The following is a 72,089-nucleotide window of genomic DNA, read 5'->3' on the forward strand; positions in this document are numbered from 1 at the left end:
GTTCTATTCAAAACTGCACCCAGAATCTGACAATTTCCACCATTTCCGCTACTACTATCCCTTCTCTAATCTTACCACTAGAATCTCAGCTAGATTACCAGAATCTCTCATTGGTCTCCCTTTTTGCACTTCTGCCCCCTTAAAAATCCACACTTGAGCCGGTAGGTAGGGTTTTTAAGGGCAGATTGGAACAACTCACACCTGTGCTTAAAGCCTTCCACTGGTCTGAAACAAGGCTCTTCTGTTACCTACAAGGCCCTCCGCAGTCAGCTCTATCCCCATCTCTTCATCCCGATTTTTTTCTTTTCTTTAAAAGATTTACAGAGAGGAGAGACAAATATTTTCCATCTACTGTTTCGTTCCTCAACTAGCAGCAACAGCCGGAGTGGCACTAATTCCAAGCCAGGACAATGACGTAGCCATCCTCACTGCTTTCCCAGGCCACAAGCGGGGAAGTTGGATGGGAAGTGGAGCTGCCGGGATTAGAACCGGCGCCCATATGGTATGCCTGCCCTTGGAAGTGCGGAGATCAGCTTCCTGCACCACAGCTCCATTTATTGTACTGATCTGTAAACCGCCTTTCCACATTGCTCTGGCCGTACTGGTTTCCTATTTCAGCATTTTAAGGTGTGTCTCAACTCATGACCTTTGCACTTCATTTTTCTTTTGTCTGTTTCTACCTAGGGGTGACCTTAAATATCCTATAGATCTCAGATCTCAGGGAAGCTTTCAATGAACACCCAAATTAAGATAATTCCCATGAGATAGGTTTTCTCTATGACTTCATCCAATTTTATTTTTAATCACAATTTTTTAAAAATATTAGATTTATATTTGCTTTTGTGATAACATATCTTCCACTACAGTATAAGTTCAGTAAGATCAGGGACTTCATCTCTTTGCTGCTCAGAGCACAGAAACATAGCTATCTTAAAGTAGGAACTCAATTAATATTTGAAAGAAAGTTGAAAGCAATGTCTTCACAGATCTATTGGGTTGATGCATTTTTTCATAGAATTTGTTTATTTATTTATTTGAAATATAGAAAAACATAAACATTTGACATCCACATATGATTAATTCCAATTGATATTTATCTGTTGTTGGCTTTTTTCATATAACATATTGACTTCCACTTCCATCCATGGTATTGCAGTTTACATGATTTAGACTGAGTAGTAATGCACCATCACATAAATAAATATTAACTTTGTCCATTTGTTGGTGGTGAATACTCAGGTTGTTTCGTTTATTGACTATTGTGAATAATGTTGCAATAAACATGGGAATGCAAATGTCTCTTTGACAATGAATTTCATGCCCCATGGATAGATGAGAAGTGAAATTGCTAGATCATATGACAGCTCTATTTTTAGTTTTTTGAGGAATCTCCCTACAGTTTTCCAAAATGACTGTAAAAATTACTTTCCTACCAACAATGTGCAAATATTTCTTTTCCTACATATCCTTGCCTGTAGGTCAATTGAGTGGATATCATTTGTATGAGAACAATTGATTGGATATTATTTGAATGGGAACAATTGATTGGATACACAAAACAAAGAGACATATTTTCAGACAAGGATATGGAAACAATTGATGGGTTCGCTAGACAGGCTTATCCTATGTGACCCTCAATCTATAGAAGCCTGATGCCTCTAAGAAACCGGCTATTGACCAGCAGTCGGGAGTCCACGTGTGTTATTATCAGCTCCGTGCACCAAGTCCATTGCTGTAGGACAGTGAGCATTTTCCTGCTTTTAAAAATTATTTATTCATTTGCAAAGTAAAGTGACACACACACTGGCCAAAAGACTGAGAAAAGGACCTTCCAGTCAGTGGTTCACCAATATATTGCTTGCCTTTGTTTTTGTTTTTGCTTTACATTGCTTTACATACTTTTGGGTTTTTTGTTTGCTTGTTTGTTTTGCTGTTAAGTTGTTTGAGTTCCTTATATATTTTGGATATTAGCTCATCGTCAGATGTATCATATCTTACAAATATTTTCTCCAATCTGTAGATTGTCTCTTCACTTTCTTGATTGCTTGCATTGCTGTACAAAAGGTCTTCAATTAGATGTAGTCTTACGTGTCTATCTTTGCTTTTACTTCCTGTGCTTCTAATCACCAATCTAGAAAATCCTTGCTTGACAATTTTCTCCCTAATATATTCACATTTCATATCTCATATTTCTTTCTTCAATTTAATTTGAGTTGATTTTTTACATAGTGAAAAATAGGGGTCTAATTTCATTATTCTGCATGTGGATACCCAGTTTTCTCAACAGCATTTATTAAAAAGACTTTTTCCAATGCATGTGCTTAGCATTTTGTCAATGATCAGTTGGCTAAATATCAATGTTTTTACTTCTACGGTCTTCATTTTTTCATTGGTATATTAATTATACTAATAATTAATGCCTATATGATGCTATTATAATTAGTCTAGATATGTAAGATATTTTGAAGTCCAGCAGTATAATGCCTTTGCTTTGTTCTTTTTGCTCAAGACTGCTTTGGCTATTCACAGCCTTTTTGTTCCATAGAAATTTTAGCACTGTTTTTTCCATTTTTACAAATAATATCATTAGAATGTTGATAGAGATTGAATTGGAATTGGAAATTGCATTTAATAGTATGAACATTTAGATGATACTGACTTTTCGAATCCACAAACACAAGATGACTTTCCATTTCCTGATGCCCCTTCAATTTATTTAATCAATGACTGAGATTTTTCATTAAGGAGATCCTTACCTCTTTGGTTAAATTTATTTATTTATTATTAATTATATTGTATTATATGACACAGTTTCATAGGCACTGGGATTCCCCCAACCCCCCCCAAGCCCTCCCCCCACGGTGGATTCTTCCACCTTGTTGCAGTATTACAGATCAAATTAAGTCAGGATTCTTTCATTGCAAGCATATACCAAGCAGAGAGTCCAGCATCTTATTGTCCAGATAAGTTCAATAGTTTCTTGAGGAGACCATCTCTGGTCTGAAGGCAAAGCTGGCAGAATATCATCCCGATCAATTAAAGGCCCCAACATAACATCAACAATAATTTACAACATTATGGAATTAATTGACATGGTATTGGGCAACCAATATGTTAAAAAAATGCAAGTTCTTAACCACATCCTGTGACTACTTCATTGACATTTCAATTTTAGTTTATATACTACCGGCTTCTATACACCTTAAAGTGGCTATAGGGTATTATTCAGCTTTCTTGTGTCTATTTTCATTTTAGTATTTAGCAGTTTATGGTGTTGAAGCATAATTTTGCTGAACTTGGCAGATTTTAGGATAGTCTAAACTGGCTTGTAACTCTGACAAGACATATGTCAACAATTGAGGTGCAGAACAATTTTAGGAGGGGTGTGCAGAGAAATCTTCAATACCTTACTGAGGAGTGACTAATCTTTGTGTCCTACCTATTAAGGTACGCGTGAATCCCTGCTGACCATTTCCTGTCTGTTCTAGATTTCCTTGTTGTTCTCTTTCTATTCTAATTTTGTAGCTTTTGGAAGTGGCATTTTGTTTTTCAGGTGATTTCTTGATTTCTTTTTGATTTTTTTTCCAGGTGATTTTCTATTGGAGAATAACAATGCTACTTATTTTTGCACATTACTTTTGTATTCAGCAATTTTGCTAATTTTATTTATTAGTTTTAACAGCCTTTTGGTGGAGTCTTCAGGGGTTTTCTATTATATATAATGATGTATTTTGTGAATAGTGACAATTTTCCCTCCTCTTTTCTGATTTTTTTTCTTAATTTCTCTAGCTAGGATTTTCAGTATTATGATGAATGAAATTAGTGAAATGGGCACTCATCTCCTGTTTCAGTTCTTAAACATAGCCGTCAGCTCTACCCCAATCAACATATTCTCTGTTGTCTTCTTACTATGTTGGAGTATGTTTCTCCTACACCTCATTTAGTCAAAGTTTTTTTTTTATGAAGAAAAGATGTTCAATTTTGTCAAATGCCTTTGTTGTATCTATATCATTTTGTCCTTAATTTTGATTTTGTGATATATTTGTCAATTTGCATGTGGTGAGTCAACCTTACTACTCTGGGCTGAATGCAATTTAGTGATGGTGAATGATGCTTTCAATGTGTTGTTGGATTCAGTGTGTTAGTATTTTGTAGAAATTTTTACATTTATGTTCATCAAGTATATTGTCTAGAAGCCTTTTTAATTTACTTGTCTAGTTTTTTTTAAGATTTATTTTTTTATTTGAAAGGCAGAGGAGAGACCTTGTCAGATGACTGCAGCATCCATCCAGAGTTGAGCCAATCCAAACCCTGCAACTGGGATCTTTTTCTAAATCTCCCTTGTGGGTAGAGGGGCTGTTTTCTTTGCTACTTTTGCAGACCATAAGCAGGATGCTGGATCCAAAGAGGAGCATCTGGAACACAAATTGACACCCATATGGGACAGTGGTGCCACACTCAGTGGCTTATTCTAAAACACCACAGTACCAGACCCTACTTGTATGTTTTTGACTTGAATATATATTGTCCTTTTTAAAAATCGTGTAAGAAGGGTTGGTGTTAATTATTTAAATGTTTAGTAAAATTCAGCAGTGCATTTGGCTTAGCTGAGAATCTGATGAGAGATTTTTCTTAGTGATTTCGCCTTTCTGCTCATTACTGGGCTGCTTATGCAATCTCTATCTTCATGATTTAGTCCTGAGAAGTTGTCCTTGTCCATGAATATCTTCCTTTGTACTATCAAAATCAATGACATATAACTATTCATAATAATCTCTAAAATCTTTTGTTTCTGTAGTGTCAGTCATAATATCTCCATTTTGTCAAGTCTATTTAGGATTTTGCTGTGCAATTTACCATAAGACTTACAAAAAATTATTTTGTGTATGACAAGTTATCTTAAAAAATTGAGTCACTTAAATTGATTATAAACATAGAGAAAGAGACAAGCAAAATCCAAAAGAAAGCCCAATAATATGATCACATTTGCCCTCTATTATTCCCCCCTCTGGATTTTATTTTTTGTTACCTTTCACATCTTTACATATTGCTTATCTATTAACATTGTTACTTTTCTCTTCTTAGTGAAGATATAGTTTATACATTGTTTGCTCTATTAAAGCATCATGAATTTGTATAGTTATTTTAACAGTTTTCTGCCTTCTCACTTCTAAATGTCTTGTTTATGCTATCAGCTTGGCTGAGTGGGAATTTTAATTTCCACCCTGTGCATGCTTGTGGACACAAAACAGGCCCACAACAGGCTGGTGGTGACACGTGCCAAAACAAGTCTCAGTCAAAACAACACAGATCTCTACCTGGTCCTGGGGCTCCTGCAGGGCTTTGTCCATAGGCAGTGCTGTAAGATTACTTATCTGCCCAGTACTTCGCTTCAACAACTCAACACTGGGCCGCAAGGTATTTTTGCCACTCTTTGAGATCTGCTCAAGGTTGGAAGTGGGTCCTCAACTCCCTCTCCTGGCCTGTGCCTGAAGCTGGTGTTTATTTTTGCTACTGGTTGGGAAATGTGTGGTGCCAACCATCTAGCTGTGAAAGCTTCAAACTCATGCTAAAGAATTAATGACAAAGAGGTTGCAACAAGATTACTTAGTTAAATCTGGCATTCTCCCTCGGGTTGAGGTAACCCTTCAAAGTTCTTGATTAACATTCATATCTGAGAGTGGTTTTTCAAGTACCTTACAAACAGGTTTTTGGCTTAATGATTATGGACCCATTTTTGGGTCATATTTTATATGTACCCTGGATTGATCTTACAGAAAATATCTCATGCCATTATATTTTGCTTTTGTGTTACTTCCCCAAACACAATGCAATTCCCCAGGGGTGGAAGGAGTCACATCTAAGCCAAATACATTCAAGAAACATTGACTGCACAAGCATCAAATAGAAAGGACTGCACTGAGTACAGGCACGTAAGCGTGAATGGTTTTTTTCTTTTCCTTGAGCAGTTTCCATTCTGAAATTTGCATGAAATTTTCACCTCCTGAGGTAACCGTCAGACTCTCTCAGAATACATATTTACTTTTGAGCACTTTTTAATCTTCCTTTCTTCTTCATTACTCTGCTGAAATACTTCTTTTAAAGATCTCCACATTGCTAAATCAAATGATCACTTTTCAATCTAACTCATCTTTCCTCTCAACTAACATTTGGCATACTTGATCACTGTTGCTTTCTTTTTCTAAAGGAAATACAACAGCATTTCAAAGACAACACAGCAGAGATATATGACAGCTAGACAGAAAGACAGATGCTAGATTGTTCATCTACTAGTTCATTCTTCAAATGCCTGTGAAGGCTAGAGCTAAGCCAGGATCGTCCGTGTGGCTGGCAGGGATCTAAGTACTTCAACTGTCATCTGCTGCCTTCTAGCAGAAAGATGAACCTCCATGCCTATAAAGATATACTGTGGAAAAGAATAACATTTTTTAAAAAGCTTATCGGGTCAGAGGTTGAAGTCTGTCTTAAGCACCCTGGAACGGGATGCAGGTGTTCCAAGCTCATGCCTAATTTGCTGCACCCATGTGTTTACACCCACATGATGCTTCTTTCTTGAAGAAGTCTTTTTCCTCTCTTTATATATTAACTATACCTTCATGCTATTCTCCTACCTCATTAGCTACACGTTTTCAGTTTCCTTTTCTATTCCCCCACCAATGTCTAAATTATACTGTACTTGAGGGCTTCTTAATTCCTTAATTTTTTTCTAACTACCTAGGTAATCTCCTGTAATCCCATTGCTTTGGATGTTATGAATTTGTGAGATTATATAAATATATATAAATATAAATATATACAATGTAAATCTAAATATGAATAAGTATCTATATTTATTGGAAAGTCAGATATTTGGGGGAGAAGAGACAGAGAGGAAGATCTTCTGCCCGCTGATTCACTCCCCAAGTGACCTCAACAGCCAGAGCTGTGCTGATCCAAAGCCAGGAGGCGGGAGTTTCTTCCAGGTCTCCCACGCGGGTGCAGGGTCCCAAGGCTTTGGGCCGTCCTCGACTGCTTTCCCAGGCCACAAGCAGGGAGCTGTTGGGAATCGGAGCTGCCGGGACATGAACTGGTGTCCATATGGGATCCTGGCATGTGCAAGGCGAGGACTTTAGCCACAGCTACCACACCAGGCCCAATTTCTGATATATTTTAAAATTTGTATCTCATACTAAGCCTCCCTGAACTCTAGCCTTACATATTGTATCCGGTTACAACAAAAGTTATGCAACTTTTGTGAAAATCAGTTCTGTCAACTGTAAAGTCTGTGTAGTTTTATGCAAGGCAGTTAACATCTCTGAGCCTTATTTTTTCATCTGTAAAATGTATACAGCAGGAGCAACCATGTCACAACTGAATTCTTGTAACTTCTTCCTCTCATTCTATTCTTCATAAACAGCTAAATTAATCTCTTAAAATTGCAAGCCAGATTATGTCACTACCCTTCCTTATGAATTCCATTATCCTTGTAAAAGCCCACTTCCTTGCCATGGCCTACAAAGTCCTATGTGGTTTACCATTTGCTGCCGCTCCTAATTCAAGTTCAAATACTCTACCCTAAGACTGTAGTGGAGAAGAGTCACTGCAATTCTTTTCTATTGTCACTCAACATTGGGAGACTTTAAAAACTGAATCTAGAACCAATATACATATATTTCTTTCAGCTGAAGTATTATTTTCTAAAAATTTACTAATGTAAGAATAGATTCTGTGAATCATATAGATAAAATTCTAAGATAACTATACTTTCCCCCTCCCTCCCTTAATGCCTCCTCCTTACTTTCTTTCTTTCTTTCCTGCTCTTTTTTTTCTTTCATATTTTTTCTTTTGCAATATTGTTCACCTGGTGTGATTCCATATCTAAAAATTAAATACAACGCCATGCAATACAATGGACAGATCTTTTTGTAAATTAATTTTTCAAATGTTTTACTTTTAACATTGTTTACATAGTTGAGAGAGATGCAAGCCTATGTGGGCCTCTCGTTAGGGTGGGGAAAGTCAGGAATGGAGGAAGGTGGCTGGGACACATGCTTTAGTTTAGTTCTCCTGTGTCTGCAGGGGAGGAGGGTCAGAAGGCCACTACTTGCTGTCAAAATACATCAACACCTAGGGATTGTAGATGGTCCTTTGATGTGGGGAAGAGTGTTCCAACAGTGTTACTTGAGTGGTTTCAATGGTTCTGAGAACTTGTTGGTTTCATTGCACCAGGGGTGAGAAAAATCTTTCCAAGGTCTACTGGTTGACAAAGTCATCCTTAGTGCATCCACAGACCCAGACACTTGTGCAAAGCTTGGCCAGGAGAATTATATAACCTGTTCTGCTTCCCATCCTCTGACAAGGCAGTTAACAGCCCCTACTGGCTTAGAGGAGCTGTCACATTCCCCATGTGCATCTGGACATGCTGTCCACTGCATGGGCATCAGCAACTGAGGAGGCCCAATCCCAATACATGCACTCCAGGTCAGACCACACATCCTGTGATTTTCTCTGTGGCCAGGGTCTGAGTTCAGCCATCTAGTTGGTGAGTCCAAGAAACCTTACCTGGGGTGAACTCCAACTAGTGCACTTCCCATTCAGCTCCCCGCTTATTGCCTGGGAAAACAGTGGAGGATTGCCCACCCACATGGGAGACCTGGAAGAAGCTCCTGGATCCTGGCTTTGGATCAATCAACTCCAGCTGTTGAGTATTTGGGGAGTGAGCCAAAAGATCTTTCTTTGTCTCTCCTTTTCTGCATAAATCTGAGCTGCCTTTCCAATAAAAAGTTTCTTCTACCTCCTGCTTGTTCTTCTTTTTATTATCATAAGGAAGATTTACAAAGCGGAAAAAGAAGTTATTTCATCTGTTGGTTCACTCCCCAAATGGCCACAATGGCCAGAGCTGAGCCATTCCAAAGCCAGGAACCAGAAGCTTCTTCCCTGTCTTCCATGTATGCTGGGAAGGGGTGTGGGGGGGTGTTGGGTGGGTGCCAAGGACATGAGCCATATTCTGCTGCTCTCCAAGACCACAGCAGGGAGCTGGGTCAGAAGTGGAGCAGCCAAGATACAAGGTAAATGAATTTCATATGTATAAATTTATTTAGGAGCAAAGTTATTCTCCTTACCATCTCTCCTTACTATTCATGGTCTCACCTTCCCTCCACATTCCTTTTTTATTTTTTACTTTGATTTTTTAAGATTTATATAGTTTTATTTGAAAGGCATATTTTACAGAGATAGAAAGAGACAGAGAAGGGTTTTCCATCCGCTAGTTCACGCTTCAAATGGTCACAATGGCAAGATCTGAGCTGATCTGAAGCTGGGATCTAGGAGCTTCTTCCATATCCCACGTGGGTACAAGGTCCCAAAGACTTGAGCAATCCTCTACTGCTTACCCAAGCCATAAGAAGGAAGTTGGATTTTAAGTGGAGCAACAGGGACACAATCTGATGTCCATACTGGATGCCGGCACCAGTGTGCTGGCCCTTTTACTTAAAATGGCATACTTTATCTTGTAATTACAAGCTATATTTTCCACTAAGTATTCAACAGATAGTAAGCAGAAAAAGAAAACACTGCTTATAAAGAGTACAGAGTAGGGATATTAACAATCATTAGATTTCAAAAAGTCAATTTTGCACTTTTACATTAAAAGTTTTGTACACTGTATATTAGTTATCACAAATCATGGAAAATGTATGAGAGCTGTCTTTTTTGGAACTGGCCTATTTTTCTAAGCATAGCAGTCACTTCTTATTTTAAAGCCAGGGGAAGACATTAGTTCACCTGTGCTACAACCTGCATTTGGCGTATTGTCATTGTTTGGTCATTAGAGGATAACTTAATCCCATGATTTTTCCAAATCTCCAGTGGATAAGTTGTTCAGAATGAACTGGGAAGAACTTGAATAAAGTCTGTCCCCACAAGTAGTCTGCCTGAAGTTAGAGCAGACCATATTTCCCATCAGTTCCCATCCTCTGGTCAGACACTTCCTGGAGAATTCTAATTGCCTCTGAGCCTCAACATAAAGGGAGAGATTCAAGCTCCTATCTAACAACTGAAGTCTTCCTCCCTTTCCTCCCTCCTGCTGCTCAATTACTTTCTCCACACTATGCTGCTTAGAGTTGGGTTTGTGACCTTCAATAAATTGTCTTTTCTTAGACATTCAGGTATTTTATAAAAGTGTGCTACTAACTTTCCTATCCATTGCACAAGAATATTGAAAACAAAGCAAAACAAAATGACATATAGAAGAAACTAACTTGAAATTTATAAAAATACATTTACATTATAATAATATGGAGGTAAATAGTGGGAAGGGAGAATGGAAAGGGAGGAAAGAGAGGGGGCATCCCTATGCCTACAAAACATGCATATACATATAGTCATCTAGAAGAACTGTATAGAGACTATCATATGGATGCATCTCTACTTCCAGATCAAAGATGGACTCCCAATGAAACTGTACAATGCATCTTGACAATAGGATGCTGGATTCTGCTATTCTCTATACCTACCAGGTCAGAATACACTTAACTAGTAGAATGATGGACTTATGACTATTTTTTGAAGGACTATATTACTATAATAATATAGGGGAAATCAGTCGGGCACCCTGCCCTCGGAGAGGGGCAAAGGTGAAATCCTACAGCCCATGGAACTGTATCATAAAAATTAATTTTTCAAATTTATTTAAAAAATTACAAGATACTTACAATACATAATAACTATAGAGACTGCACCTGGCATATACAAACTGGCCAGGAAAAATTAACTACTATAATTGCTATAGATATTTAGTTAAGGACTTTTTTTACATGGAATATTATTCAGCCATAAAAAATAAAATCCCAATATTTGCAATAAAATGTACAGAATTGGAGAACATTATGTTAATTTAAATAAGTAAAACAGAGAAAGACAAATACTACATGTTCTATCTTATATGTGAAAGTACTTATTAACTTAGAACAGTGATTACTAGAGGCTGGGAAGGGTGGAGGGAGAGGGGTTAGAGGAAGGCTGCTTAATAGGTTACCAAAGCAGAAAGCAGACACAAATAACAATAGCTAATATTCCACAGCACAGTGGTGGGGAGATGGATTACAGTTCACAATAATATACCATATACTGTATTAAAGTACTGGAAGAGCAGAGTCAATAATCTCTAAACAGACATTGATAAACGGATGGAAAAGTTAGTTGCCTGGTTTGATCAGTTTACACTGTCCATACGTAGAGAAATATTGCACTGTACCCCATGAAAAGGTACAATTATTGTATGCTAACAAAAATTCTTAGAAAGTTCTTAAAAGCACAGGTTTTGGGTTGAAAATAAGCTGAAGAGGTTATCTTTGGGGCCTGGTGCGATGGCTCAATGGCTAAATGCTCACAAGCACCAGGATCCCATATGGGCACCCGTTCCTATCCAGGCTGCTCCGATTCCCATCCAGCTCCCAGCCTGTGGCCTGGGAAAGCAGTCAAGGACGGCCCAAAGCCTTGGGACCCTGCACCTGCGTGGGAGACCTGGAAGAGGCTCCTGGTTCCTGGCTTCAAATTGACTCAACTCTAGCCACTGTGGCCACTTGAGGAGTGAACCAGTGAACAGAACTTCCTCTGTGTATCTCATTTTCTCTGTAAATCAGCCTTTCAAATAAAAATAAAGTCTTTTAAAAAAGTTATCATAATCAACACCTCACATTTTTGAAGCATGTTATCTTCTTCGTAAGAATCTGAAAGTCTACAAATTCAATCATGTAAGTATTGCTTTTACACTTTCTAGCAAGTAATTTCCTCACTTCAATGGCTAGCATCCTTTTTATCCATTTTAAATGACTACCCTTTGTTATTTTATCCAGTATTAAGACTGAATTTGAATATCTAGTTCAACCTCTCAGTTTGGAATTCATATATTTTTTTTACACTGAAGAGTTTTATTTAAATGTGTGAGGGGAAACTTTCTCAACTAATAAAAAGCAATTCTTTCTCAGCTTCATTTATGAGATCATCATAACCTTGATACCGGAACCAAAGAATTGTATATAAAAATGAAAGATAAAGCCCAAATGGTCTTTGTGACAGATACAAAAATTCATGAGAAAAACATTAATAATTGAATCCAGCAATGTAGAAAAACAGATGATGTCCCCCAGAGGGCTGCATCTGAAGGAGAGCAAAGCTATTTAACACCCAGAGACTAATCACTCCTAAAGCTGAACGCTCAGGGTTTTGTCATACGGGAATCTCAAGCCCTTCTTCCTTCTCTTCAAGTATGTTCAATCTCAGACATCTAAGTACATTTACATATTAACTCAGAGTTACAGCAGCCCTATGAGGTGGCTATGTTATCTCTATTTTACATGAAGACACTGACCAATTTCCATTATAATGAAAAATCTCTCCAAATTTACAACTCTATCTTTCAAATTTAGAGTATTTTACAATTTTTCCAGTTAGGTTCTCATATTTTAATTTTTGCTGTCCTTCACAAAAGAACATTAGCATAGTTGCTGAAGCTAGAACCCCTGGTACTATCTGATAGCTGTTAATTTTACATTCTTCATTAAGATACATTTTTGGCCTTCGCCTCAGAAAATGAGCCAGAATCCTACTATTTCTCCTCACTGCCACTGCTACCTCTCTGGTGCAAGCCGCCATCATCTCCTAGCCTCCCTGCTTTTACTGCTGTCTCAAAACAGCTTGTTCCCTAGTAGTGATTTTTATTTTTCAAGAAAGAAATCTGACCATATCACTTCTTTTCTCAATGCTGTCTTGTGGATTTCCTATCTTCCAGGAGATAAACGAGCATCCTTAAAGGGCTCTACGTAGTTATCCTTCTCACCCTCTTTCTGTCTCATCCTCTGCTCTTTTTCTCACCATCCTTAGCCACACCTAGTCCAGCACACTGCCCTTGATGTTTCTCTAGTATTCCAAGCCCCACCCAAGGACTTTGTACTTGCTGTTTTTTTTTTTTTTTTTTTTTTTTGCCATTAATGCGTTTTGTCTTCAGATATATACTTGGCTCTCTCATTTAGGTCTTTGTTCTGTTGTCTTCCTGTTATGAAGGCTATCGCTGATCTCCCTAAATAAGATTTGATATTGGTTTCTGTGATAACTAAACCTCTATGTTAACTTAATTGAGCCATAAGATGCTAAGATATTTGGTTAAGCATGTTCAGTGTCTGAAGGTATTCATGAATCAGAATAACATTTGAATCAGTAGACTAGGTAGAGCCAACTGCCTTCCCTATTGGACCTTATCCAATCAGCTGAAGGCCTGAATAGAACAAAAAGGTGGAGCCTGTTACTAAGAGAACTCCTGCTGCCTGACTTCCTCAAGCTGGGAAACTAGTCTTCATTGTCACCTTCAGACTAAAACATTGGTTTTTCTTGGGTTTCAAGCCTACTGGCTATTTTAATGTTACTAGTCATTGGAACACCATCGGCTTTCCTGAGTCTCAAAAGTCTTGATATTTGCATATCTTATTAGTTTTGTTTTCTAGAGAATGCTGACTCACTAGTTTCCCTTTGGCATTCTAACAAATTACTACAAATTTGGGGATTAATGCAATCTTATTATCGGGAACTCCGAAGTCTGACATAAGTTTCACTAAACTCAACTCCAAATTGTCAGTCGAGTCTCGATTCTATCTTGAGGCTCTAGAGAGAATCCATTTCCTTCCCTTTTCCAGCTTGTAGTGGCCACCTGTATTTCTGGATGCGCGGCCTCCTTTCTCCATCTTGCCAGTGGGGGACAGTGGGATGAGTCTTGCAGCAGCTAATTCTGACACTACCAGTCCTATTTCCTGCTTTCACATTTAAAGATCCTTTATGAATACATTGAACCACCTAGATAATACATATGAAGTTTACTGAAAGGACACCTTAATTCCATCTGCAATTATTATTTCTTCTTGACACGTAACAACACACTTACATGATCCTAGTATTAGGATGTGCATAATTTAGGGTACGTGACGATTATTCAGCCTAAGTCAAACCATTTTCCCTATCAGTGCTTTCATTTACTTTGTAATTCTTCCCTCTCCAAACATAGCCTGTTTACTTAATCGGTTGTCCATCCTCCCTTAATAGATAAAAGCTCCAGGAAGCACGCTGGCTTTCACTTGTTTACACCTGCATCCAAAGCTCGAAGAACACTGTCTCTAACATGGTATAAGCCTAAAACAGCTTCTGACTAAACTAATGAGACCAGAAATGTCATTAGTGATGACAGTGGGAGGGTCCTGACTGCCTTGTAAGTCGGGTCCTGTTTTGTAAGAATTAGGAATTTATTTGGGAAATCATACTCTGCTGTTTTCAAAGCGCTGTGGTAGCAAGACCTAACCAAGTTACATTTTCTGGATTTATGAATTCTCCTTTCTTTGAAAGGGTACCAGAGATGTAGAGATTATAATTGCTCAACTCCAGGGGAAAATTCTAAATAGCTCGAGATGTATTTATTTATTTATAAAGTTTTTGTTTCACTTAAATCAAACCTACAAGATGGAGGTTGTTCCTTTTCTTTTTCACTGTTGACTCTACTTTGAACTGCCTACTATGGTAAAGCATCTTACATATGCATGTGAAAGGTTCACAGATGGCTGGTTTATCATTTCCACAGTGGAAAACACAATGATAGTCTCAAGCCCAGGTATGCACCTGGATTTGCATCAGGTGCTCCTGGATGGACCTTATACTGTCCACTCTGAGGAGGTGCTTACATTCAGAGAGGCCTTTGAACTTCTAGTTCAAAGTCGAGGTAAAATGTACTAGCTTGGTAGTTATACTAGTTGAGCTAAAGTCTCAATTTCAGCAATCCTACCTTACTGTAGGCAAGCTTCTTATCCACTCTGAGCCCAGTTTCTGCACCTGTAAAATGGGTAAAGTGATAATACTTACCTCGTGGAGTTTTGTGAGGATTTAATAAGATAATCCTTCAATCTGATTTTTAGTAACTACTAAAAGTAGGCCTGTTTTCGCTTGACAACTCACATAAGTTCATGACATCCTATTGACTTAGAAATTAAAGTGCGGTGAAATTGGAAGAAGCTAAGTGCTTACACAAATCACTGTCCATATTTTCCTTATGCTAGCAATGGCCACTTACAACATATCACTTATAACAGAGAAACTTCTCAGTTATTCCTTTTCCAAAGGAAAGTACTCCTAGACCTCCCTTAAACTTTTAGAACAGTTTAAGAATTAATATTTAAAACACATGAGAGTATTTTAAAAGTTCATAGAAAATTTAATTAAAAGATAAGATTACTTTGGAGTAATCTTATCTATGCAGTTCTTTTGTAATATGTATTTTCCTAACATTTTTTTTTTAAGATTTATTTTTATTATTTTTTTATTGGAAAGGCAGATATACAGAGAGGAGAGACAGAGAGGAAGATCTTCCGTCCAATGATTCACTCCCCAAGTGAGCGCAACGGGCCGATACTATGCCGATCCGAAGCCAGGAGCCTCTTCCAGGTCTCCCACGCGGGTGCAGGGTCCCAAAGCTTTGGGCCGTCCTCGACTGCTTTCCCAGGCCACAAGCAGGGAGCTGGAAGGGAAGTGGGGCCGCCGGGATTAGAACCGGCGCCCATATGGGATCCCTGGCGTGCAAGGCAAGGACTTAACCACTTGCGCCACCGCGCCGGGCCCTTTTCCTAACATTTTGAAGATTGTATAGACAGATTTCAAAACATGCTTGCATCAAAATAAATGTGTAATTCTGTTTTTCCATAAATCTTTTCAAATCCCTTCATATGGATTTTACTTTATATAATACCTTCGCATGATCACAGTTAACTGTTATCACAGCTGACAAGTGTCACCACTACTAACCTATCAAAAGCATGTTGACCCTTACTTGCCCCCACATGTACATCTCCTCTCCTTTTGCTCAGGATAGCAGTTTTTAAAGTGTAGACTCTGGACCATGAGGTTCAACAGCAGCATCCCCAGGAATACAGATTGTTAGGAATACAGATTCCTTGGGATGACCCAAACCTACACAAAATAAAAGATTCAGGGTGGCTGGGGTAGAAATCCATTTTAATAGGTTCAAGTTTGAGAACCACTGCCCAATCTTACGGACATAGATAATATGGCAGATAAAAGGCAGGATTTCATTGTGTCCCTATGTCATAATCTGCACATTTCTGATTGCTTGTCTTCATTTCTGTGTGCATGCCTTCAACATATATCCACATTTACTTGAGTTTCTAAGTAGCTCACCTTTGAACAAATAGATGCACCGAAACCTTTTTATGTGTGAATGCAAAGAAAGTTAGGTGACATGGATACATTTCCCAAGTTCAAGTTGCAACTAGAAACTGAGCAAGGTTTGACTGAAGAGCAAATAGGGTAAGAATGTGTACTTTATGCTTTTCTATATGTTCACCTAATTTAATGTCTCTATTCTTATCAGTATCTTTATCTATACAAAACCATTTTCAAGGGACTGTGAAATTGCACAGATGAGAACATGTTGCATCAGGACTCGTACCAGTCACAGGACAGTCCCCTGTTGTTTCACTCTTCTCACTTTGCTAAATGCTAAAGATTCTTGGACTTCCACGTAAAACCCTTTTCTGCAGAAGACTGATAAATCTGTTGATAAAATTAGTTTCATGTGTTACTTTAAGGCTTGAGATTTTTCAGATTTATGTAATAAAGGCTAACATACTCTTTCTTTTCAGTGAGAACTCTGTCCCTCAGTTGAGGACAATGAAGTCAGACTGGGAAGGTTAGAGGCTGGTGGTCTGAGATCCCTCTGACAGAAAAGAAAAATTCCAGGACTTTGAATTCATTCTAGTTACTGCTGTCCAACTTTACCAGTTTACAGCACTTCTTCATTTTCAGCCAAAGTTAAACACAACTCCCAGCTTGAGAAAGGTTTTTTTTTTTTTTTTAAAGTAATGATATATATCATCTGCTATTGTGGAAAATATAAAATCAATAATTATGACACCTCAAAAAAGATGACTTTCATTTTACAAATGCTACTTATTATCCCTCCACTTTTTATTTATTCCATCTCCAGTTGTATCCTGAAACTGATTTGCAGTACACTTCAGGTCTGGAATACTACCAGATTTTCCCCAACTGCCATCAGGTAGTTCAGATTCTAGGTTAATTTTGTTTCAAATCTAATTTTACAAATACCCTTGCTCAGAAGCCACACTGCTTTCTTACCACTCATGACATTTAGACACTCATAAGGCTAAATTCTTCTGTCCAACTCTGTTGTAATCCAGTCTAACTTTATTTTGTGCTTTTCTCCAACCAACAGGTCCCCTTCACCTAAGATAGCTGTGAAATTGCACTGCTCACTCTTAGGGCAAAGTTAAAGAAACAAGAAAAACAGACACTGAAATGCCTAACAGCAAAAGTTTATTCAGATTTGAGCTTAAGGAATATTTCTAGTACATGCTGAGAAAACAGTCATACTCCAATCTTAGGGAATCTGACAGGGAGTACCAGACGATACTGAAATAGGCTTTGACACACTACTACTACCACTAGAAGGAGATCATTGTAACACGTAAACACTGCCAGAAGCTAGAACACTTACATATCACCTGCTTTTATGTTACACTGACTTTATGGAAAGCGCATCTTCTAATTCTGCACTTGCTACTTGAGGAAATAGCATTCGAGATTAAATGTTAATACTTGGGTGTAGAGAAGAAATACAGAGTGGTAAGCATCACAACATTTTAGAGCCTACATATACATGTTTACAGCCTTAAGATTAGTTAAGAAGTAGCGCTTCAATTTGTGTGTGTGTGTGTGTGTGTGTGTGTGTGTGTGTGTGTGTGTGTGTGTAAAACAGTATTCAACAATGGTTAACGCATGAGAAGACACTGCTTTGGTCCATCCACTCTTTCCAGCTTTTCAAAGTGTTTCCTGGCATTGCGGATGTTGATCAGAGTAGCTGCAGAAGCTAAGGGCAAGGGTAGGGAGATACCCAATAGAGTAAGTATGGGCAGATAAAGAAATGTGTAACCAGTAAAAACAAATCAGCAAAAGAGAACAAATCCCTCAAAATATGTCACAGAAAACACATAGAAACAAGAAGTCCCAAGTTATCCTGGTTCAATTTCCCTAAGTTTTACAAAAATAAAAAAAAAATTGAAGACTTACATATTTGAAAGGCAACGTTACAGAGAAATACAGGGAAAGACAGAAAGAGATCTTCATGCTCGTTCACTTCCCTAATGGCCGTAACAGGTAAGGCTAATCTGCACAAAGGCTAGCAGCTTCAGACTGGGTCTCTCAAATGCATGGAGAGGCCTATGCACTTGGGCCATTAGCAAGGAGCTGGATTGGAAGTAGAGGAACCAGGACTTGAACTTGCGACCATTTGGGATACAGGCATGGAAGGGATGACTTAATCTGCTATGCCGGCCTCAAAATTTTGTTAAATAAGCAAATTTCTTAATATTCTAAAGCTAAATTTCTGAACATTTTTGGTTTGGGGATAATATAAAAGAATCCATTAAATTATAATAGTACTTGCCTAGTATAGGAAAAGCCAGTATATGAGAGACCATTTAAACTTCTGGGAATATCTTCTGTAATAATGTAAGTAAAAATCATTATTTCATTGTTTGTGATAAACATGGCTATTATGATTGGAAGCACCAAACACTTCCCTTCATGCCCATAACATAAACATTGTAATATGGTAAATAGGAATATGTAATGGCATATAACAGTTCAGGGTTTAATATTTTTGGTTTTTAGAACTTTGATTCACTAATCTTAAAATATATGTACCATAGGAAGTATAGATCATGGATTTAGGATCTCTTTTCATTGAATTTCACAATTTGCTTTCTGAAGTTTACATGAAAATAAACATGATGGCCTAGAGCTAAAATATTTTTAAACTTTAAAATATTAGTGTATTAAACAAAAAAGTAGTTATCAATATTATTAAAATACCTTTTCATCTAATGGGTAAAGTATGTATGACAAAACTTTTCTTATAAAAAATGTATTTGTATTAGTTGAAAGGCAGAGTTACAGAGAGAGCAAGGGAGAGACAAGGAGGGAGAGCTTCCACCTGCTGGTTCACTCTCCAGATAGCCGCAACGGCCAGGGCTGGGCCAGGGTGAAGCCAGGAGCTGCATCCAGCTTTCCCATGTGGGTGCAGGGGCCCAAACACTTGAGCCACTCTCTGCCGCCTTCCCAGGTGCACTGGCACGAATCTGGATTGTAAGTGCAGGGGCTGATTCTTGAACCAGCGTGCACATGGGATACTGGCATTGCAAACTACTATTCCACAATGCCAGCCCAACAATTTTTTTTTTCTTCTAATACTTTCACAATATTGTGCAACTATCCTCAATACAAAATATTTTAAAGTATATAATGAAGTACTACCATTAGGGCAGCTGTTTAAAGAATACATGGTTTTGAAAGTATCTCAGCTAAATTTATACTTACGAATGGATGGATCTGACATCACAACCATCACGTAAGTGTTGGATGTAAAGATATCAATGAAAGCAGCAAAATTAGAATTCCTAACTTCCATGCTCTGGAAAGAGGCAGCCAATTTGCTATAGGATAAAGGAAAAAAAGTAGTTAAATAAAATAATAACATTTGAGAAGCTCTTATTTTCAATGTTGAACATTTATAGCACTATATCTCAATTTACCACTGCGTTAAGGTAATCACTAACCCTATTTTTTTTCCCAAGGAAACTCTAATAACTTGAATGTGATACTGAAGGTGGGAAGAAAAGTGGATGACAGGATCATACTGATTGTGAAAAGAAAATGGGCTTAGACGTAGATCTGTTTAAAAACATCATGCTACAAGAAAATTTCTCTAATCTTTAAGAATCAGCTTAAACTGAAATTCCTGTCACTGAAATTAATACCTAGAAAATTTCAATGTGTAACATTGATATTTGACAAATGATTATATTTTTGATAACAGAGTAACTGTTTTTGCTTGTCATTTGTTACTTGTCCCTAGAATTATTATCATAAAATCCTAGAATATTTCAAAGTGTGCAAAGGCATCAAGGGGTGAGCTTATTCTTATTGTCTAGGCATCAAGGCATTGCCAGGGTAAGAATTTTGATTTTGAAATATTACCGAATTATAATGTTCAGTTATTCCTTCTTTTTATGTTTATAATGCCAAGGTTAGGAACGATTTTAACAACAGCTGGCACGATTAGACATTCTGTACCATTTTGGAATCAGCGCCTCCTTATATTCATTACTGTAATTTTCCAGTGAATTTTGGCATTTAGTAGGACACATTCGCCTTCCTCCTCCTTCAAGACACTCCTGGTTATTCTGCTTCTTTCTTTTGAAATAGAACCAAATATCTGAGAAAGATATTCTGCTTAAATACTTTTCACTTGTATCAGTTGAGTTCATCTTAAAAGACAATGACCTGTCCCTCAGTCAACTGCAGGCTCCCTTAGAGTTTACTAAAGGAACTATCCTGAATTTACAAGCTCAGTTTACTACAGTTACTTGAACTATACTATAGCTACAAAACTTACAACAACTTTTATTTTTTACCAGAGATAAATAGATCAGATACACAATATCTCTTACCTGCAGCTCAGCTTGAACTGCTTAATAATATTGCTGATTTTTTCAAATCTATGGGCATCCCGCTGCTCTTTACACTGATAGTGAGAAATCACCTACAGAAAAGAGCATTGCCATGAATCCATGCAAAAGGAGGCACATCATTCTCCGCTATTCTTCAAAGTAGATATCTGACAGTCTCTTGGAAGCAATGACTTAAAAGATAGACTTGGCATCTGAATGACTTTTCACCTCTCTCCTATACCACTGCCAACATTCTGTGTGATTTCGCTATGGGGATTATCCATTCAGTACTATTTTGCTGTGATCTCAGACTACCAAAGTATTATCTATATGTGGCTAAAGACCTATGATTTTTCAATATTATGAAAGTGTTGATACATATTTAATAGAAACTACACTCCTTTTCCTCCTTTTAGCCTTTACCTGGGCTAGGGAATTATAATCTAATTCTCTTGCACAATGTCGGGAAGCAGCATGAGAGGGCCATAATTCTTTCTTGTTTTTAAACAAGATTTTTACTGAGGCTGCATGATGGCTTAATTGGCTTATCCTCCGCCTATAAGCACTGGCATCCCACAGGGGTGCTGGTTTGTGTCCTGGCTGCTCCACTTCCCACCCAGCTCCGTGCCTATGGCCTGGGAAGATGGCCCAAAGCCCTGGGACCCTGCACCCATGTTGGAGAACCAGAAGAAGCTCTTGATTCCTGGCTTCAGGCTGGTTCAGCTAAGGACTCTGAGCCATCTGGGGAATTAAGCAGCGGATGGAAGATCTTTCTCTGTGTCAATATGCCTTTCAAATAAAAACAAATCCTGAAAAAAGATTTTATTTTCTTCATTTGAAAGGTATTGTTCCCTCAGCTGTAGGTAGCTTCCTTGGTTGCACTGTACCTCAGCAGTTGTTACACTGCTGAGAAAAGCAGCCAACAGCTGGCGGGCATTCCAGGCTTAGTTAATGCCAAATCTGTATTAACTATACCAGTTCGCCAGCATAATTGCTTGCTCTTCCATCCAGCATAATTGCTTATTCTTTTTTATTTTCATTTTTCTTTTAAAAGGTAAGTGGGGAAGGCAGGGTAGTCCCAGGCCAGGACACGCCACCCCAGGTTGGGGAGCTGCAATTGCCTGTGGAAGGGGTCTGGGGACGTACTGGAGTAGGAGTGGCTGAAAGCATGTTTAACAAGGGAGGAATAAGTTCAGGGGTCTTCCACAGATGTGCCATTGTACTCACAGGTAGGCAATTGAGCTGAGATGAAGTGGTTTAGAGGAGGGAAACCAGGGGGGATGTCTGGGTCAGGTAAGGCACCACCTATCCACATGGGTGATCTTAGCTGAGCTAAATAACACTGCCCATGGCCCACTGGCAGTCGCAAAAATTGGGGCTGGGAATGGGAGGGGCAGGGTGAATCATGGGCTAGGCTGTGCTAGGCTGCAGTACCTGCTTACGAGTGTTGGAGCAGGGGATGGGCCACGCCAGTCTGGGTTGCGGCATCCATGAAAGAATTGGACCTGGGGACAGATTCTATAGGAGTATTATAGACTCACCTCTGTGGGACAGTGGGACCTGCTGGTTTATGTGGAGAGCTGGGGTGGTGTTGGTCTGAGCCAGGCTAAACTACAGAACTCACCTGACTGGAACCCACCTGCCTGGAGGCTGGAGCTGGAAGAAAGCAGGGTAGGGCCAGGCTGCAGCACCCATCAGCAATGCAAGGGCTGCACTGAGAACAGACCATGCCACTGGCACATGTGAGATCTGGAGCTGGCAGCAGGCCTAGTATGGGAGAACTCCCCTAATAGGCCACAGCTCCCTCTGTGGAGCATGGGAGCCAAGGCTGGGGGTGGGTCAGGCCAGGCAAGGCTGCAAGCATTTGTGTTTTTGTGTGCCGGGACTGGGGACAGGCTGGGCTAGGCCAGACCTTAGGATCCACTGGCACACAGGAGAGCCATGACAGGGTGTGGCTTTGCCCAGATGGGCTGGGCTTCAACAACCACCACTGAGAGCTGAAACTGCAGGTAGGGCATGCCAGATTGAGTTGAAACACCCACCAGCATGCAGAAGACCTGAGCCCAGTAGGATATCTCTGGAAACTCCCCTGCTGGACTAAAGCTCCCACTGGTGAGTGCGAGAGCAAGGGCTGCAGGCTGGGCAAAACTGCTGTACCCATTAGCATATGTGTAGGCTGGGTCTGGTGGCAGGCCAAACTGGGTTGGGCTCTAGACTCCACTGGTGCTCCCAAGAGTCACAATGGGTGTGGGACAGGCCAAGGCTAGGCTTTGGCACCTGCTGGACCACAAGAGAGTTGGGTCTGGGACGTGGGCTAGGCTGGGCTAGGCTGCAGCATCCATTGGTGAGAACCAGAATGGGTGCATGCCAGTTGGGCTAGGCACCTCTTTCTGCTGATGAGTGTGAAAGCCAGGGCTGGCAATACACTAGACCAGGCTGGGCTGCAGTAACTTTGAACATTGATGTTCTGTGTCTTGCAGTAGACTGGGCCAGTCTGGGGTGGGCCAGGCTCAGCAAAGGTACTGTACCTACTTGAGTGCAGGAGACCCACAATGAGTGTGGGCCCGCTGGACTAGGCCACAGTACATGCTGGCAAGTGCTTAGACTGGATGCAAGTAATGTCAGGTTGGACTGCAGTACCAACTGGCAGGTGCCTGGCAGGAGAATGGCAGGCACTTCCCTACTAGACTGTACCTATCACTGGTGAGCACAGAAACCAGGTTTGGTGGGTCTAGGCTGGACAAGGTGGCAGCAACTCTTGGCATGCATGAGGGGCAGGTCTGGGGGCAAGGCGGGCTGATCTAAGCTGTAGCAACCACAGGTGTGTACAAGAGTGTGATGGGATATGGGATGTGCCAGGCTAGGCCACAGCAGAGGCTAGCACACCCAAAACCTGGGGCTATGGGTGAGCCTGGTAGGGTTATTGGGTGTCTCCCTGACTAGGCTGTGGCACTCACTAGTATGCGTGAGGACTGGCTTTGTGGAGGACTGGCTTGACTAGGCCACAGCATCCATCAGTTCATGTGAGATAAGGGACTGAGGAGTAACCAACTAGGAAGCCCTACCCATCAGTATTTACACTGGCTACTGCAGGTGACAAAGCGCACCTGACCCTGCTCTGTCTGGCACACACAAGAGTCAAGTCTGAAGTCACCCCAGATCAGGTTTCTTGGGGAACTCGCCAACTAGATGGCTGGACTCAAATCCTTGTCACAGGGAAGTTCACAATACATACGGTACATCCTTAGAGCGCATGTATTGGGATTGGGCCTCCTCAGTTGCTGATGCTTGTGTAGTGTACAGGGAAACAGGACAGCCAGCTCTTTTTGGTCAGCAGAGGACATCGACAGCCTCATCAGAGGATGGAAAGCAGAACAGGCTGTATAATTCTCCTGGCCAAGCTTTGCAGCATGTTCCTGGGTATGTGCATGCATTAAAGTGGACTCTGTCAACCAATAAACCTCAGAAAGATTTTCTCAACCCTGCAGCAATGAAGCCTACAGTGTCTCTGGGCTATCAAAAGCACTCAGGTAACACCCTTGCCCATAATGGGGTCTCTAGGGCATCATCAAAGGACTGTCCTACATCCCTGAGTGCTGATATAGTTTGACAGCAAGGAGTGGGTCTCTTCCCTTCTGCTCCTGTGGAAATAGGAGAAAAAAAAAAAGACTGAAACACATGTCCCACTCACCTTTCTCCACATCTGATCCCCCTCACACCCAAATGAGGGGCCCACATGGGCATGCATCTCTTTCAATTATGTAAACAATATTTAAAAATAATAAAGGAAAGGCAGTACTGCAGAGAAATGGAAAACTAGAGAGAAATCTTCAGTCTTCTGATTTACTTCCCAGATGGCCACAACAGTCAGGCTGAAGCCAGGAGTCAAGAGCTTCATCCACATCTCTTATGTGGGTGGCATACCTGCAAAACTCCAAATTCTGCTAAGTATTAGAGTCTTAACGCTAAAGAACTTCTTTCCCTTGTTGGCCACAGAACTTAATAATTATGGGTGTGCATACGGAAGTGATGATTAGACAAAAAGATTCTTCCTGAAGTGGTAACAGGCTATTCCGTGTTGCTGACCAACAAAAGGCACAGTGTGAAACACATCTGTAGAGCGACAAGTTCTTACCAGAAACGTAGCTCTTTCAAAGAGAAGAACTTCATCTGCTTCAATAATTTCAGCAAAATTCCTTAGATTCATTTCCAGCTGCTGAACGTTGGGAATCAGCTGATAAACAATGCTGGACCAAGCCTAACAGAATAGAATCATAAGGTTGTGTTACCAACAGGTAGCCAGTCCTAAATCCTTGAAATGAGTAAGCACAGTACAACATATGGACAGGAAAATATGATGACAATTGAGTCCCAAACATATACTGACATTAAATATGACATAACACAAATGAAATGAGAAAATGCAGCTAATATCTAATTTTTGTCCTTGAATTCAATGTTTTAAGGTTCAAACAATTTCATAAAATATTAGAGAAACTCCTTCCCATTGATAATTGAAAATGAACAAGTAACATCATTGCCATCATGTTGCCTTAGGGAAAAAAGTTGAAAATATGACCGATGTGCTAAAAAGCTTCTAATCCAGCCATTCAACAAATATTTTAGTCCAACAGTGTAGATCGCTCTAAAGATGAGAACATAATAATGCAATATTTAGCATACACCCAACAATTTTTAGAAAATATTAGCCACATGGACAAATGGGCCCTCCCCTCACTGGGATAATATACCATTACAAGAGAAACCAGTGGCATTTTCAATCCCAAAGGTTTGCTGTCAGCTGTACAAATTATTGATCCAAATGAATTAAAAATGGTCCACTGTGTGTTCACCTAGAACTGACTTCATCCAGAGAAGTATGACTAATGTAAGCAGTTGAAAATCACCATACCCTCCCTCTGTTCTCTTATGTATTTCCATTATTATGGTTCTTTCACTCTCACTGCAGTTTGTCTGGTTAGGTGTACTTGGTTCTTCTCTCCCCAGCTAGAGGACAGGAACTTGGTTTTAGTCATTTGTGTTTCCAGCAGCATCAGGCAGATATGCAATGAGTGCTTGTTGAATAAAACTTAATATAAAAATGTACGTCAGCTCTATGCAACATTGATGTAAGAGATAGTAGTGCCATGTCTCTGTTCCAATTAGTTTTATTACTTAGGCATGGGGGCTCAGGTTCCAAGTTCCCAGGTCGGTGTTAATGTCACTGCTGAATTTACCTTGGAGAAGGCACCAAAGCTAACCACAGCAGAGACATTGTCACTCACAGCAGTGTTGTGATTAGCCAATTGTCTTTGGTCGTGTTATGTATTGCCATCCTTCACACCGCAGTTGGTTCTTATCAGTGCGTCATGTCCATCCTTATTCACGGTTACCTGTTCTATGGGAATAAGGCTTTGAGAGAAATTCGGCCCATATTAATCTAGAACAGTATTTCCTAGAAAGGTATCTCAAAATGATCTGTTATTAGAGTGAGGCTGGGTCAACATAATATTGAGGGAAAAAAAATGAATTCGTTTCTTTTTCAAAAGTAGTGGCTATCTTTAAAGTCCAATGGTTTTTCTCCTTGGCAAGTCAGGTTTCCGTGCTTCTGGTTGCAGATAAACTTGTCAGATGCAGATGTTACTGAAGCGTTAGCTACCAGTGACACAGAAGAGTGCTTTCCCATCCGAGCCACACTTGTCAATGGGTACCAGAAGCAGTCTGAAGGAAAAGTCTGACCACAGGAGAACTCAAACTGAGCCAGTCCTTCAAATCACTAGATCAGCAGGAAAAGGGGGAAAGCAGGAGCCTATGTGCCAATAATGCAATTTCAGCTTCATCTGCGACACAGCTATTATCGTAACTTCCACAATCACTACAATAGCGGGAACAATCTTTCTGGCTGCAAGAACACTAGTCTCCAATTTCTCATTAAAATTGAAGCTAAAATATTCTATTATATCATGTCTCATTCTAAGACTCCCTTCTCCAATTTCTTCCCTAGATATTTTTCTTCACTGCCTTCCAGTTTTAGGCAGACAAACTATATCCTGTGCAGGTACCTAAATACGAGACATAACTCCAATCAGCATTGAGACCACACCAGGTCAAAATGGATGATGGCCAGCCAGTGAAGCATCTGCTACCACAAAGATCAATATCAAAGTAATCCTGACCATACTGGCTAATTTAGTGTGATTTGGTAGCTATGTCGACCCAGTGTAAGAGCAAAGCAAAGTATCTCTAAGGTTAAGTTTGATTTTCTTGAAACAACTTATTGTAGATATTTGTTAAGTATAACAAATCTAGAGGGCTAAAAAAAGCTGTTAGTCTTGGTAACATTCTTCTAGCTTTCTTTCATGCTCTTAAAATGAGGAAACGCAGGGAGATGAACACACCTTATAGAGAGTTTCATCCCAGATAGATGTCCGGAAGCAGGAGCACTCCAAGGGGCGAGACAAACGCCTCAGATCTTCTTCTCGCTCTTTAAAAATCTGAATTAAAAAGTCCAACATTCTGATCAGCATGTAACAGCCATCCTTATTCACTGTAAAATCTGTAACTATAGCTTCTGCTTTTGCACCTTGAACAGTTTTTCTTTTGTTTCTGGTTATTACATAAAACTATATTTATGTGCTGTTTCATTTCAATAATTATATATTGTATCATGTTCAAAACATGGAACAATTTTTCCTCAAATATTTACCATTTTTTCATGGTGAATATATTCAAAATCCTTTCTTCTATTTTTTAAAAATAAAAATATAATACATTATCAGTATCGTTAAGTTATCCTATTGTGTGTCAAAATATCAGTACTACTTCCTTCAATGTAACTATAACTCAGTATATTCATTGTTCACCCACCCACCCACCCACATTTTTTCAGCCTGATTTTTCTGCATCCTCAGCTATGGAGATCAATTTTTGTTGGTTCCGTATATGAGCGAAATCATGCAACACCTCTTTCTGTACTGGGTTTATTTCACGTGACATAGTGATCGCTAGCTCTGTGCTCTGGCAAGCTACATTATGACTCAGCAGTATTTCATTGTATGTAACATGTTTTTGTTTTTGTAAACTACATGACTTAATCCTTTTTTGAGATTAATCCAATAGTATTCCATGTGCATATGTATCATTGTGTGTACTGCTCTACTATGTACATGTACTGATTTTTTTTTTGCAAACTATAGGATTAAATCCTTTTTAATGGCTCAATTTTATTCCATCATGTATCATGTTTTCTTTATTCGTGTGTTTATTCATCCAGAAGCTGATCAGGACACTTAGGTCATTTCTATATCCTAGGTATTGTATTAATGTGATTTTGACTATACATTATTTCACGAACTCAGATGGTATTTTAAAATAGCTATAGCAACATCATGACTTTGTAAGCAAAAGTACCTTGAACACTATATATATTTCTCTATATTTCAGTACTATATTTACTTACCTATACAGATGTAATCCCCTACACACAAACATCAATCCATCTTGAAACTGTTACCAAATATAGTTGTCCACATACACATGGAACACACTTACATATGTAAATAATTTGATTTTATATATATACATAAATATTTTCCCAGAAATAGGTATATTGGTGATGAGAGTACGTGTATAGCATGATGGCTAATCCCGTGTTCATTTAGATAGGCCTAAGTACCCAGATATTTGGGTGTTGCTGGGAAGATATTATTTTATATAAGATTAACCTTTAACTAAGATACAATTTGAATAAGGCAAATCTCCTTCTATAATGTAAGTTGGCTCAATCAATAAATTAATAACCTTAAGAGAAAAGTTTGTATCCTCTGAAGGAATTCTGACTCCAAACTGCCTTCTAGGTGGAACTGCCACATCAACTCTGCCTTGAGTTTCCAGTCTGTCAGTTTGCCCTCAAAAGCCAGACATGAGTTCTCTACAACCAGCTGAACCAATCAATATCTGTCACATTTGTTTATACTGTCTCACTCTCTCCATATATACTGATTTTTTCAATGAGTAGGTGGATTGGTAATGAATATACTATATATATATATACACATATACACAGTGTATATATATAATATACACATAGTGATGGTTAATCTTATGTGTATACATATTTACACATTGCACTAGTTCTCTTATTCTGGAGAACCCTAGACTAGTATAGACTTTAGTACTGAGAATAGTTCTAGAGAAGAATCTTAATGAATTTTAAAAAATTTACTCTCAGCATCTAGACTTGATTTTCTAATACAATTAATGACTCAATTTTCAGTGTTAGACAACACTGACAATCTATGATGCAATGTGGCAACAGAAATATACTTTTCTTGTCAAAATGATGAGCATAATTAAAGTGGCTGGTTGATGCTAGTTGTACCAGACAAAATAACAAAAAAAAATGCACTAATAGATTTGAATTCCCAGCTCGAGAACTGTATATATGACCTAAAAGTTATGTTTGCCCTGAAAATAATTTTGTATCTTAGAGCCAAAAAGCGGAGACTGCTAAAAACTAAACTTGGCATTTTATCCTTTGATTAGAATAATCACAAAACTAACTGCATTCCCAATTTCAAAGGGAGTCTGTTTTTATAGACCACTGGTTGGGCAGGAGAACAACAACTGGAAGAGCAGGGGAGGGGACGGGGACTGGAGTCATATGACAAAGTTCTGATGAAGCAGGGAACCTTGAACTAAATTCCCATGAGTTGTCTCTGTCAGCAGAAGCACTCACTCCAGGCTGTGGCACAATAAATAAACTACCACCTGCATCACCAGGGTTCCATACGGGTGCCAGCTGGAGTCTCAGCAGCTGGATTTCTGATCCAGCTCCCTGATACTGCATCTGGGAAAGCAGCAGAGCACACCGGTGCTGGGGTCCTTGGTGCCCACACGAGAGACTTGAATGCAATTTTTGGCTCCTACTTTACACCTGGCCCAACCCTGACCATGGTGGGCTCTTGGGGAGTGAACCAGCAGATAGGAGCCTTCTTTCTCTATGTCTCTATGGCTCTTGCCTTTCCTTCTCTTTTAAATTATCTTTAAAAAAATAAAACAAAAATAAAAGTAGAAATTACTCCTTCCAGATCTGAGATTAGCCCTACTTTGCCTAAAGGAAATGTAACAGGGGTCAGTGTTGTGGTATAGGGCGTTAAGCTGCCTCTTGCAACAATAATATTCCATATCAGAACATCAATCAGGTCTCAGCTAGTCCATGTCTGATCCAGATTCCTGTTAATATGTCTGCGAAAGCAGCAAACCATATAGGAAGAATTCCAGATAATAAAGCAGCAGACCACAATGATGGCGTTACAGATTCCTGGCTTTAGACTATCTTAGATCTGGTTGTTGCAGGTGTTTAGAGCGTGAACCAGCAGGCAGATGATCTCTCTCTCAGCGCTCCAAATCTCTTTCTGTCTCTCTTGGCCTGTTGGTGCCACTCTTACTTTTGAATGAATGAATATTTTTAAAAGAAATAAACTGGGACCAGGACAGTGGGACAGCACGCAAAGCAGCTGTTCAGATGTATGCATCCTTCTATGGGCAATGGCCACAGTTCTCGCTGCTCCACTCTTAATCCAGCCCCCTTCTAACACATCCGAAGAAGTAACAGAAAATGTGCCAAGTGTCTGGGCCCCTAACATGTGGAAGAACCAGATGAAACTTCTGGCTTCAGCACGGTCTAGCTAGAGCCACTGCAACCACATGGAGAGTGAGCCAGCAGATGAAATCTCTCTCTCTCTCTCTCTCTCTCTCTCTCTCTCTCTCTCTCATCCTCTGTTGGCCTAGAGATATCAACTGTAAAGGGAAGAATGAGACATGGCAGTGATTACATTGAATTGGAGGACTGCTACCTGGCCACGTTGGGCTCCTCAATAGTTAAGAAGTACAGCGTTACGGGACTAGTAAGGACAATTTGTCCTGATTATCAAGGGGGAAACTGAATTGCAACTCCACAATGGAAGTAAGGAAATGTATTCTAGAATATAAGAGATTCACAGTGGGTCATTCTCATAGTAAAACTGTGCTCTGTGATTACAGTTAATGGAAAACTAAGAATTCCATTTAGGCAGGTTCTGTTAATGATCTCTGGGTCACTCCACCAGCAGAACTATAACAAGGTCACGTGCAGTTGTAGGCAAAGAGAATTAAAAACCAAAGAAACTAATTTAAAATATCAGCTACCATCACATGACCAATTATACAAATGATGACTATAATTGCCATGAGTATTTATTCATATTGTTTTGAATGCATAATAATGTACACACACACACACACACAACTGTGCTTGTTTTCTTACCTCTCCTATACTCTTGTAGGCAACATAATATGCACACTGTACATTATAATATTGAAGTAATATTAATCTTACATTGCAATGTATAAATTACCACATAGCAAGGGGAAAGTAAAAATTACCCATCAACTTAGCACTCTCTCTCTTAGGGAAAAGATTACTGCATTTTTGGTTGGATTTTGGATAGTTGTATCATGGCAGGTGAAAGTATGACCTTGTTATAACCTTTACTGGAGATCAGATACGGCTTTAGGGATTTTATATGTATTCCAAGTTGATCAATGTAGACTACAATGGTTACTCTAATGTGTTAATTTGTCTATGCTACAGTGCCCAGACATTTTGCCAGAGAGCAGTCCAGATGTTGCTGTAATGATATCATTTAGAAAAGATTAACATTTAATTCAGTAGTCTAAGTAAAGCAGATTACCCCCCATAATTGTGGGGGATCTTACCCGAACAGTTGAGGGTTTAAAAACTCACTTCCTGAGGGAGAGGGGATTCTGTCTTCCAGACTGCATTCTGTTCCACACTGCAACATCAACTCTTTCTTGTGTCTCTAGCCTGTCTGCCCATCTTGCAAATTTCCAAGGCTCCGTAACTGGTTGAACCAATTTCTAAAAACAATGACTCCTTCTGTGAGTATACACATGTATTGCTTTGAGTCTCTCTTTCTCTTCATATGCATCCACACATGTGCACATGCACTCACACACAAACACACACAACTAGTTCTATTGTTCTGGAGAGGCCTAATATATACAAATGAAGTAAAACATATGCCTTGGCTGAAATTGGTATTTAGGAAGGCACTTTAACCATTTTTATTTTTAAATTTCAAGTCTCAATATTTAATGAAATAAAGAAATTTCAAAATTAAGCTTAAAATTCCTTAAAGAATACTCTTGTTGAGGGACTAAACTATTGTTACAAAATATGGGAAAACAGTGGGGGGCAGAAGAGAAGGGAGGAAGTAGGAGGGAAAAATCCCTGAGCCGAAGAAACTGTATCATGAAAAATAAAGAATTTTTAAATTAAAAAAGAATTCAATATATCTTCAGAGATGTTGAAATGGGCATTCATAAAACCATAAAGCAATCACTCAAAACTACCATGAAAATGTACTTAAGAGTGTTTTCTCTAGGCAAGTGTTGGATTTTGATGGGAATTTTTTTTCCCTAAGAGAATGGCACAAAGTTACCTGCACCTCCACATAAAGTGTTTAAAGCATGTGAACCATTTGACAGTGCCTTTTGTGCTTCCTACCAGATCCCGTTGATCTTCCTGTACCAGATCCATTTTGTGCACCAAGCAAAAGATTTTGGCATCTGGTGAGTTCTGCAGAATGGCTTCCAGACATGACTGGTAATAGTGCATGTCCTTCTCCAGTTCACGGCTCTCCACATCGAAGACATAAATCAGAACCTCAACATTTCGGAAAATGTTGTCCCTTTGGCTAGTAAAATAATTTTCCATGAAGGTGTCTTGCCTGTTAAGAAAAAAATCTAGATGGTACAGAAGTCCTCAGTTCAACCACTCCTGCTTATAATCTATTTTTGTTGGCTGGACCAATGCAAAAGACTTCAATTTAAAGGACAAATAGTAGCAAATAAGTCTGGCCTTACCTTTCCTCTTGGGTGACAAGTACTAGGCTTCTCTCGGTTCCTCAAGAGTTCCAGAGTTAATCCCCCAGGAGGCCTTTACACATGAAGTCTCTTCTATCTCAACTGTTACCTCTTATCTCCTCATCTAGCTAACTCCTATTTGTCTCTTTAGAGTTTAGTTCCGTGCTTACTGCCTCTCGGTGCATACTAGCAACTTGGACTAACCAACTCACCTGGGCTCTATGAAAATACAGTCCTCTTATTTATAACCTCACATCCATGAGTTCATAATTGTCTTTGTGTTTAATTAATGGAGTTAACTTCACCAGACAACGAATTCCATGAAGACAATGGGCCAAATCTATTACTGTTTCCCATTGTTTTTAAAATAAACAATGAACATTTGCTGACTAAATATTGTATCCAAAAATGACTCCAAGGATTACTTCTAAGAAAAAATGCTGTTTTTTGCTCCTTAGGCCATGGGAGCTATGTGATATTTTCCAAGTCCTCAACACCAACTAGTCAGCAGAAAACAGTAACGTTGTCTAGCAGTGAAAAAGTATGAACCTACTTTCTAGAACTGCACTTTACTACTGATTAGTTGTGACACTTGGGGAGAATAAATATCTCCCTGAACCTGCACAGTCTGTGAAAGTAAAGTTCACATCTTATTGCCAGAAAACCATGGTACTTACACCAGCCTCTTAATACAGGTTAGGGAATTGGAAGCAATGATAATGAGGGAGGATTTTCATGGAGAGAGAGACAGTAGTCTCTAGCCATTAGTAATCTCCCTGCTAGGAAGCATGGAGTCATGTTCAGAGACAGATTTTGACTACTGCATTACTTCAATAAATCTTGATTTGCACAAACAGCTATAAAACGATGATAACTAAATCTATCACAGAGGGTACTGAGTAACAAGCTGTCTCCAGTACTATCCTTATGCTACACATGGTGGAACTATAGCTCTGAGAGTTTCAATAATCTGAGATAAACGCAGCTGACAGAGCTGAACTATAAATACCAATCTAATTCAAGCGCCTATTCTCCTGGTCATCAGACACTGTATTGGCTGCTCCACAGTACACCAATGATCACAGCGCAGAGACAACCTCAGCAGTCTTCAGAAACTACCTGGGAATGTGTATTGTGAAAAAAATATGCATAGATTTCAATATTTTAAGCAAAATATACAACTTTTACTTCATTTTCATCAACCTTTTGATGTACCTTCACATGAGAATAGTAGGCATTTGTGATGAGCTATTTGGTGAGTGTCTTGGGGATGAGAGGAAAAGCTGTCTGCTATCCTGTCTCTCAAAACCAGCTAATTCAGCGAGAAAATGTGTGCTCAAGATGTGCTCCATAGCACTGCAATGAAGGGAAGATAGCTGTGAAACATTTAACAATAAAGCAGGATGGTTTGACAGCTAAGAACCCGACAATGGCTGAAGACCAAATGAGATAGAACCCTACCATCCCCCTACAAAAGGAGAATTTTTCCCATACTACAGACGCCTAGATGGACCTTGTAGCAGCTGTATTTAAATGCGTTACAGAGTCGTTTGTACTATCACGTAAAAGTCAGAGATGTTTCATGGATAAATGTTCACTAATTTCTGTCCTCTGCCACTCTGACGGAGCCTCAAGGTTTAGTCATCATGCTGATGATGCTAGGTGCAGTGATTACAGCCGTCAGCCTCACAAACACGCAAGCACGTGATACTCACCCACCACAGTCCCACAGGTTCAACACCAGGTTTCCCAGAAATCGAACATGAGAATGTTCTACATCAACTGGAAAACAAATACAACAAATCTAGTAACTGTAGCATGCAAAATGAAATTCAAACTAAGCAAAGCACGAACCCGTGGAATTTAGAAGGACCAAAGTGGAGTGAAATGCTCAAAGCTACAAGAAGATAACTTTTAGCTTGGTAGTGTGGTTTAGTGGCAAGGTGAGCACTTAAACTATACTGAACCACAGAACTAGCTCTCATGCAAGTTACTTTACTTTTTAGTTTAGTACTTAGAGCAGAAGCAATTTGCAACATTAATGTTATAACTTCACCATGTGAGACAGTGACAAATACTCTTAACAGATCTTTCCTGCCCCCGCTGCCCACATTAACTTCTTGTACACACAAAAATGCAAAATTAAAAAAAATAACACTAATAAAAATCAAACAAAACGGGACATAAAATATAACAAAACTGATTCTCACTGTTGATTTCCTTTTTACTTAATGACCCTATATTTTGCCATTTTTCAAGTCCTCTGTCCATTTTCAATTAATTGCTAGTCCCTTGTAATTACTCTCAATTCTGTTATTTCTTCTATGACCTACTACTAACCCTAACGAAGGCCTTTATCTCACGTCTATACTATTACTTCTTACAGTATTGGCTCCCTAACTGCCTTCCCACCAGAAAGCTTTATCCACTTCATCTTATAGTTTCCTACCAGGCTCCTCTTCTTAACACTACTTTGAACATGTCACTCCCCATTTCAAACACTTAAAATGGCTCTTCCATGCCTTCACAGGGACTTTGGAGGTCCTTCACAATGTGGATGACAGCTGACCTATATATTCCCCCAATGAGCCCCATTAATAAAACGTTTCCACTCCAGAACAATTTGGTTTATTCACAGCCCCGCGAAACCACACTACCGCCCCAATCCCCAACACTTAACATCAGGGGTCGCAAACTTGCTAAGTGAGGCCAGTAAACTTGTACATGAGCAAAGTTGGCTATATATGAAGGGTATCTGTGCACCTGGTGTGAGAGTAGAATGGGCAGCAGCTACTCAGTTCTGGCTTGTTTGCCATGAAGGAATGTGGACTCAGATCAGATCTTCAAAATTTTTCAGTAATAGTGGGGAATCAGATTGTTTTGCAAACTTTTACATGTTGACAACAAATTCCATTTTTTAAAAAAAATATTACATGGGTCAAATAAAATATATTTACAGGCCTTATCTAGCATACGGTCTGCCTGTTTGCGACCTCTGCCTTCCCCTCCCCACCCTCACCCTCCTCCCTCCCCACCCTGGCCTACATTTGCCTATTCTGTGTCTACCTGAAAAGCCCTCCCCATCCTTCTTTTAAAGTCACATTCATGTTAAGTCACAGCCTAAACCCCACTTCCTCTAAAAAACCTTGTCTCGCTACCCCCACTTACCATAGTATCTCTCTCTAAATTCATCCAAACATTTATTAAGCATCTACTCTCTGCCAGGCACTAAAACTCCCAAGGAGGAATAACCAAAATATTGAATCTGAAAATATCTCAAAGCCTAACAATTACCATCTATGTAATTTTATGCCAGTCAACTGATTGCACAGAAATATTTTTCCATCCTAAAGCTTAAACTGACTACCATTACTTTTGTGCAATATTCTTATAAATTAGATTACATGCAAAAAAGCACTATTTAAAATGTGAGTTTTGAAATCAAACAATCATAGTTCAAATACAAACTCTATATCTCTGGGTGACCTTGGACAAGTCAGTACAAGTATCATTTTTTTTTTCTTTAGTTAAAAAAAGAAAGGAGGGACATACGGTACTGACCTCATAGGATTACTGTGGAGATTCGATGAATGATCATACATAAAGTGCCTGGCACGTAGTAGGTGCCCAAACTACTTCCCTTCTCCCCTTTATTTCCCCCTCTTTGGAAAAGGAATCGTATCTTACATGTCTTTGTATTTCCAACAGAGTCTACGAGAGAGTAGGTGCTCAAACTGCTATTAATTTGAAGACTATGTAAACGGTCTAGTACTAAAAAAAAAATGGAAAGAAGTGCTACTGAGAAAAGGAAAGACAATAACAAAAAAGTGACAGGATTCAGTGACTGTTTAAACATGGGGCATATGGGATAGAAATCTGGTTTCTACTCCCACAGCATGGACATTTTTCTCAAGTGGCCAATGGCCCCATTACCAACTCAGCGACCGTTTCAGTCCTTGTCTTACCTGCTGCGGCATGACACTGTTGACTACTCTCTTCTCAAAATTGTCTCTTCTCTTGGCCTCTCATATCGTATCTAGGAGCTCTTGGAAAGATTCTCCCTCACAACTTCCTATTCTTCTTTCTGTCCCTTAAATGTTTTTTAAAGATTTATTTTATTTTTATTGGAAAGTCAGATATAAAGAGAGGAGGAGAGACAGAGATGAAGATCTGTCCAAGTGGCTGCAATGGTTGGAGCTGCGCCAACCTGAAGCCAAGAGCCAGGAACTTCCTCTGGGTCTCCCACACAGGTGCAGGGTCCCAAGGCTTTGAGCCGTCCTCGACTGCTTTCCCAGGCCACAAGCAGGGAGCTGGATGGGAAGCAGGGCTGCTGGGATTAGAACTGGTACCCATATGGGATCCTGGGTCATGCAAGGCAACGACTTTAGCTGCTAGGCTACCACGCCAAGCCCTGTCCCTTAAATGTTAAGAGTTCAGGACTCCTTTCTTAGCTGCCTTCTCATCTATGTTTTCTTCCCCCAAAGCAAGTTAATCCAGTTACATCATTTTATTTACCATTTGGACATAATAACTCAAAAATACGCATCTCTGGATTTTTCTCCTTTTCGTCTCATACACACTGGAATAAATCTTAGCTGCGCAAAACTGACTGCATCCACATCCAACTCACTTCCGTACCTTTCCTTCCCTTTGAGTGCTCTCATCTCAGTGAATTTAACCAGTTTCCTAAGTCAAAATCTGAGTTTCATCTTCAATTCACTCTTTCCCTCTCCATTTTCCAAATCTACCAGTTAATCATACTGACTCTGTCTCTTAAATACTTCCCAACTCCATTTGCTTCTCATCATACCATTACCATCACAAACCAAATCAAGCTCCTGGCATTTCTTATCCAGTCTATTAAAATAGTATCCTAGGGCCCAGCGCTGTGGCACAGTGGTTAAGGTCCTCGCCTTGCATGCCCAGGATCCCATATGGGCGCCGGTTCTATCCCGGCAGCCCCGCTTCCCTTCCAGCTCCCTGCCTGTGCCTTCCAGCTCCCTGCTTGTGGCCTGGGAAAGCAGTCGAGGACAGCCCAAAGCTTTGGGACCCTGCACCCACGTGGGAGACCCGGAAGAGGCTCCTGGCTTTGGATCGGCATAGCATCGGCCATTGCGGCTCACTTGGGGAGTGAATCATCGGACGGAAGATCTTCCTCTCTGTCTCTCTTCTCTGTATATCCGCCTTTCCAATAAAAAAATAATAAAAAAATAAATCTCTAAAATAGTATCCTAGGGGACCAGCACAGTAGGTGTCAGCTGAAGTCCCAGGTGCTCCACTTCTGACCCACCTCCCTGCGTATGGCCTGCTATGACCAGCAGATACTGGTCCAACAACTTAGGCTGTTGCATCCATGTGGGAGACCGAGAGCCAATGCAGCTCCAGCCAATGCAGCCATTTGGTAAGCGAGCAACAGACGGAATCTGTCTTTGTCTCTCCTTCTCTCTCTGTAATTTTGACTATTCAGTAAAAATAAATAAAACTTTTTAAAAAGGTATCCAAACTGGTCAACCTATTTCTACCCGTTTCCCTCCAATCTATCCTCCACATAGAGAAATGATAATCTTTCAAAATGCGCATTTTCCTTCCATTCTTCTCTAAGAGGAGGCAAGGGGAACCCCATCTCTATAGATAAATGATTATATATGCCCAACAAGAGAAAGGCCAGAAGGATTACCTCACAATTGCTAATTGTGGCTTTCTGCAGAAAGCAGGCCTGAGAGAGGGAGAGCACAGAATGCCTATACTTGGGAGTTGCTGAATTTTTCATGAGTATGATTTTATAATTGAAAATACAAAAAATAAAATGTATGTATCTGATAACAATACATTACTGTTTAAAACTCTCAGGGTCTGTGCTCTACCATCAGGTCCAACTACCTAACATGTCTGATAAGGTACTTTGTAATTCCTGTTCCTGCTTCCTCTTCAGTCTCTTGTCCGTGACACTGGCCTCGAGTGCTGGTCTTCCTGCCCTGTTGCCATAAGAGCAAGTGAGAATAACCAAGAACAGAGCTTTGGGGAAATCACATACACTTAGGGGGCAGAAAGAAGAAAACACTGTGACTAAGATTATTATTTTTTTTTAAGCAGGAGAGGGATGCTTAAACATCAAGGCAGAAAATCAGGAAACTAGAGTATTAAATAAAACCCAAGGGAACAGAGAATTTTGAGAAGGTAGGAAGTCTCAGAGCTGTCAGCAGTGTTTGAGACTAAAATACTTACTTGATTATCACATCTTAATTGACAAATTTACTGTTCTCATATACACATCTTAACAGTCCTCCAATAAACTGATTACCATCATTCTGCATCCTTACTTCAAATTTCAACTTTAATCAAATAAAACTGAACTTTTTGCAGGAATGACAAACTAAAAGAAGAAAACACTAATACATTAAAGTCAACGTAGTATTTCATAAATACACAATGACACCTGTCAGAATATGTTCGACTCAGGCTAGACAGGCGGGAGCATAGTCTGACATTCAAACTCTAATGTTTATAGCTGGATGATATTAACTTCTCAGTCAAACTTTCATCATTTAATAAAATGAAGTTAACTTGAGGACCAAAATATAACAGCATACCTGGAAAATAACAGTTTGATAAACCTCCCTCTAATCCGAAATCATTCAGTTATTAGGCCCAGATACTTGGAAGAAGAAAGATTTTTTAAAATCTAGCAAATCAACACAAGAAAAATGCAGACAGCTGAACTTTCTAGAGGGAAGAGTCAAAGATATCAACTCTAGAGGCATGACAGGCCGCAGCATACCATCTTGACTGTAATTTTTGGCCAATATCATATGTGAAAATTAAGTGAGATACATATCACAGAGACTTATCACAATATCTATAAGAGATGCAGTAGGTCTACTCTATATCTCACTGCACCTTCAATTGAATCTCAAAGCCTGAAGAAAAATGTAGACACATTGGAACAAATCCATAAAGATGCTTCAGAACTATATCAAATTAGGAGTAGGTAGGAGAACCAGAGATGTTTGATTTAGAAGGCAAGGGATGGGTCTGGATAAATTTAAATGCTCTCCATCTTTAAATACTTGGTAGAGGTTCCAGAGAACAAAAAGAGTAGCTCAAAAAATGAAGAGAAAATAGTGCAGGGGTCTTCCTAAGGAGTCTGTCTAATGCCCAAATTATGAGAGTCTATACCACACTTCAAGCACTATGACAACAAAAATGAGGTGCCCTTCTCCTCTGTATCCTAGGGTCTGAAATCCAATACAATTGTAAAATATGTTTTTTTTGTTTGTTTCTTTTTCGAACCAGAATGAGATACCTTATAAAGTAGTGGTTGACTTGTCCCTAGAAGAGTAAAAAAAAAAAAAAAAAGAGAGAGAGAGAGAGAGAAACCCAGATTAGAAATATTTAAAGATCGGGTAGGGTGATACTTTCTTCTAGAAGCCAGAGACCAGTAGAGAATCTAGAAATGTTTGGATGCTATATGACAAAATGGCATTGCAGCCCAGAAATGGAAGGGTTCTACTAGGACCACAGACTGAAGGTCCTGCCAGCCACGGCAGCCTTAGTGAATGGGCTAACATTCAAACATTAAAGGGCACTGCTGCATCTCCTAATCCAGAGTTCCAGGACAGTATCAGTGGAGATCCAGGAAGAAAAGTAGAATAAATATCAGATGTACTTTCCTCTTTTCCACACCCACGGTCTACTCTTGCTGAGGACAAGGATAAATAAATGCTTCAAAAAAAAAAAAAAGGAAAGAAAACAAAAACCTGTTAAGATATTTTATTTTTATGCTTGTTAATAACTACGAATTTGCCTTTGTACAATAATAGTTTAAAACAAACACTCTCCTCACCCAAAACAACCACGAGGGCCCCTATGCATGTTCAAGAAGTACTGGGATACACAAGAAGTTGGACAAAGGCATTTTAATTTGTAAGCAACCTAGAAAAGAAAGCATCTTTTTAAGAGTGAGCAGTAGTAACCAGAATTAGGTGACAACTCTCAAGCAGAAATGCAAAAAATGAGAGACATGCTTCAAAACAAGTTCCCCAAACCTCCGGCATTCCCAAGCCAACAAAGTGTGTTATGCAGATTAATAGTTAAGATCACCTGACTTTACAAAAAGCTAAAACATCTTACTTGTTGCACCAAGGCGACGTGTGTCTCTGGCAATATAATTTGCAAAGATAATAGATCTCATGCTGGTCTTACCAGACCCGCTTTTACCCATCAACAGCACCTAAGGGCAAAACGGAAAAACAGAAGAAAAAAAGTTACCAATACAGTCTAAAGGCACCCATTTCTCTCTTGCATTTGATATTTTACTGAAATCACAGTATCAAAATCTAGTGTAAATACTTGCAATCAACAAGACTGTTGCACATAGCATTTCCAGGTACCAGGTACATACCTAATCAGAAACTATGATTCTCTTGGCAATGGAACTACAATGAATTTGTTACATTACTAATATGCACTATAATATATTTAGAACTGGGGGCCAACACTATGGTTTAAAAGGCTAATTCTTCACCTCCAGGTACCAGCATCCCAAATAGGTGACGGTTCATGTCCTAGCTGCTCCACTTCCAATCAAGTTCCATGATTGTGACCTGGGAAAGCAGTGGAAGATGGTCCAGGTCCTTGGGACCCTGTACCCATACGCGAGACCCAGAAAAAAAATCCCTGGCTCTTGGCTTCAGGGCGGCTCAGCTCTGGCTGTTGTGGCCATTTGGGGAGTGAACCAGTGGAAGGAGGATCTTTTCCCTCGCTGTCTCTCCTTCTCTCTGTGGATCTGTTTTCAAATATAAAAGAAATAAATCTTACGTGTGTGTATATATGACTGATGAAACATGCCATTTTGAGAAGGAAACTAAATGCTGTTAAATCCTGTTTTCTCATAATTTAACATTTTAAGCCCTGACCTACCTAGCAGACAATTTCAGTACACCTGAAAGTTCTTCCTGTTGCTCAAGGTAAACCTTCAACCTGTGCCCTTAGGTCTATTCTTTCCACCTACCTCCCTAACTGCCTCCCTAACTGTATTCCACTGACTATTGTCTCGCCCCTTGTCCTTTTTCAAAGCCTCCTAAGGCCTACAGGATCAAGTGCTTACGCGACATATAAGCCCTCTTCCGACTAGCACATCTATTTCTTTGCGCTGATCTCCTGTCCCGCAAGGCCTGGAACATTTAGCATCAACTAAACTGCCTGTAGACTCTGACGGCTCTCGGGCTTCCAGGGAGTCGTGCCTCTATGACAGTCTCCATGCTGTGTTATCTTCAGATATTTTCTACTTAATCTTCAACACCTGGTTCTGTAACCGCCCCTTCCAGGAGCTTCTCTGTGGTGGGCATTTGACCTGGTCCCCACCGCAGATCAGATTTGACTGTCCCACTGGTGTGCATCCTGGGTGACAGGCAGGCATACCTCAAGCAGTTCATTGCTGCTACTCACGGGGGGAGAAGCAGTTTCCAGTTTCCGGCTCTGACCTGGCCTCGCCCAGGCAGGTAAGGCATTTGGGGAATGAAGCAAATAATGGCAGATCTCTCTTCTCTCCGTGTGTGTATATCTGTCTCTTTCTGCCTCTGCGCCTTTCAAATAAATAAGTTTTAAGAGGGAGCCTCTCAGCCCCGGAAGCCCAAGGCTGCTGGAGATGCCTGTCCTCTCATGACATTCTATACCACTTAAAGACCATAATGCACTACACATAATTGATTTCAGGGGCTTGTTTTTCATAAGACTCCAACTCCTTGAAGAGCAGGCAGTCTTCTCTGTGTTTAAACTAACAATCGAAATATATTCATCAAAGGAATGAACAAGCTATCAAAACAAAATCCAGAGTTTTTTTTACAATGAAAATTATTCAATAGAAATAAGATGGTGACCATCTTCTCAATGGTAGTATTTAAGAGAAAAAAAAAATATATGTGAGGGCCTAGCACAGCAGCCTAGTAGCTAAAGTTCTCACCTTGCATGCAATGGAATCCCAAACTGGCGCCAGTTCTAATCCTGGCAGCTCCACTTCCCATCCAACTCCCTGCCTGTGGCCTGGGAAAGCAGTCGAGGACAGCCCAAAGCCTTGGGACCCTGCACCTGCGTGGGAGACCTGGGGGAAGCTCCTGATCAGCTCAGCTCTGGCCATCGGGGCCACCTGGGGAGTGAATCATTGGATGGAAGATCTTTTTCTTTATCTCTCCTTCTCTCTGTATATCTGACTTTCTAATAAAAAATAAATCTTTAAAACAAATATAAATTAAAAACATAGGAACAAAAAAGATTAATTTCTCTTATAAGGAGAAAAGGAGTGGGGGGGTATCAATCTTTTATCAGTTAGTTCACTATCAGATGCCGACAACAGCCAGGGTTTGTCCAGGCCAATGCCAGGGGCCAGGATGAATGGGATACATCTTATACCCTTAACTGTAAGATATTTTATCAAAACTTCTGATTGCAAGTACAAGGAATATTCATAAAAATTACTACACTCAGCCTTGATGTCATCCAGCAACTTTTTACCACTAAGGAAATGCAACTGACAAGCTAACCTAAAGCTGCTCCAGAAGTTTTGGCCTTTAAATTTTTAATTGAAAAATAATTGTATTATATATAGTGTGATATTTTGATATATGAATACACTGGGGAATCATTCATTTTTATTGCTATTCATATAGAAAGTTTTGGTATTTTTAGGCATCCATGTTCACATAAACTCAAGCAGTGTAGCCATGAGGAACTTGGAGCAGGGTGTGCTGAAACCTGATAACCAGGCTGTGAACTTTGGTCTTTGGGAAGGCCAGGAGGCAAGTCCCCACGAGGGCCCCCAGAAATTGCCTAGGTAACAGGCTGTGCCTCACGCCTCACTGGCTCACTCAGCACTTAGGCTTGCTTTTAGTCCTCGACAAACAACTGTAGCCTAATGACCCAGGGAAAAAAAAAGAGTGCAAGTCCAAGAGAACTGACAAGTGCTTTAGGGATACTGCCTTGGATGTTTATAACTATGTATCACATTAACTATATCTCACTAACTAGAAGACAGGGTGTTCTTGCAACCAAAATAATCCCAGGATTGTCTGTTACTGAATGCTGCTTAGAGATCCAGATAGAATGGATATAAGGAAAGCTTACAATAAACTTCTTGCCTTGGATTCCTGATCCTTGGTCCCCTGTGTCTTTTTCATGTAACAGTGCCCCTGCGTCCCAAAATTCAAAGAGATCCACAAGACAGACACATCAAGAATGTTCCATTAGCAAACTGGAATTACAGAACTAAGTGATTAGACGAGTTTATGATAGAACTATACATTTTACTATCAAGATTTCAATTGCTTAATGAAAGGCTTATTGATCCCAGCTTCACAGTCATTTACTCATTTAAATTCTACAACAGCCCTAAGAGATCAGTAACATCACCATTTTGTTTCTTGGTGATTCTGTCTAAAACCCCAGGGTAAGATATGCCAACATAAGAGCACAAAAGGAGGGTTAGAGAAAGACAAATGTTACATACTCTCACTTACACGTGGGAGCTAAAATTTAAAAGGGGGGGGAGAAAGAAATGGATATCTATATCACTTTGCTATAAATATGGCTTCTCAAACAATGTTTCACATCTTTGTAAAACCTATGATTTGCTACTGTAGCTATAATGATATTATTTTAAACTATACTGTATGAATTCATCTTTTCATTTGACTCATGTTTAATCTTTTTTCTTGTTGAACTCTAGTGGCGTTAAGCCTTTGACTGTAATGTAAAGATGTTATCTTAAAAATTAAAAATGAAAGAGAAAAAAAAGAGAAGGGAAGGGAAAAACGAAGGAGAGAGGGAGAGAGGAGGGGAGGATGTATCATTGTATTCTTAAAACTGTTATCTATCAGCTATATTGAATCTGTTCTCTTTGTATTAATACCACATGAACATGAGAATTATGTTGTATTCATTTGCTGCGGCCCTAAGAATCTAATGTACTATTAACTCCCGAAAAAAAAAAAAAACAAGCAAAACAAGCAGTTTAAAATTCCTTCTACAGAAATCATGTAAAACCTTATAATGGCAATATCTGAGCTGAGCTAAGAGTGAAAGTGTAGGCGATGCCTATGCGTGCATGACTTTCACAACATGCCGATCAATTTGTAAATATGGAGAACAAATTCTGTATGACTGACACGGTGATAGGTATGATGGATGGCTTAATCAAGAATAGATTTTTATAAGATAGCATATGCCATTAAATACATGAGCAACCCAAATTCATTAACTAGAAAAAGCACATTTGAGAAGCAAGACAGCTATGACGGGGAAGCTCGTGGAAGGGTGCTGCAATAATCCGGGAAAGGCTGCATTTATACAGCACGGAGTGCCTCAAGAGCAACTTGTGCCCTTCGCCTTCATGCTTCTGCGGTCCCTATCACATCTTACCTTTTTCTTCATGACTGTGTTTGGTAGCGCCCACCTGCAGATATAAACCAAAAGACAGAAATTTCATGATATAGTTAATTACCTTAGAAACGGAAATTAAAGACATACAAATAAATATGGAGTCTCAAAGGAGACTATTTAGCAAACAGCTGAGCACAGCTCTATTTCAGACTTAGGTTCAGAGGAGGTCCTCGTTTTCCTAAACACAAAGCTGTGTTCACACTCCGCGGCCTCTGATAAAAACACCACGAAGTAACTCCAGCTTGATTTACTTAGGAATACAAATCAGTGATGAAAAATTTAACATTGATTTTTTCATTTTAAAAGTAATCAAAGCAGCATATACAGAGATTAATAAATCAACTGATATTGTAAACTTCACATGTGTTAGCAACAAACAAAAATCAGCCTCCTATTTTTTAATGACGTTTACATGTTTAAAATCTGGAATTATCTTCACTTCTTTGGTTGTCCTTCCAAACTCCATTTTACTCATCAAAGACACAAAACACGTACATACAAACCTCAGATTCAGGTACAAATCTGACACAGAAAACACTTCGGCCACTGGCTTCTGAACTAGCCATCTTTTCGTCAACAGGGTGATATCAAATACCCATTACTGATCATTCATAACTCCGAACTGCCTCTTCATTTATAATGCCACCACCGCCATCCTCTCCCCACTACCCGTCCTCCACCCACCACATATATACATGCAAGAATGCTGCCAGTCCTGTCCCAAGGGTGGTTTGCCCAGTTAGCATCAATCCGCTTTTCAGCTCATCCCTTGGTCAAAAGCATGATGCCAGTCAATATTACTGGGAAGTTGAAGCAACTTATCTTTGATGGGGAGAGGGGGATAGTCTAATTCATAAAGCTCTCATTAGTTAAAACACCCTCCCTTTAAGGCTTGCTAATAATATCTTCACCCACCCTAGAGATCCTTCCGGTTCCCCTAGTTGAGGATCCATTCTTGACCCCAAATTTTCTTTCTCCATCGTTTTCTCAGAGTCAGATTCTTCCATCTTGCAACAAGTTCTTTCCAGTGCCTTCTAAATCCGCAGTATTGTTTTTGGCCCCTTTGCTCAGCCCCCCCCTTATCTGCCTAGTCTAATTAACGGAGGTTCCTGCCTCCGTCTATGTCCACTGGGGGGCCGCTTTCCCCACAGTTACCTTTACCGTTCAGAGCTGGCTTCAAAGCACGGCCTAGCAAACCAGCTCAAAGGCGAAAAACCTGAGCAGCACAAAAGACGATTAAGGGAAAAAACGAGAGGTGGGTTAGAAGTTCACCCCAAGTCTGGGCCTCAGACCCCAAGGTCTAGAAACCCAAAGGTAACTTCACCGCAAAAAGGTAGAGACCGCGGAGGGCGGACAAAGTCGAAGGAGCCGAGCAGTGCCTTAGGCGTTAAGCTGTCGGCCGGCTCCTGGCTCCCTGCCTGGCCGACCGGGAATCCGCCGCCGCCGCCGGCGGTTATCATCTGTGCCCGCCCTTCAGGAGCCCAGGTATCTCACCGCAGCCGCCAGACTGCGGGCCTGCATCACGTGTGCACCTGCCGTAAACCCGGAGCCTATCACGTGACTGCCGCTACCCAAGGGGCGGGTGGACTGGAAAGAATACCATAGAGACTGTGGAGGGATAGCCAGAGTGTCTGAAGGCATCACGTGACTTGGCCCCGCTCATCTCATCTCCCCCGCTTCTCTTGTACGAAGCGGAGAGCCAGCCCAGGGTTAGAATGTGGGACCCTCTGGTCCCTCCCTGCCCTTTGGCCGGCCGTCTGTCAGCCAGAGAATTAAAGGAGACGATTGCGATTTCGGCTCCTTCAAGCTACTGGGTTTTACTGTTGTTTACTGGATTCTACTGTTGTTCACTCATAATGATTTTTGCTGGGGAACGCCAAGCAGTCTTTATCTTCCTGTATTTTTATTGTTAGTCCCTGTAGCTGAATTTGTAATTAAACGAATTAATACGCCCAAATCGCTTATTACCGTGTCTTTCAGGTAATAACTGCTCAGAATTATCCTTCTTGCAAGGACCAAGGACTCATTTAAGATTTTAGCACATATATCTATTTAAAATAATGTGAGAAATACATTCTTATTTACCACAACAAGAAGTAAATAGGTGGGCCTGGTGCCGTGGCCTAGCAGCTAAAGTTCTCGCTTTGAACGTGCCAGGATCGCATGTAGGCGCCAGTTCTAATCCCGGCAGCCCCACTTCCCATCCAGCTCCCTGCCTGTGGCCTGGGAAAGCAGTCGAGGACGGCCCAAAGCCTTGGGACCCTGCACCCATGTGGAAGACCCAGAAGAGGCTCCTGGCTCCTGGCTTCGGATCAGCGCAGCACTGGCCATTGCAGTCACTTGTGGAGTGAATTATCGGATGGAAGAGCTTTCTCTCTGTCTCTCCTCCTCTCTGTACATCTGACTTTGCAATAAAAATAAATAAATCTTAAAAAAAAAAAAAAGTAAATAGGGCCAGCGCAGTGGCTCACCGGCCAATCCTCCGTGGCGCCAGCATCCTGGATGCGAACTACTTCATGTTCTGGCTGCTCCATTTCCGATCCAGTTCCCAGCTTATGCGCTAGGAAAGCAGCACAGCATGTCCTAAGTTTTTGGGCCCACTCCCATGGGAGACCTGGAAAAAGCTCCTGGCTCCTGGCTTTGGATCTGTGCAGCTCTGGCCTTGGCGGCCACGTGAGGAATAGCCAGCAGATGGGAGATACCTTTCCCTCTGAGTCTCCTTCTCTCTGAAAACCTGCCTTTCTGATAGAAATATGTAACTGAATAAATAAATAAATAAATCTTTAAAATAAAAGTAAATAAAGTCTACAACGGGTAACTGAAGGGCGGTCCACTGGTGTATGTGTGCTGTATTTGCATACGGTGACCACCAGTAAGAACTCCCTATGGCTTTGAAAGGTGTCTTCTAGAAAGGGTTACAGGGGTCGGGGTTAATACAATTTGTCTTAAACTTTTCTGTACCATATATAAGTTTAATATGAATCCCATAACTATATATAAGAAATGCATTATGTGTTACACATTATAATGGCTTTCGTGGCCATCTGGGAAGTGATAGACACACACACATGAAGGAGGACCATCCTGAAAAACCATTTCTCTCCACACCTGCCATTCCCACGGGGGGGGGGCAGGACTTAATTCTGCTTTAACTATCCTTTCTTCAGTTGTATTGCTCATCAATGTCTTGCCTCCTTCCCTACTCAGCTATGTTCCAATAACTTCCTACACTACTGGGAAAGTTCTTCCGTCGCAAACTAAGATGTAACTTTAGATTCACCACCCTCCATACGAGTTTACAAAGTCCTGATCCGGCTCTCTTCTCCAGTCTATCTGCTTCTCCTTGTACTTACTGCTGCAGTTTTTGTTCCTAGTGTTACGTTCTCAAGTCCAAATAATTGCAAAACTTAACCGGAGTGATTTTCCTATACTGATAGGTCGAAAGGTTTTCAGAGCGGGTGAAATACTCCCCATCAGTCCTCGCACCTCCTGCGACAGTCAATGTAATCCGTACGTGCTGTTCGCTGAAGATAGCTTTCCAACCCCTCTTCCCTGGCTTCTTCAGCCAAGTTGCGCCTTTAATCAACTCTGTTATAAAAATCTGTAGGCTGCTTGCTGCTACTGGTCTCTTTTCCACGCCCTCAAATTAGCCAACCTCCTTACCAGCTGCTGCAATAATACCTTTTCTAAATGTTTTATTATTTAGGAAGCAAGGACATTGACTTGTTGGTTTGCTTCACAAATCACAAAAATGTCAGGACTGGGCCAGCAATTCCAAGAGCCAGGAATTCAATTCAAGTCTCCCAAGTGATGTTAGGGACATAATTATCAGAGTCGCCAAGGCTGCCTTCCCACGTCTGCACTGGCAGGACCTTAGGGTCAGAAGCTGAAGATTGAGTTATTCTGAGATGATGGTGTCTCAATCATTAGGTCAAACATCCATCCTTGATCTATATTTTGATTTTAAAATATGGAGGTGGTTTCCATTCTTTAAAAGCTTCCCATAACTTGTCTGATTCTTAATCTTAGTGGGAATGTTTCGCAGTCAGTTTGTAGCAAATTGATTTTATTGTATTAAGGAATGCTCATTCTATACCCGATTTACTTAAGGTTTTTATCATGCTTTTCTTTTCAAATGCGTTCTCCACATCGGTTAAGAACTGCACAGGGCTGGGACTGTGGCATACTAGCTTAAGCCTCTGCAGTGCAGGCGTCCTATATAGGCTCTGGTTCCAGTCCCGATTGCTCCACTACCCTTCCAGTTCCCCGTTTATGGCCTGGGAAAGCAGTGGAGGATGGCCCAAGTTCTTGGTCTCCTGCACCCACATGGGAGACCTGGAAGAAGCTCCAGGCTTCTGGCTTTGGACCAGCAAACTCCAGTTCTTGCGACCATTTGTGAAGTAAATCAACAGATGGAGGATCTCTCTATGTCTCTCCTTCACTCTGTCCATCTGCTTATCAAATAAAAATAAATTAATCTTTAAAAAAAAAAAAGGAAAACGGGAAAAGGAAATGAGCAGGCAGTTTTTCAAAGGGTGAAATTAAAATACCCAACGGACGGCCCCAGCACGGCAGCCTAGTGGCTAAAGTCCTCGCCTTGCAAGTGCCAGGATCCCATATGGGTGCTGATTCATATCCCTGTGGCTCCATTTCCTTTCCAGCTCCCTGTTTGTGACCTGAAAAAGCAGTTGAGGACGGCTCAAAGCCTTGGGACCCTGCATCTGCATGGGAGACCCAAAAGAAGCTCAGGGCTCATGGTTTCAGGTCGGCTCAGCTCTGGCCATTGCGACCACTGGGGGAGTAAATCATCAGATGGAAGATCTTTCTGTATATCTGACTTTCCAATGAATATAAATCAATCTCTTAAAAAAAAAAAGGTAACAGGTATATAAACGTCTCTGGATGCTAGCCATCGGGGAAGCCAAATAAAAACTATAATATAATGATGTTTCATTTCGTTTCAGTTAGAATGCTCATCATAGATCGATAGATTGATAGATAGATAGGAGGATGTGAGGAGAAAGGTTACCCTAACACTGTTGCTGTGATTGTAAATTAATACAACCATTAAGGAACACAATATGATTATTCATTAGAAATCTTTTTTTAAAAACATTTAGTTATTTTTACTGAAAAGTCAGATATACAGAGAGGAAGAGAAACAGAAAGGAAAATCTTCTGTCCACTGATTCACTCACCTAGAAATCTTGAAATAGATCTATAATATGTCCCAGCCAACTCACTCCCGGGAATTTTCCCAAGCTAAATGAAATCAACATATGAGAGTTATCTATATGCCCACATTTATAGAAGCTCCGTTTACAGTAGCTAAGATGCGGAGTCAACACAGATGCCCACTGACTAGTAATTGGATGAAGAAAAAATATATAGTTCATATATTATAGAATATGACTAAGCCACAAAAAGAATGATATCCTGTGTTTTATAACTATCTGGATGCAACTGGAAACCATTATTTTGCTAAAATAAGCAAGTCTTAAAAAGATAATGTTTCCCCTAAAAATTGGTAATTAATACTCAGAGAACAAAAACAAACTGTATGAGAAAAACTGACATGAGATTTGATTATTGCTTATAGCTTCTCTCTATACTCTCCAGGACCAGTTTTTTTTTCTACATGCTATTTCATGAATTCTTTACCTGATGGGGTGTTAAGCCTGTGATTGTGACATGAATTGAAAGTATGCCATTATAAAATTTTAAAAAATTAAAAAGGAAGACGGTGGACGATGGACACAGGCGGGAGGAGGTGTGGGCTAGGGAGTACCACTATGCTCCCAAATTTGCACTGTGCAACAGTGAAATTTGTTCTCTTCCTACCAAAAAATGGTTTTGAAAAACCAAATAGAGCTCAAAAATACAGAAAAAAAATAAAATCAGTGACAAGAAAAAAAATGTAAGAAGTGAAACTATAGAGTGACTTAAATATTGGACCTGGCACCACCTTGGATACATGCTTTCCTTGGGTCTCAATCCTCCTCATGGCTCCTATTGACTCATATTGCCAGTCTGCTGTAACCTTGTAACCTAGTTGCCACCAATCTGCAGAAATCCCATGCTACTGTGCGCCACAGCCCCATCCACCGGTCCCTTGTGGCCCCTTCTCCTAATCCTCCCCCACCGCTGTACCTACAAGCTCCTGAGGCCCTAATAATCTATCCAGCAATCCCTCAGGGCCTGCCCATGGCGCTACCCATCAATCCTTCATGGCCTCGCACTCCCGAATACCCACCCTCAGGGCATAAAATGGGCTCCCACATGCACCTCGGTGCCTCTGCTCCCATCCCTGGGACGGTTGGGAGGCTGGGTGTGGCTTCTCCCCTCGTTTCCCTCTGCCCCCCCACTCCCCCCAGACATAGCAAGAATATAAGGAAGGTGTGGAAATAGTGGTTTCACCCTCTTTCCCCTACTCCTCGACTGTTCCCACCCTAATCAACCATGCAAACATCATCAAAAGTAAAATTTTAAAAAAGAAAAAAATGTAATACAGTAACCTCATATAGGTTCATGCAATAAATAAAAGTCTGTGTCCAAGCACTGCTTTTCCCACTCTTTCTTTCTAGGAAGAAAGAACAATCAGAAAGAAACTAAATAGGTGCTAGGTTGCAGCAGAAAAATGCAGTTCAGAAAATGAAAGCTTGCTTTGTTTGGAGTATTTGCATAGTAGATAACTTTAAACATAGTTTGTAATAGAAATAAATCTTGTTGATTCCAGAAGTTACTTTTATTTATATGTGTTAATTTGGAAAAGAAGGAAAACCAAGTGTTTGAGAATTTTAAATAATTTTTTATTTTTTTTAAACATTCTGTGATCTTTATCTTTGGTTTATGATAAAGTAATAACATTTACAACAACTTTTTTTCTTTCAAAAACACATTCTTTTCATATGTTGCTCTGGCAATTCAACCTGAGTAAACAGCTTTGTATGAGCTGTAATTGATATTAAAAATGTAAACTTCAATCAACTAACAGACATTAATAAAACTTTCCTTTAAACTTGTAAAAGGGAAAGAGAGGGAGGGAAGTATGGGGGTGGGGAGGCTTATTCCCACAGTCTCACAAGTCCGCTGGAAACCCAATCCAGGCCTCTCATCGGGTGGTGCTGCCTCTTGGGATCTGTATTAGCAGTAATCAAACCCCAGTTGTTTTCCTGTGGGATGTAAATGTCTCAGCCACTGGGCTAACTACCTAATCCTTAACAACCTTTTGCACTTTTAAAAATTTTTTATGTTATTTTTAAACTAAGAAGCAGAGAGAAAAGCACTGAATACAATGAAGGGGGAAATGAGGGCACCTCTTTCACCCATATTAATCACTGTGGACATTGCCATCTTTTATAGCCTGAAAACAAGCTCAGAAAGGTTCAGACCCAATGTGACATAAGGGGCAGAGCTAGGGTTCGGATTCATCATTGAGCATTCTCATTGGTCCTTTATCATTATGCCTGCTGTGATAACACATTAAAAAAGGATTTTTTTTTTTACTCCTATTAAAAAGTTTTGGAGGCAAATGGACATGTAAAAATTTATTTTTTCTTGAATATTTGTTTAACAAGATACTAACATAAAAGGCAAGGCTTATTTGCATAAGAAGAATGGATGTTAAAATTAGAAAACTGGAAGCTCAAGTCCTTGTTATTGTTGTTGCTTGTTTCTTTTTCGCTTTAAAAAAAAACACTGAGATGTTTCTTGGTTCCCCAAAGAACACATGGTAAAGTCCATACACATAAGTGATAAATGAAAGGTCTTTTGGCCACCTTTCTCAGCCACTCCTGCCCTAATAGCACCAAACATTGAACTTCATCTGCTTCATTCTCTCCAGTGCTCCACTTACTTTGCTCACATTGTTCTAATGCTTCTCCTGCTGTTTATCTGACCAGTAAATTCCTATTTATTTCTGAAAACTTTCAATGCTTTTCACATCTTCTCTGTGAGAATGTCTCCCCATTCCTGCTGTAACTGCATACAGCTGTTTCATCACATTTATAATACATGCAAATATTTGTCTCCCACTACCATATGTCAGATTTTTACACAGAGCACCTGACATAGATTTTGACATACTGGCAATTCCTCTGTTAAGATCTGATAATTGAAGGAATGGGATACAAAACTGTCATCAAGACTTGGGGTAAATGCAGGAGCAATTCAAAGGTTTTCAACACCCAAATTAAAATAATTGGCATGGTTTGTCAGCACTTCTAATGGATGACAGCAGAAAAAGGCCGGTCCAAAAAAAGAAAATGTAAGGCTCTGAATGATAAAAATGGGTTACTTAGGAAGAAAACACAGCTGAAGAATGGATGCAGAGTTCATTCAAATCTCCAGGCTTTGAACATAAAGTCCCTCTCTCCTTAAGCATATATATCTTCCCTTGACTTGAGTACATGACCTGAGTACACCCTGTATTTTGTGCTAAATCCTACCATTTACTTTCATGGGTGAATATATGAAAAGGGTGGCGGAACTTCTCATGAAATATGTCCACGTCCTTCTTTTCTTAGCTTCCATGTTACTGCGCTGGGATTTCAAGACTCTCTTCAAAATGCACAACTGTCATCATTGTCACACATTTTTTCCTGACTGTCCACCTGAATTTAAGCCCCATTTCTTACGTACTCATGTCTCACTTTAACACTATTCTTATAAAAGTTGATAAAGATAGATTTGGCATCAGATATGGAGAATAAGCTTGGGTATTAATGAAGGTCAATGAGGGCATGGGTAAGCAGGAAAAGGAAGACAATATTCCAAAAAGGGAGAAATGGTATTTCAAAAGTTAAATAGGGAGCTAATCATTTCTGGATTACTCATGGATTTCTGGATGACTTGTTTCCGAGTAAAGGCCAATGGACGAGTTTCCTCATGGAAGCGGCGGTGTCCCTCCTCAGTAAGCATCCAAAGGCAAGCACGAGGTCTTGTATTAGATCTATCCTGAACGTTGACTGGCACCTTCTTGAAGCTCCCCAGGAAGCAAAGGTTGTGGCGAATGGTGTTCTTCCAGCCACCTGGAGCTGTTTGAAAAAAGGGGAAATGCTGGCGAACGAAACTATAGATGCCTTGCACGTTGAGGCCAGAAGGGGAGCTGTTTTTTAATGCTAGAGCAGTTAGGTGGCCATAGTTGAGAGGAGGTCTTGACCAGGACTTCTTCTGGTTGTCAACCTGCCCTGATCTCTGCTGATGAGCACATTCTTTGTTAGGAGACTGCAGGGCTGCAGAAGAGCTTTTCTGTGCACCCCCAGCCTTTTCCGTGAGCTCTACATTTTTGACAGAAGAGGTAGAGGACTTCTTCTTTTTAGAATGCTGGGAACGTGGCAGTATTGCCACTGTTGCCCCTGAGCTAGACCGTTTATTTCTTGTGGGTGGCTGAGGCAAAGGGCGCTTGCTTCTTGTTTTCCTTGTGTCAGGTGGATTTGGTTTTGGAATTGGTTTTGCCTTTGACTTTGCCTTTGCCTTTGTCTTTGACTTTGTCTTTGGCTTTGGATCTGGTTTTGGATCTGGTTTTGGATCTGGTTTTGGATCTGGCTTTGGCTCTGGATCTGGTTTTGGCTCTGGATCTGGTTCTGGATTTGCTTTTGGATCTGGATCTGATTCTGGATTTGGACCTGGATCTGGATTTGTAGCTGGATTTGGCTCTGGATTTGGTTCTGGATTTGTATTTGGATCTGGATTTGGGTTTGGAGTCCCCTGGACATCAAGTGGGCACACAATGTTGGGATTCACCCACATTCGCAGATTGGGTTCAATATGAGGATCATCTTGGTCAATATCAGATTTTCTCGCTTGAGGCTGCTGAGGGGTTACTGGTAATCTACGCTGAAGATGACGTGCACCTGAGAAGTTTTGGTCTGTGGTTCTAGACAAGCCTAACTCATTCTCAAAGTCCCAGTCCATCATCCCTGGAACCTGACCATGGAGACTGTTCCAGAACTCAGTATTTTTTAAATTTAGATTCATTTTTGGTGGAGACAGGTAGAGGAAAACTTATAAGGATTGTGGCTTCTTAGGCACTGTTTCTGATACAACAGATTTTCAAATAGGTGTGACAGAAATCCTAGGGAGGAAAAAATAAAGCACAGAAGTCTTACTGTCAGGTTTGAGAAACTTCAACCTCCTTAGAACAGCCTTCAATACAGTACAGAAACTAAAAACAGCATTTCTGCAGGAAAAAAAGTTTAAGGACAATTTACTATATTTTCAATGGAGGCAGCATAAGCACCTGCACACTTTGAATTATTTCTAAGGTGACCTGTATAACATCAGGTTTATAGCATATCTTTCAGAACTTGCTGGATTCACTTAATAAAGGAACCAATACATGTACAGATATGATTACCTCCAGCAGTCATCCTTAAATGCTTTAAGAAATCATCCCAGTTTTAAAGTGCTTTTGATTTTTGTCAAGTATTTTCACAAGTGAGCTCAACTTGTGAGCTCAGCTCAGGTATTGGAGCTGAGATCTGTGGAATATTTAGGAACACATCCCTGAATAAGTACAAGAACTTTAGCCGAGGTCTTATCCTTTCTGGATACACATTAACTCTCATCACATTTAACATGCCATATAAGATAGGCAGCAATATGTGTAACAAGAGTTCTAGAGTAAGAAGGGAATTACCAGAATGGCCTCTGTTAGACTTAGATCTGTGCTGGAATGCAACCTTGCTGTTATTTCCAATCCTGTTATGGGGAAAACCTAGGTTCCCTCTCTCCAGCTCATCTTAGGAAATGAGTACTGAACCAAAGTTTATTCATGCCACACAAGTTCCTAAAAGCTCCAGAATTTATCTTCCCAGCAAGCTCAAGTCAAGGACATTGATAAGAAAAGTAAAATAAGGTTTAATTTACTTCGGTTGACACAAGTCTGTCCATAAAGCGTGTGATTTCACTAAAACCACTATACTTGAACTAAATCACAACTTGTATTCAGCACATGTCAATGGGAACTATTCATCTCCATATGGTTCTTGCAATCTCTGGTCAGTGTCTAATCAAAAGCATCCTCCATCTAGATTTTCAGAGTGGTCTTCCTGCTGCACAAATAATACATTAATAACAAAAATGATATGCACTATTCATATTTATTGAGTACTTTAAGTACTCTATGATTTAACTTATTAATCCTTAAGACAACTGCATGGAATAGGCACTTTCATATTTTCTGTTCACAGGGCCAAAGCCTTAAGGCACAAAGAAAACCAAGGTCATGGCTAATAAAAAGCAGAGTTGCTTCTGAGCCAGGAAAACTAGGAACAAAACATTGCTTTTCCATTAGCATAATAATTTCTTATGTGTTTTTACTGCACCACAAAACCTTACGCAATATAAAAGGCCTTACAGGTCTTTGTGTGGCCAACCTCTGCTAACCCTTCCGGGCGAATTGATCACCTCAGCTTCCTTTCATCTTACTTCATATCCCAGAAATATTAAACTGCTGATATTTACACCACATACCTCATCTATTTTTTGCCTTTATCCGTTTCTTTCTTTTTTTAATAATTTATTTTTTTTAATATTTTTTATAAGTTTAGTTTTAAATTATTTTTTGTTCCGCCTTTCTTTCATAAGCACCTCTGCATATAATGACCTATTCCCAATTGTCTTAGGTAGGCCAATCCTCAATCATTCTTAAGAGTATAGGAAACCTTATTCAAGAAAAATCTTTCCACCTCCCTACTGGAAATTAATGAATTCTTCACAGTAGAGCACTTTTGGGCAAATTAGGGAATGAAACCTGAAACACCTTGCTGGGTTATGCCAATGCCAGAGAATGAGGGCACATTTTCACTTTTACTTGTCCCTTAAGCAGGAATCCCAGCATTTAAAAAATTCTCATTCTTCACTAAACAAAAATATTCAGTCTTAGAGATTGGCTAATAAAACCACTGTGGATTCTATTTCTGTGATCTTCATTTTAAAAACTTTTTATTTATCAGGTATCTACCATGTTCTAAGAATTGATTAAAAGTCCTGGCAGAGAAGTGTAACAAACTCAGAAAGGATATTATCAACTTAGAGAGGAAGAAAGAGAAAATTAAAATGCTGGAGAATATTATAGGACAGAATAAGGAGGAAAACCCTAATTCAAATTATATGAATCACATGAGATTCCCACAAAAGGCATTTGAGCTTAAAAGACAGGTTATGCAGAGACAGAACATGGAAAGGATGCCAAAACATGCAAACCAGGTTCCTAGTACCTTTTTTTTCCCAGACAGATAGGTTTTATTTTTGAAGTTACCAGATGAACGTGGAAGGAAGAGGGAAGGGAACAGCCCTTCCCGGAAAAGAGCCAAGAGGCGAGGTGCTTCTTGAAAGGAGGGAGGGAGAGACACCCTAGTACCTTATCCCTTAGACACCCCAGTACCTTATCACTTAGACACCCAGTACCTTATCCCTTAGACACCCCAGTATCTTATCCCTTAGACACCCCAGTACCTTATCACTTAGATACCCAGTACCTTATCCCTTAGACACCCCGTACCTTACCCCTTAGACACCCCGTACCTTACCCCTTAGACACCCTGTACCTTTATCTCTTAGGTGTGCTCCAAAACACAGCAGGCAGGAGCATATTTCAAATGCTCCAGAAAAATGTTTATGCTCACATGTATGGGTTTCTTATTTCCCAGACTCCACAATCCAATTGTAAGTACAGGCAAAAGTGTTACTAACTTATGAAACTACATATCAGCAAAGTAGGTTGCAAAGACATAATAAGCTAAAGTAGAAAATTAGTGACACCTTATAATGACCTTTAGAAATAACTCTTCTTGCACATACCTAGTAAGATGTATTTTTTTGCTGTTACACATACACATACATACACATGCACACACATGCATGTAGATGGAGTTTTTTTTGACCTTCAATTTTCAAAAATGTTTTTGTGTCCAGATGCTGGTCCTCACTCAAAGAATTTGTAACTAGACTCAATCATTTTTCTTGTACAAAATTAATTTTCTGGAAAGTTCTAATCATAAATAAATACAGAAATACATAAATCTGAATATTAACAAACTTGGTGAATATGTCAAACCTGCAGGGTAGTAAGTATTATCAAATATGAGGAAATTAAAGAATGCTTCATTTTTATTAAAGTTATGAAAACGAAGTAATTTTGTGTGATAGGAAATTAGACATACCATGAGATAACAAATAGAACCGAGTTATTGGAACAGCCTCAGCCATTACTCCATAGTTACATCACACTGACTCTCCAACCGTGCCTTGTAACTCACCGAAAATAAATGAGTTGATAACTCGTATCCCGTTACCTTGAAATATTGTTCTTTTCTCCTTCTTGGTTCACCAAGATAATTGAAATTCTAGGAAAGTGGAAAGGCAGTCGAATTAGTGAAATCCTGGAAATATATTAAAATAAGTATAATATTAACATAAAGAAACAAAAATATGAAGGCTTAAATATGGAGGGAACAAATTCAAGTTGTTCAATATTATAGAAAAGGCTTAAATGTACACATTATATTTTCAGTTGTATTTGTGTAGATTTTATAAATTATTTGAGCTATTTAAAATGTTTCTCAAAAAGCCATGTCAAATTTATAATGGCAGCTTAAAGCTTTTAGGGAACTCAATTCTTAAAAGTGGTGACCAATATTAGTAATGCTTCCCATTTAACAAAATGTTACAAATGGGAAACATTTAACAGAAGGACAAAGTTCAATTTACAGCATGTTAGATTTCAAGTCACTGAATGCAGCTATTGGAATAAGTGATTCCCAATGAGATACTAAAGTGACTGCTATTTTCTCAATTTATCTCTAGCAAATCTTAAGTCCTTCACCTATAAAATGGAATTAATAAAAAGATTTACCTCACTGAGTTCTTGAGGATATCAAATAAGATAGTGCATATTATTAATTTTAAAGCATAATGTACATTAAGGTCTAACTTTAGTGCTTGAAACAGAAGTTTCCTGTAAGTGGGATATGTGTTCTTAAACATGAATATATAACATAGAAATCAAATTGGCAAACACAAAGAATTGATTTTAATGAGTTTATATGGAAAACATACTTAATTTGACAATATGCAAATCAGGTATTAAATCTAAATTTCGAAGTTGTAATCTGAACACAAAAGTCTCAATAAAACAAAATTTTGAATTCTACTTTTTATTTCTGAAATTTTTGAGAGTGCTAAAGTTGGAAGGAGAACTATCTTATTCACGCATTTTGAAACACTTTGAAACACTCTGAAGGCCCATAATGCCTTGTTTATTGCTACTTACTGTTTATTTTTCTCTCCAAGAATTCAGCTCCAAGAGCGACTCCAAGTGCGGGAGGTAAAGGGAACACTAAGCTAAAATGCAAAACAAGTGAAAAACCTGGTCAAGATGGCTGCTGGCTGATCCTGGGGCAAGTTTCATGTAAGTTGAATGCAAAAAACAACACTCTGCGTAGGGATTAAGTGATCTGTTAGGAACATATAGAGTAGAAGCAGTAGAGTTAGGATGCTGTTTCACACCGTCTCAACTATGTTTGTTATTGTTAGGAGAGATCACATAGATATGCACACAATAAACATAAAACATATAATACTTACCCAGTGTGATATAGTGATTTCATATACTTCTATAATCCACTTTGCTTTACTCCAAACATACAAGGAATAAAATTACAGAGACATATAAATCATAAAAAACCAGTCAAGCTCAAATAAAAGCATCCCATTAAACCAGAAACACACCATGACTGAACAAAAGTCATGGGCTTTTGTTGCTCTGGATTATCAACCAACAATTAGAAAGCATCAGTTTGATTGCTTGAAGGAGAAAGTGCTGAAGAGTCTACCTCTGGGCCAAGCATGGTAACCTAGCAGCTAAAGTCCTTGCCTTGCATGCAATGGGATCCCAAATGGACGCCAGTTCTAATCCTGGTGGCCCCACTTCCCATCCAGCTCCCTGCTTGTGGCCTGGGAAAACAGTCGAGGATGGCCCAAAGCCTTGGGACCCTGCGCCTGCGTGGGAGACCTGGAAGAGGCTCCTGGCTCCTAGGTCTGGATCGGCTCAGCTCTGGCTGTTGTGGCCACATGGGGAGTGAATCAGTGGATAGAAGATCTTCCTCTCTGTCTCTCCTCCTCTCTCTATATATCTCTGACTTTGCAATAAAAAATAAGAAAAATCTTAAAAAAAAAATCTACCTCTGCCTATGAAAACAAGCTAAAAAACTGTCAAACCTCCACAAACTTCAGGTATTGGAAAGCAGAAAGTCAAACAACCGGGAGCTAAGCCTTACACACCACCCCTTGTAGCTGATTCTACGAGACTGAGAATAACTCAGATTGGTCTTTTTGGATTCCCGCTAGTAGAGTGAAGACTGAAATATTAGGAGGGAGTAACCAAAACTCATCTAGAAAGGGTTAGAGATGCAAAGGCTAATGAACAGAGGTAGACAAGAGGAAATGAACCAGTCTTCTATACAAATTAGATTGAAAATCAAAATTACAAAATATATACTAAAATTTTAAAATCAAAATTAACAACCAAATCATAAATACACTGCAAAAAATTATAGTATTTGTAATATTGGAGTCATCTTGAGAACAAAACGTGTGCTTATCATACTCAAAATGACCACAAGCTAACATATTTAGAATATATACAATGAAAGAAATACAACTAGAAATGAAAAGGAAGCAATTCAAAAATTCAAAAATGAGAAATGACATTAAAATTTAAAAGAATACAGTAAATGAGACATGACAAAAAAAGTTAACTGGTCAATTAGAAGAGAGAATACTAAAGAACTCACGCAGTACACAGCAGGTGGTTATAAAAAAAGATCAAAATACAGAGGGATCATTAGGATGAATAGATGATGCTTTGCGAAGCTTCAATATTTATCCCACAGAAATACCAAGAATAGAAATAAAATTATTTAAAAATTGGTAACTGAACAAAAATTGAAAATTACTTTTGTTTTTTGTTAAATAATACATTTAGTTTGTGTTTGATAATGTTTATACAGTTGAGAAGGTTGCATGCCCATGTTGCATGCCTCCAATCTCCTTTTTTTCCTCTGCATCTGAGGAAAGTGGGGAGAGAAGGGGAGAGGGCTTCTCCCAGTAGCCTAACCATATCAGTACCCAGGAATGGCGGATGGCCACCTGATGTCATCTAGGGCCCCTGATGCAAAGTGTGTTCCAAGGATACTGCTTAAGTGGTTTCGATATATCTGAGATGTTGATTTTTTTGCTACAAGGTTGAAGAAATCCTTCTAACATCCATTGGCTGGCGGAGTCCACTTTAGCATCTCCTTTCATTCGCCTGGATAATTGCTGTCAAAGTCTGGCTGGAACAGCTATCCAATATGTTTTGCCCTGGATGGTACTAGACATCCTTGGCAGGCCACAGTGAAGCGGTTGCCATGTGCCCCATGTGCATATGGCCATGCTGTCAGCTGCACAGGCCTCGACAACCAAAGAGACCCAGTTCTGACACACACACACACTCTACCGTCAGATCTCAGATCCTGTGATTTTCGCATGGTTGGAGTTCTGAGTCCAGTAATCCAGTTGGGGGGTGAGGGTGTCACCAAAGAAACCTAACCAGAGGCGACCTCAGATCTGACTGCTATGTGTGCCAACAGTGTGGGGTCTGATTCACTCCATCACCCATATCAGACTACACTGTACACACTAGCAATTATAGTTATCTGGTCATTTCTGTCCCCAGCACCATCCCAACAAACCAATGGATGCTGCAGCCCAGCCCATCCCTGCCCACCACACCCTCAGCCCTCACATACACCAGCAATAACTGCAGCCAACTTGAAGTGACCTCCAATAACCCCCACCAGACCTGCCCCCAATCCCGGTTCCTGTGCAGCTGATTGGTCCAGTCTGTCCTGCATCCCATTCGGCTTGTATACACATTAATGGGCGTTGGAGCCTCGCTCAGCCCAACCAATCACACTATCCAGCCCACACTCCTGTCTGCCCGTGACACTATTTGTCCAGGCAGGCCTGCCCCTAGCACTGGTTCTCACATTCACTGGTGGGAACTATAGCCTATCAGAGGGTTGGCCACAATTTCTCTACTAGGCCCATTCCAGCCCTGGATCTTGTACTTCGTGTGGTTCTGTGGTCTAGCCTGACAGGACTTGTTCCCAGTCCCAGCACCTGCTAGCCAATGCTGTAACAAAGTCCAAACAACCAGCCTGCACTTACTCTGGCTTATCCATGCATCAGTGGATATGGTCACTTAGCCCAGCCTGGCTTTCCCCCAGCCCAGTTCACGTGCAGGCCAATGGGCTTTGTAATTCTGTCCAGCCTGGTTTGCCCCCAGTATCAGCTCTCATGTTCACCAGCAGGAGCAGAGATCCAGCAGGGGAACCCCCACAGCTCCCCTATTGGGTTTGCCACCCATCGTGGGCCTCACTTGTGTTGGTGAGTCCTGCATCCCACTCTGGCAGGGGCTGCCTCACCTTGGCATTTACCAACGGGTGCTGCAGTCTGGCTCAGCTCTGCCTACCACCAGTTCTAGCTCATGCTGGTGGGTGATGCAGCATATCCCAGGACTGTACTGCCCTAGTCCCGGCCCTAACGCGAACTGGATGATGTTGCATCCCAGTCCAACCTGTCCTGCATCCCACCCTTGTTCTCATATCTGCCAGTGGGTTCTATGAACTGGCCCAGCCTGGCCTGCCCCCAGTCCTGACCCACACATATGCCAGCAGGTACCATAACCTATCCTTGTCTGGGCTGCTCCCAACCATGGTCTTTGTGCTCACATGCTGGGACTGTGTCCTTAAACAGGAATTCCCCCAAGCTCCTCTATCAGGTCACCTCCCAGTTGCAGACCTTGCATGCACAGGAAGGTCCTTGGTTCAGCCTGACTTGGCACACTTCCTGTCCTGGCAGGTACAGCATCCTTGCCCAACCAGCCCACACCCATTCTAGGTCTTATTGTTGGGTTTTATAGCCCAGCCCTACTTGGCCCACCCACAGACCCAGCTCTTGTATGATTCAGCGGGTGCCTAGTCCTAGTCCAGCCTGTCCTTCACCCACTCTGGCTCTCTTGAGCACTGGCGAATGCTGGAGCCTAGCCCAATCTGGAACACCCTCGACCCAGTGCACACCCATGCTCGAGGATACTACAGCCATACATAGTTCAGTTTCTTATTCCCACCCCAGATCTAGCACTCAGCAGTGAGAACCGCAGCCAGCAGGTGTGTTCCTTTAGCTCCTCAACCAGGCTTGCTCCAAGAACCCAGATCTTGTGCATGCCAGTGGTTGCTCCAGATCAGCCTGGCATAACAGATCCCCTGTCTTGGCATTTGCCACTGAATGCTGCCCTGGCCTGTTCCAGCCTGCCTGCAGTCCCAACTCTCACTGGTGGGTGGAACATTCTAACCTTGCCCAGCCTGTCCCCATCCCTTTCATGCAACCCAGTAGGTATGATAGCCTAGCCTAGCCTGGCACAGCTCACATCCCATCCTGGCTCCTGTACATGTCAATGTGCTATGCCTTGGCCTGGCCCTGCCTGGTCCACCCCCGCCACCCCTGGCCAGAGCCAATTCATACATCTGCCAATAAGAGAATCAGGGTTGTCTGGCATGACCATTACATACCTTGGAGTAAATTCAATCACAGATTTTGGGGAGCTCTACAATGAAAACTACAAAGCATTAAATAAATGAATAGACAAAGACACCAAAAATACTGAGAAAATCTTTCATGTTTGTGGATTGGTAGAATTGATGTCTTTAAAATGTCTACACTACCACAAGCAATTTACTGATTCAATGTGATTCTAATCAAAATATTATGGCAATCTTCTCAGGTCTAGACAAAGTGATGTTAAATTTTATATGGACACGTGAAAGATGCTGAATAGCTAAAGCAATTTTAAATAACAAAAACAAAGCTGGAAGCATCATAATACCAGACTATTGGTTGTGCTACAGGGCAGTTGTAATGAAAACAGCCTGATACGAGCAGAACAAGACATGCAGTTCAATGGAACAGAAAAGAAACCTTTAGAAATTAGCTCACACATGACACCAACTAATTTTCGATAAGAGAACTGAAATCAATCCAGGGCAAAAGGACAGTCTCTTCAATAAATGGTGCTGGGAAAAATTGGCTCTACGGGTACACAAGTATGAAAGAAGGCCACTACCTTAAATCTTACACAAAAATCAGCTCACAATGTTTGGAGGATGTACCATCCAGAAGAAAATGCAGAACATTCTGGTCACCCCAGTGGAGTTTCTCATCCTCTTTCACGTCAATCCTGATGCACTTCTGCAGCTGCTCATACATACACATCATATACACATCATCACAAGATCTAAATCTATGACCCAATACCCTCAAATGACTAGAAGAAAAGTGGGGGCACTCTTTAGCACATAGGCGTAGGCAAAAATGCTTTGGAAAAAAAAATCCCAAAGCAAAAATAGACAAAAGGGATCATGTCAAGCTAAGAAGTTTCTACACTTTGAATGACACCATCAGCAAAGTGAAGAGGCAACAACAGAATGGGACAAAATATTTGCAAATTATGCAACTTAAATAGGATCTGAAAAGAGCTGAAGAAATTCAACAACAAATAATCTCATTAAGAAATAGGCAAAATACATGAACCAACATGTTCAAAGGATAAAATTCAAATGGCAAATAGACAGATGAAAAACATTCGTGATCACTAACTATCAGGGAAATGCAAATAAAATCACAATGAAGTTTCACCTCACTCTAGTTAAAATGGTCATAACTCAAAAATCAAATAAAAATAAAAAACAATAAATGCAAGCAATGGTGTGGAAAGGAAACCTACCCTAACCTGCTGATTGTGGGAATGTAAACTAGCACAAACATTATGGAACACAGTGTGGAGATGGCTTAGAAATCTGCATGTCTACCATATTACCTACCAGCCATCTGATTCCCGGGGAATTCTCCCAAACAAAATGAAATCCGCACACAAGAGTGTCATTCATTACCCCCACTTTTGTTGCAGTTCAATTCACAATAGTTAGGTTATGGAATCAACCCGAATGTCCATTCATCAACTTATAATTACAGCAATTTGGTATATAAAAATACACACACACACTATCTAACATTACTCAGTCATTAAAAGATCAAAATTTTGTCTTTTGTAACAGAATGGACACAATTGGAAGCTATTATGCTTAGTGAAATAAACCATTCTCAAAAATACAAATATCATATGTTTTCTCTGGTATGTGACAGCTAATACAGGGCAAAAAGGAATAGGAATGAAATGGTCACTTTGGGATATGATTGTCTTTTTAGACCATGTTTATACTCCAAATGAAATGTGATTTGGTTGTATTTTTATTTTTACTTGTTGATGTTATGTTTAGTGGGGAACTAAGGCTGTAAATACATAGTGGATTAAAATTACATTTGTGGGCCCAGCGCAGTAGCCTAGTGGCTAAAGTCCTTGCCTTGCACACACTGGGATCCCATATGGGCGCCTTTTCAAATCCTGGCTGCACCACTTCCCATCCAGCTCCCTGCCTGTGGCCTGAGAAAGCAGTCAATGATGGCCCAAAGCCTTGGGACCCTGCACCCGTGTGGGAGACCTGGAGGAAGCTGCTGGCTCCTGGCTTTGGATCAGCTCAGCTCTGGCCATTGTGGCCACTTGGGGAGTGAAATCATGGGACGGAAGACCTTCCTCTCTATCTCTCCTACTCTCTGTATATCTGCCTTCACAATAAAAACAAATAAAACTTAAAAAAAAGATAAGAATAGAAATTAATCAAAATACATAAATACCAACAAATCAACTGACGAAATAAACACATTATTAGAAAAGTATCTTTTGTAACAGAGTTATATGGTATTTATAAGAGCTACAACTAAAAAGATTAGGTGAAATTATAAACAACAAAAAAGTTATATAAGATATAAAAAGTATGTCAAAACAGAAAAAGTAGGACCCATTGCAGTAGCCTAGTACCTAAGTCTTCACCTTGCATGCACCAGGATCCCATAATGGGCACTGGTTGATGTCCCAGCTGCTCTACTTCCCTTCCAGCTCCCTGCTTGCGGCCTGGGAAAGCACCCACATGGGAGACCTGGAAGAAGCTCCTGTCTCCTGGCTTCAGATTGGCTCAGCTCTAGCTATTATGGCTATCTGGGGAGAGCAATAGTGGATGAAAGGTCTGTCTTTCTGTCTCTCCTTCTCTCTGTAAATCTGCCTTTCCAATAAAAATAAATAAATCTTTAAAAAAACAGAAAAAGTAGTTGCAGTAATATCAATATTAAAGAAAAGAATTAAAGGAAAAATCATCATTAATATAGAAGGTCACTCTTAATAAGAATTAAAGGAAAAATCGTCATTAATATAGAAGGTCACTCTTCAGTGCATATGTAAGGTGGCCATAAGATACCCAAAAATTTGGTAGAATTATAATTAGGCATTTACACAAGCAAGACAGAAAATCATATTCCATTATATTAGAGTACTTGGAGGAAAAGAAAAAAAATGATGAGGTGTTAAAGCTTGAAAATAAAAAAAATACCCACACAAAACAGAAAACAGACACTATTTTTTAGAATTTACAAAAATGTACCAGGTCACTCCAAAATTAATGGAAAAATGGGAGAAAATATTTGCCAGTCATACATCTGACAATGCATTACCATTCGAAATATATGAAGAATTTAAACAACTCAACAGCAAAGGAACAATCTAAAATGAACAAAAGATATAAACAGACATTTCTCAAAGGAAGAGTTACAAATGCCCAATGGGCACGTGAACAAAAACAGTGCAGTGTGCTAAGCATCTGTCAAAAGCAAATCCAAACCACTGTGAGGTATCACCTCATTCTGTAAGACTGGCTCTTATTAAAAAGACAAAAGATACGCGTTGGAGATGATTTTGAGAAAAGAGAATCTTTACACACTGACTGATATTTAATACACTCAATTTGGAAAAGAGTAAGGAGGTTCATCAATAACCTATAAAAAAACTACCATATAATCCAAAACTATTATTTCTGGGTATAAATAACAGGGATAAGAAATCCATCTGTTAAAGAGACATCTTCACGCCTGTTTAACGCAGCACTATTCACTAGCCCCCAAATGGAAATAACCTACCCACTGATGAACAGAAAAACAAAACACGACACATACAAACACAGCAATATTAGGGATAGAGTCCTATCATTTGCACACCGTGGCACAAGAAATAATTGTTAGGAGAAATAAGCCAAATATGAAAAGAAATATATCACTTGATCTCTCATATGTGGGGATCTAAAAAAATGGGTGACCTCATAGAAGTGAAAAATACTAAGCATTGTTATCAGAAGTTGAAGAAGGGACTAGCAAGCAGAAATTAACAAGAAGTTGATTCACGGGTATAGATTATAGATAGATAACATTAAGAAATTCTAGGGTTCTATCGTGTAGTAGTGTGAAGATAGATAATGTTAAAATTTATTACATATTTCTCCATAAAAACTATTTTCTGACATTTTCATTGCCAAGAAATATTAAATGCCTAAAAAGACTACATATATTTACACTGGTAAGGCATTACACAATAAGTACATGCAATAAAACACCACATAATACTACATGCATATGTAAAGTTTTTATATCTGTCATTTTAAAAAATATTTTGTCCAAAAGCAATATAATTAAGATATTTTAGTACAAAAATACACAAACAACTCTGAGTATGCAAGGATCAGCACTCTGTATTTTATTCTACAAATTAGCATGTCTCTAAAAACCCCAAGTAGATACTATAAGGAAGAGTAAAAAGTCTTGAATATCTGAGACACATTAAGGAACACAAACTGAAGGTATTTGACCTACCCATCACTAAGATTTATAATGAAACTGTAATAAATTAAGACTACCCTTTTGACAGAGGGAAGACAAAATGGCCAAAGGACAATATAGTCTAGCAGCACAATCATTTGTCAAGTTACATCCATCTTTTTCTTCTTAAATCTTATCATTCTCTAACATGTCACTTAATAATATTCATTTCTTATCTGTCTCTGCCCACTAGACTATCAAGTTCATAAAGACAGATTTTTTTCCCTGTATTTGTTTGTATTCAGTAAAGTATTCTTGGTGCCTAGAAGAATGCTTGGCTCAATAAATGTTAATTGAATGAATGAAACCCTCACCACGAAAACCAAAACTGGAATTTTTTAGAATACAAACTAGTAAGTATGATTATGTCTTTGATGTATGGAAGGCTTTCTTAGCAGTCCATAAATATAAAATTGCATAAAATTTTAAAATTCATTCATACATGCATACACACCATTATAAATAAGTGATTAAAAAACGAATCACAGAAGGAAGCAAACTTTCTCTCTCACACACAAATATAAAACGAAACCTAAGATATCAGTAAAAACAGACTGAGAAACCTAGTGGCATGGACAAGATAAGAAAAGGTTCACTTAAAAAACAGAAACCCTGAATGGCCAATAAAAGCATACAAGATACCCAGCCTTGATAGTAGTCTAATAAAGCAAGTTAAAACAAAAAGCAGGTGATGCTGCACACCTCCAAACTAACAACAGCTTGTAAATTTGAAGACACTTTAAAAGCTTAAGCCTGAGAAATTTACTTTTATTGATGTTTACACATCAGTAAACATGATAATATGGAAGTAATTAAACTATTTGAAATCTATAACACTATTTGAAATGATTAAGCAAACAAAAATAGCTAAAAATGACTGTCCATTTCATGAAAGACACCCATTGTAAAACTGGAAGGGAAATCAGTGGGGATGGGAGGGCACTTGGGGAGGGGCATGGGAAATCCCAGTGCCTTGCAAACTGTGTCATAAAACAAAATAATAATTTTAAAAATCCTAAAAAAAAAACACTGTCCATAACAGGAAAAACGGTACATGAAAATAAAATAGTATTTCAAAATAGTACTAAGGTACTACTTTGATATTAGCATTTGAGCCAGATATATTCAACATAGAATAATTTTGAAAAATTGTGCATTTGTATGTAGTACAAAATAGTTTTAGTGAAATTGTAAAGCTTACAAAAGAACAAAATTTTAAATATCTAGGTTTTTTTAAAAAATCTGGGCATTCACACAGTGAGTAAACAACAGCATTATGGGAATTCATCAGAAGTTTTAGGTGAAGCTGTAGTGTGGGAACACCAAATCAATTATGAAATATCAATTCATACACATCACTTTGTCAGTTAGCAATCAAGCATAACAGCAAGAAACATGATAAACACTCTTGTACCATCTGTGGGAACAAAACTAGTTCAATTTTTAAAAATGCATTCTGTCAGTTATTGTTAATAATTAGATTCTGGGTACCTTAAGAAATGTGGTAATTTTTGTTTCCACGTTGTGAATCCTACAACGCATTTTGAAATATGCTTGAGAAAACTTTGTTTTCAGGCACCGTTTGTCACAATACCCATGGAATACGGAACGCCAAACGGCAAAATACCCGCCAAACGGAAACGCGGGGAAACGGACACGGTCAATAAAGCTTTAAAAACGCGTTAAGGAATATTATGCAGCTTTTGAAAAGCATAAGCTATGTTTAGGAAGAAAGTGTCGTTGAAAAATCAAGTTCTAGAAGGTTATAATTAACTACCACAGGGACATTTCTATAGAGAAAACCACCATATAACTTGTTGAAACAACGACCTGTGGGCGGCGATGGACAGAGCTGAGCGAAGATGTGCGGGCACCGAGGGGAATACATACCCCATCGTGGTGGTCCTAACACAGACCGAAAAACAGAAACGCAGACACGCGCCCGTGGGCGGCTTCCTCACCACCAGCTGCTCGGGTAACTGCGAACACGTGTGTGTGTTCTCCCGCCCAAAAGAGATGTGGGCGGGACTAACTCGAAACCCGCCAATAGGAATGACTTATACGCTAAGATGGGCAAGCTAGGTATTAATATGCGTACATAATATAGAGGACCCCAACATGGTGAGGGCTGTCCAGTACAATGCCTTGTAAAGAAGAAAAATATTGCTGTGGGCAGGCCTCATAAGTGGCCTCCTAATAGAAAAAGAAGACCCCATCATTGACAAGACTGAGCGTGGGATTGCCACTAGTGGAAGGTTCTCGAGTGTACTACTATGAAGGGAGAGCCACTTACAATAAAGGATACAGGCATTGGCAGAAATGATGCCAATGAAAATTAGAACATTTATGTGGCTTTAACTGGCTGAAGCTCTGCGAATACAGGACTCTTGCTTTGGCAAGAAAGACTAAAAGTCTTTCAACAAGAATAGAGGAACGGAGGTGTGGGTGGCGTTAACTAGGTTCTTGCTCTTTGTGAAAACGACTTTATGGAGGTCCAAAAAAATTGACTCTAATGGTGAGGGGAAGGACATTTCATTGTGGTTGGTGTTGACATAGGAACTTCATTGCATTGATGAGAAGGACCCCAAATACGTGGAAATATTTGGCACCTGTTTTTTAAATTAGTTAACTAATTTGACCACCTTGATCCTTTTTCGTGTTAATACGATAGTAATACAATAACAGATTCAATCCAGTTTACAGAAACAGTTAAAAAAAATATATGGAGGCCCGGCGGCGTGGTAGCCTAGCAGCTAAAGTCTTCGCCTTAAACGTGCCAGGATCCCATATGGGTGCCAGTTCTAATCCCCGTAGCTCCATTTCCCTTCCAGCTCCCTACCTGTGGCCTGGGAAAGCAGTGGAGGATGGCCCAAAGCCTTGGGACCATGCACCCATGTGGGAGACCTGGAGGAAGTTCCTGGCTCCTGGCTCCAGATCAGCGCAGCACCGGCCATTGCGGTCACTTGGGGAGTGAAACATCGGATGGAAGATCTTCCTCTCTGTCTCTCCTCCTCTCTGTGTATCTGACTTTCCAATAAATAAATAAATCTTTAAAAAAAAAAAAAAGAAAGAAAAAACCCACATATTCATTTTATCAACATACAGTATTTTTAAATCACAGATCATTAAAACTACATATATATATAATATTCTTTAACATTGATTTCACACACATGCAAAACAAATTTTGACAAAATATATTTGGAGCAATGTTGATACACATAGGCACTTGTTTTTGCTTTTGTGTTTTTTCTTTTTTAATTTTAGCTCCTACATATAAGACAGAGTATGTGTATTTTTCTGTTTGGCTTATTTCTTTCAACATAATGTTCTCCAGCTGTATCCACTTTGATGCAAATGGTAGAATTTCATTCTTTTTTTGGAGCTGAACAATATTCTATTGGAGTACATATTCTACATATTCTTTATCCGCTCATGAACATCTCTCTTGATTCCATATTTTGGCAATTGTGAATGGTGTGGTAATAAATATGGTGATGTAGGTACCAATTTGGTACAATGTGCATATGTCTTTTGATATACACCCAGTAGTGAGATTCCTGGATCATATGGCAAGTTGATTGCCAAGTTTTGAGGACGTCACCATACTGATTCCTATGGGTGTTCCCATCTCCACATCCTCACGGCTACCATTATGGGATCTTAGCTATTCTGAGAGGGTACAGTGATAGACAGCTGTGCTTTCAATTTGCATTTCCCTGGTAGATAGTGATGTTGAACATTGTTTCATATATTGATTTGCTGGCTGTTCAGATTTCTTCTTCTGAAAATTGCTTTTTGGATTCCTTTGCCCATTTCACTAACTGAATTGCTTTTCTTTGTTGTTGAGCTTTTTGAATTGTTAATATATTCTGGATATCAAATCCTTTATTATACAGGTAGTTCGCAAATACTTTTCCCCACGCATTTGGATGTCTCTACACATTGTTTATTGTTTCCTTTGCTGTGCATAAGCTTCTAAATTTGATATAATCTCATTGTTCAATTTTTTTCCTGTCTCAGAGTATTTCCCTTCAACTTTCTTTTACAAAATTCACAGTCCCATGTTTGGAATTTAAGTCTTTGATCATTTTAAATTGTTTTTTTGTTTATGATGAGAGATATGGATAAAATTTCATTCTTCTATATTACATACAAGTTGTCAATCAACCATTTACTCATTTATCGATATTCTTTCCTCCAGTGTGTGTTCTGGAGACTTTTGTTAAAAGTCAGTTAAAATATATATGTGGGTTAATTTCTAGGGTCACTACTTTAGAATGTCACCAT

At 39.7% G+C, this 72,089-nt stretch overlaps 1 protein-coding gene across 2 annotated transcripts; it reads right to left on the minus strand.

Annotated features, from left to right (window-relative positions):
* Positions 1-17,368: 17,368 nt before the first annotated feature.
* RRAGB (Ras related GTP binding B) lies at positions 17,369-46,397 on the minus strand. Of its 2 annotated transcripts, XM_040997916.1 has the most exons (11): positions 45,855-46,397; positions 44,919-44,952; positions 40,638-40,737; positions 36,195-36,278; positions 34,223-34,289; positions 32,149-32,371; positions 26,978-27,073; positions 24,715-24,837; positions 20,580-20,671; positions 19,447-19,562; positions 17,369-17,938 (listed from the first exon to the last, which is right to left on the minus strand). In XM_040997916.1, exons 1-11 carry the CDS (start codon positions 45,944-45,946, stop codon positions 17,841-17,843), a joined length of 1,125 nt encoding a protein of 374 aa, XP_040853850.1. In that variant the 5' UTR covers positions 45,947-46,397; the 3' UTR covers positions 17,369-17,840. The 2 variants fall into 2 exon arrangements, with proteins under 2 accessions (XP_040853850.1, XP_040853858.1); XM_040997924.1 differs by lacking the exon at positions 36,195-36,278.
* Positions 46,398-72,089: the final 25,692 nt, after the last annotated feature.

This window comes from Ochotona curzoniae, unplaced genomic scaffold, assembly GCF_017591425.1.
Source record: "Ochotona curzoniae isolate NIBS_2020 unplaced genomic scaffold, NIBS_Ocur_1.0 contig_1274, whole genome shotgun sequence".
NCBI lineage: Eukaryota > Metazoa > Chordata > Mammalia > Lagomorpha > Ochotonidae > Ochotona > Ochotona curzoniae.

Excerpts from the sequence above, each read along its gene's own strand:
- RRAGB (XM_040997916.1), bottom strand. The coding sequence starts at position 45,946 with ATGGAAGAATCTGACTCTGAGAAAACGATGGAGAAAGAAAATTTGGGG. Across the intron at positions 24,838-26,977 it reads GGGATGAAACTCTCTATAAG|GCTTGGTCCAGCATTGTTTA; the intron begins GTGTGTTCATCT and ends CTATTCTGTTAG. Across the intron at positions 20,672-24,714 it reads TTGAAAGAGCTACGTTTCTG|GTGATTTCTCACTATCAGTG; the intron begins GTAAGAACTTGT and ends TCTTTTCTGTAG.